This window comes from Gossypium raimondii, chromosome 12 (assembly GCF_025698545.1).
Source record: "Gossypium raimondii isolate GPD5lz chromosome 12, ASM2569854v1, whole genome shotgun sequence".
NCBI lineage: Eukaryota > Viridiplantae > Streptophyta > Magnoliopsida > Malvales > Malvaceae > Gossypium > Gossypium raimondii.
Window position 1 is genome coordinate 29195927 of NC_068576.1, and position 72089 is coordinate 29268015.

Here is a 72089-nt window from a genome sequence, read left to right on the forward strand (position 1 = left end):
CTTTTCAAATCCGCATATGATTTCTAACGATCAAAATCAGCTTTCAAACAATCACGTGTTACTTTGACTTTTTCTTCTGTTTCTTGAATCAAATCAACACTGAATAGCTTTTTCTCACTCAATATAGTCCAGTATAATGGAGTTCACCATTTTCAAGCATACAAAGCTTCGTATGATGCCATTTTAATACTCGCCTGATAACTATTATTGCATTCAAATTCAACCAATGGAAGAAATTTCTCCCAACTACCCTCAAACTTTAAAATACAACAATGAAGTATATCCTCGAGTACCTGAATCACTTGCTCAGACTGACCATAAGTCTGTGGATGGAATGTTATACTGAAATGCAGTCGAGTACCTAGAGCTTCGTGCAATTTACTCCAAAATTGATAACAAAGTCATGGATCTCTATCAGAGATAATAGATACTGGCACACCATGCAGTCTAACAATCTCAGAAACATATTGTTCTGTCAATCTCTCAAGTGAATAATATGTACGTACTGGAATGATATGTGTTGATTTAGTCAAACGATCAACAATAACCCAAATAGCATTTTTATTTCGTGGAGGCGAAGGTAACCCTGATACAAAATCTATTGTAACACGTTTCTATTTCCACTTTGGATCATCACAGGCTGTAATAGTCCAGAAGGTACCTGATGCTTGGCTTTAACTTGCTGACATATTAGACATTTTGATACAAACTCTGCTTCAAATCACCATACATTTTATTACTACCAGGGTGTATCAAAAAATTACTGCTATGAGCTTCTTGTAAAATCTTCTGAATAATATCAGAATTCCTCGAAATACATATTTTGCTTCGGAAATACAAACTACCGTCAGAACTAATATGAAATTATGAATCAGGTGTCTTTTAAATTTGTTCCTATTTAGCAATCAACTCGGAATCACTTTTCTGAGCTTCACAAATCTGTTGCAGAAATGTCAGTCTAGCTTTCAATTCTGCTACAATGGAACCATCATCAATAAACGTCAACCGAGTATCAAAGCTCTCAAAGAAAATAAAGAATTTCTACTTAGAGCATCGGCAACTACAGTAGCTTTTTCTGGATGATTATCGATGATCAAATCGTAATCTTTTAGCAGCCCCAACTATCTACATTGTGTCAAATTTAATTTTTTTTCTAACATCAAATATTTCAAGGTTTTGTGATATATGAAGATATGACAGTTTTCTCTGTACAAATAGTGTCACCAAATCTTTAATGCAAACACAATAGCTATAAGATTTAAATCAAGGGTCGGGTAGTTTTTCTCGTGCGGTTTCAACTGACAGGAAGCATAAGCTATCACTTTGCCTTCAAGCATTAAAATGCAGCCTAAACCATTTAGTGAAGCATCACTATAAATCAAAAACTCTTTACAGGAATCTAGCTAAATTAATATAGGGTCTTCGGTCAACAACACTTTCAACTGATCGAAACTTTGCTGACACTTTTCGGACCATTCAAACTTGACATCTTTCTGAACTAGCTTCGTCAACGGTGTAGAAATCATCGAAAACCCTTTTACAAATCTCTGATAATACCTGGCTAGACCCAAGAAACTTCTGATCTCTAAAACATTTCTCAGAGTTTTGCAATCTACTATAGCTGATATTTTACTCGAATTAACTCTAATACTGTGTAACACCCCTAGCCCGTATCTGTCGCCGGATTAGGACTATGGACCATTTTTTAAGCATAACATCATACAACGAACAATTTATTACCATAAACAAATCACAAGGTAAATCACAGCAACATTAATCAAAAACATACATACAGTCCCTTATACGAGCCCTCGATGCCCTAAAAAGACATTAGAAATGACTCGGGACTAAATCGGAAATGTATGAAATTTTTTTCGAAAAAAGGCAATTTTTTCAAATTGCAGGGGTCACATGGCCGTGTGGCTAGGCCGTGTGACTCACACGGCCAAGAGATACGCTCGTTTCTTAGGCCATGTAGGCAAATGAAATAGGGACACACAGTCGCGTCCCAACCCGTGTCCATACCCGTGTAACTCACTGACTTGGGTCACACGGGCAAGCCACACGCCCGTGTGCTAGGTCGTGTACCATTTGAAATAACCCCACATGCCAATGTGCTAGGCCCTGTGCTAGGCCGTGTAATAGCCTAACTTACAACCCTTTGAAAGCAACAGGGGATACACAGCCGTGTCGTATAATCGTGTGTCACACACTGCTGAGACACACGCCCGTGTCTCTGCCCGCGTGGAGAAAAAACTTGCCATTTCCATGCCATTTTTCTCACGCAAACTTACACCTCATGCAAAAACCATTTGTACCTATAATCAAGAATTTAAGACACACTTAACATATCCGTATTCACGTTTACAATACATAGAAACTATCCATTCAACCAATATGCCAAAATGACACCTCAATTTCAACAATCAAACTTACCTAAACACCTAACCAATTCATTCACTAATTAAACCACCAATTGAACACTTTCAAAGCCACATTTATCTATATGTTCATATACCCAAAATTTCATGCACAAATAATACCAAATAACCATTTTCACAACTAACATGTACCATACCAATTTGACCAAAAGATGATCACTATCAAATTACCAAATCAATCCATTAGCAACATTTAAGGACTATCTCTATTCACACCATTCACCATTTCATAAAATACCATTACCATATCATTTTCCTACCATCATTTTAACCAACACAACATCAAAATAACAACCACATCAAAATATCATATAATTACAATATCATATCAACTAGATCACCAACCATAATGTCATATATACAAGCCACACATAATGGCTAAATTTCATCAAACAGGACACCTATACATGTCATTATAGCCATGACTCAAAATCATCAAAATCTACCGATTTAGCCGATGGATAGTGTGATGGATCTCCGACAACCTTCCAACCCAAACAAACTTCCGTTTAACTAGAAACACAAAGGAAATAGCACGAAGTAAGCATGAAATGCTTAGTAAGTTTTCATACTTTCAAGCATATGGCTAAGCATATTTCAAACAACATCAACTCATACATTTCCATACTTTCATAGCATCACATATTGAGGCATTTATAGAACCTTTCATTTTTCATACCTGTTGAACCACTAGAATACTATCGAATACTCGAGAATCTCGCACACTATGTACTAACATGTGGTGAAAACCACTACTATCTCATATCTCATATAAATGGTTTCTCTCGAGCCATAAGTGGGTCTAATCACACAATCTATCAGTCAGGACATAGCTACACGGTGCTGCTCACACAAGCTGTCAAGTAACTGCAATACATGCCGAAAACACAGTCACCGGTAGGACGCACAAGACTAGCACCCGAAACACGGTAACCCCTGATGACATGTCATTTGTATCATATATATTCCTAAGGTTCAAACGGGAGTCGAAAGTCGCTAAAACTTCGTTGAATATTGCCATAAAGTCATAATACCAAGAATATAACATAAAAGCATTTAAATCAAACATAATTCAATGCTAATTAAATATACGAGCTTACCTCAGACACGAACGGAGAAATACGATCGGTTAATCCAATACTTTTTCTATTCCTCGATCTAAATTCGTACGTTGCTTTTCTTGATCTATATAATCAAATTTAGGTTATTTAATTTTCACTCTATTCAATTTAATCCACAAATCATAATTTGGCAAAATTATGATTTTGCTCCTAATATCTTGAATTCATTCCAATTCAGTCCCTAATTCATAAAATATAAATTCATGCAATTTAGTCCAAACCCATGCTACCCGAATATTAATTTAGTCTCTAGAAAGCTTTATATTCCATTTATTTCACATTTTTACTGTGAACATTTTTATATTTTCCAATTAAATCCTTAAATGACAAATTCATCAAAAATTCCTTTACAAAAGTTGCTCAACTATCATCAAATATTCATTTTCATCCATAAAAAAAAACAACTACCATATATTCATGGTAAAACCCTAGGCTTTTAACGGTTTTTAAAATTAGTCCCCAGACTAGCTAGATTATGCTACAACGACTTCAAAAACATAGAAATCATTAAAAATGGGATGAAAAATACTCACATGCATAAGGGTAAAGATTGGCTGAATGTTTGAGTGTTCAAAAATGGTGATTTTTTCCTTGGAATTTCGGCTAGGAAAGATGGACAACGTAAATTTTGCTTTTTTGTTTTATTTATTTTGTTATTTAATTACTCAATTACTTATATAACATTACTAAATCTCATTAATGATGTCCAAACTTGTCCACTAATTAAATTAATGGTCTAATTACCATTTAAGGTCACTCATGTTTGAATTTCATAGCAAATTGACACCTTTTTCTAATAGAACACGAGTTTTGCACTTTACGCGATTTAGTCCTTTCTATCAAATTAAACATGCAAACGATAAAATTTCTTCACGAAATTTTTATACGACACTACTAACATGCTTTAAAAAATAAAATAAATTTTACGTCGTCAAATTTGTGGTCCCGAAACCACTGTTCTGATTTCTTTAAAAATGGGCTGTTACAACTCTCCCCCTTAATAAATTTTCGTCCCCAAAAATCTTACCAGAAAATCGGTTAGGATATTGCTTTCTCATAGCTTCCTCGGGTTCCCAAGTGGCTTCTTCAATCCCATGACGTTGCCGAAGAACCTTTACTAGTCCTATGCTTTTGTTTCTTAACTTTTTAATCTCTTGTGCTAAAATTCTGATCAGTTCTTCGTTATACAACATGTCGGACTGAATCTCAACATCTGCTGGAGAAATGATATGCGAAGGGTCTGATCATTACCGTCGTAACATGGATACATGGAACACATTATGAATCTTTTCTAACTCTAACGGTAAAGCTAGCCGATACGCCACTGGCCCTATTCTTTCAATGATCTCACATGGTCCGATAAATCGCGGACTCAGCTTCCCTTTGTCGCCGAAATGAAGAACTCCCTTCCAAGGCGACACTTTCAGAAATGCTCTATCGTCGATATGAAATTCAATATCTTTACGTTTCAAATCTGCATACAAATTCTGTCGATTTGAAGCTACTTTCAAACTGTCACGGATTACTTTCACTTTTTATTCAGTCTCTCTAATCAAAGCAACCCTATGTATCTTTTTCTCACTAAGCTCGATCCAATACAAAAGAGTTTAGCATTTACGACCATACAAAGCTTAGTACGGTGCCATCTTTATCCTTGATTGATGAATGTTATTGTACGGGAACTCAACCAACGGTAAATATTTCTCTTAGTTTCCTTCGAATTCTAATACACAAAAATGAAACATATCTTCGATTATCTGAATTACTCGCTCAGACTGGTCATCTGTCTGGAGATGATATGTAGTACTAAAATGTAACTGCATACCTAGAGCTTCCTGCAACTTACTCTAAAATCGCGACATAAACCTAAGATCTCTATCTGAAATAATAGAAACTAGAACCCTGTGCAATTTGATAATCTTAGAGATGTATAACTCAGCTAATCTCTAAAGGGAGTAATCTGTATGTACCGAAATAAAATGTGTAGACTTCGTTAAACGAACAAAAATAACCCAAATGGCATATTTCTTTCATGGAGATTGAGGTAAACCCGATACGACATCCATAGTAACTCGCTCCCATTTTTACTTCGGTATCATCACTGGCTGCAACAAACTAGAAGGTACCTGATGTTCAGCTTTTACTTGCTAAAATACTAAACATCTTAATACAAAATCTGAAATCTCGCGCTTCATTCCCGGTCACCAATACATCTGTTTTAAATCATTATACATTTTAGTGCTACCAGGATGAATGGAAAATCTACCACAACGAGCTTCGTAAAAAATCTTCCGAACCAACTCCGAATCCCTCGGCACATAAACTCTACCTCTAAAAAGTAACCAATCATTGGACCTAATCTGGAAATATGAATCAGGAGTCGTGTCACATAATTTCCATTTAGCTATCAACACATCATCGCATTTCTGAGCTTCACAAATTTGTTGTAAGAATAACGGTTTAGCTTTTAACTCAGCTAAAATCGAACCATCATCAGACAATGACAATCGCGTATTCAACGCTCACAAAGCAAACAGAGATTTTCTACTCAGAACATGAGCTAATACGTTTTCTTTTCCCAAATGATAATCAATAATCAAATCATAGTCTTTCAACAATTCGAGCCATCTGCGATGTCTCAGGTTCAAATCTTTATGTGTCATTAAATACTTCAAACTCTTATGATCGGTATAAATATTACATTTTTCACCATATAAATGATGTCACCAAATCTTCAACACAAATTCAATCGTTGTCAACTCTAAGTCATCTGCCAGATAATTCTTTTCATGCGGCTTTAACTGTCTAGAAGCATAAGATATCACTATACCTTCTTGCATCAAAACATAGCCTAAACCACTCAAAGATGTATTGCTGAAAATTACAAATTCTTTACCCGATTGAGGCTGAACTAGAACTGGTGCCTCAATCAACAATGCTTTCAACTGATTGAAACTTTGCTAACATTTTTTTGATCACTCAAACTTTACATCTTTCTGTAAAATTCACGTCATTGGAGTAGCTATCATCGAGAATCCTTTAATGAACCTTCTATATTAATTAGCTAATCCTAGAAACCTTCTAAATTTCAGTATGTTTCTCAGAGGTTTCCAGTCAACAACTGCTAAAATTTTACTCGGATCAACCCTGATGCCTTCAGCTGATACTATATGTCCCAGAAAACCAACTTCTCGAAGCCAAAACTCACATTTGCTAAATTTGGCAAACAATTGTTTATCACACAGGGTTTGCAGCACAATTCTCAAATGTTCAGTATGCTCAGTCTCGTCTCAGCAATAAATTAGAATATCATCAATAAAAATCACGACGAATTTGTCTAAATGCACATAAATATTTAGTTGTGCAAGGATGTGACATAAATGAATGTTTTCTTTAGTGGTTAAGTGATTTAGGAGTGTTTGGAAGTGTCTGAGAAGTCAGGTTCAAGCCTTGGCTTAGGCAAAATTTTTATTTTAAGTGAATAAAATCCTTGGATCTAGATAGTAGGTTCTTAAATTACTGTGGTTAAAATATGAGACAAAGGAGTTGTTGGTCTAGTGGTAAAGGGCATGTGGAGTGCAAATGGGGTCTAAGGTTCGAGTGGTGGCGCATCAAAAAGGGAGTATTTATTTTGTTGCCTAATTCGTTTGGGTGGTAGAGTTGGATTGAAATACTGCTAAATGGAGTTCGAACTGGTCATAGAGAGAATTGAGGAGGGATATTTGGAGAGATTTGAAGAGAGAATATTGGGATTTGGGGAGGTTGTTGTTGTGGAGAGATAATAGTAGAAAATTAAGGGATAGGAAGTGGATGGAGAGTGTGTAGCCGAATTGGAGGAGGGATTTTTGGGATTTGGGGTTGTTGCCGATTTTGTGAGAGTTAGAATTCGGGTTTCATTCCTTTTCTTTCAACCTTGGCCGAATATTGCTTCTCTCCTCCCTCACCATTTTTCTTTTCGATTTTCTCTCCTAGTCGATTCTCCCTTGTTCTTTTTTTTAAGCTGTGCCGAATAGCTCTCGGCTTTAGCAAGGGTTCGTTGATCAATTGGGTGCGCATGGTTTTTCTCTTTCTCTCCCTCAAGTTCTCTCCATTGGATGAATACTGATATATTAATCCTGATTCTCGGTTCTTTGTACGCTACATCTCTGATCTGCAATCTATTTTATTGTTGTTTGTAAGTGGTTATGGTATGATAATGAGTCATCTGTTACTTTTTGAGAAACAGTATTGAGTGGTAAGTGGGGTGAAATTGATATGGTTTGTCAAGTATGAGTCTAATATAAAGATGGTGACTTTTGTGTAGGTGGTGGTCGAGGTTGATTGGCACATTGCCTGGGAACCAAGGGTACGATGATCATTGATTTTCGGAATAAGAGTGTTCGGAATGAAAGGAGTCTGCAAATCGCATTAGATGTGTAAACACCCCATTGTAACTGTAGAACGGCAAAAGCCAAAAAGTCGAGAATACGACGTTTGAGACCACACGAGCGTGCGATCGCTCGTGTGGTAAGCCAAACCCATGGATCATGGCCGATAGACTGTAGAGGCCTCCATGAGCATTTTCATTGGCTTAGGCCGTAATGGCCGACGTTGGGCTGAAATGGGCCGTGTTGGCTCAATAGGCTCTGGGCCCCACACAGATGAAATCCATGATTTGTGGAAAATACTGGACTGGGTTATGTAGATCTCATAGCCGTGGCGAAATCTAGGCTGAACGGGCCGCACGAGCGTGTGGGCCCACTTGGGCCGAGTAATGGGCCTTGGGCCCATTTACACTGTGATGACCATTTAGGTTACCTGAGTCGCTCGAGGCGACTGCGGACCTTTTGAGAGGTCGATATCTACATCCAGACCCCAAAATAGGTAAAATGACCAAAATACCCCAATAGGGTAGAATGACCGAAATACCTTCATAGGGTAGAATGACCAAAATACCCCCATAGGATAAAATGACCGAAATACCCACATAGGGTAGAATGGCTAAAATACTCCCATAGGGTAAAATAACCGAAATACCGTCATAAGGTAAAGTGACTGAAATACCCCCATAGGGTAAAATAACTGAAATACCCTCATAGGGTAGAATGATCGAAATACCCCATAGGGTAAAATGATCGAAATACCCTCATAGGGTAGAATGATCGAAATACCCCCATAGGGTAGAATGACCGAAATACCCCCATAGGGTAAAATGATCGAAATACCCCCATAGGGTAAAATGACCAAAATACCCTTATAGGGTAAATGACCAAAATACCCCCATAAAGTAGAATGACCAAAATACCCCCATAGGGTAAAATGATCGAAATACGTCCATAGGGTAAAATGATCGAAATCCCCCACAGGGTAGAATGATCAAAATACCCCCATAGGGTAAAATGACCAAAATACCCCCATAGGGTAAAATGACTGTTATACCCCTAGGAGATGAAATGACTGTTATGGCCTTATGTTGTGTATAACTGATTTGCTCTATGATACGTATGACTATGATTGAGCATAACATTTTCCATACACATATGATATTATGTCACGATATATTGCATGGGGATGGGTTGTTATATTTAGAGGAAGTGTATCGTACTGATAAGGTTGCACAGGTCGCCCAAGACGACTGTGGACCTATTGATAGCTATATGTCGTTTATTTTACTGGCAGCTTTGCTGCAATACTATTTAGTGCCGCAACCAGTTCTAATCTTGGTGTGTTTGGCTGGGTGGGTCAATTTTATCCCCACATGGTGTGTTTGGCGGGACGAATTGGTGTGTAGAGGCTGGATTGGGTAGGATTTCTAAGTGCATATCTGCACTGATTAATGATTTTGTACTGTTACTACATCGATTAATGATATTACATACTGTTATGGCCTTATGTTATGTATGACTGATTTGCTCTATGATATGTATGACTATGATTGAGCATAACATTTTGCATACACGTATGATATTATGTCACGATATATTGCATGGGGATGGGTTGTTATATTTGGAGGAAGTGTACGTACTGATAAGGTTGCACGGGTCGCCCAAGACGACTGTGGACCTACTGATGGCTATATGCCGTTTATTTTACTGGCAGCTTTGCTGCAATACTATTTAGTGTCGCAACCAGTGCTAATCTTGATGTGTTTGGCTGGGTGGGTCGATTTTATCCCTACATGGTGTGTTTGGTGGGACGAAGTGGTGTGTAGAGGCTGGTTTGGGTAGGATTTCTAAGTGCATATCTGCACTAATTAATGATTTTATACTGTTACTGCATCGATTAATGATATTACATACTATTCATTGCATGACTGATATTTTTTACTGTTATGGGACAAGGCCCCACTGACACTATTACTGAAATTGGGCAAAGGCCCTACTGATTACTGGGCTCAAGCCCAATCGTTTACTATTACGAGAAAGGGTTTAGGCCCACACTAAGCTGGACTTTCACTGTAACGGGCTCAGGCCTGTATTTATCTACTGTTTAATTGAATGTTTGCTTGTTAGGGGATTACACACTGAGTTTTTGTAAACTCACCCCTCTGTTTAACTGTACAGATCATCCCCAATTGTAGGCGGGTTGGTGCTATGTGGGACTTGATGATGGCTACACAACCGCATCAACTTTCGTTTCTAGCCTTTGATTTATAAATAACTGAATTTGGATTTTTTTTGTAAAAAGGCCTCTTTAAAGTTATAAATGAGATTTTGGAAAATTTATAACGTTTTAAAAGTGATTAGCTTTTAATGATGCATGCTTGGAAATGAACAACCCGTTTTGGAATCACCGTTTAATAAAAAATGATTAATTGATTTTAAAGATTTCAACGACAACAAGTTTTATGCTAAACACCTCAATGTGACACCGTCAGATTCAGCCATAACTCCTAGGCCGGGTTTGGGGTGTTACACCAGCTATGATTATGTTTCTTGGATTATTATGTAATAGTCACAATATTACTCATAGTGATAACGATGTATATGATCTTCAGACTTGAGATCATCATTGTCCTAACATCGTGAGTCGTATATTTTGATACGGTCAAAATGTCAATCATAACAGGCTGTATTATAAAGACTGATGTTGGATATACCACAATCCATGTAGTGGGATATTGTTGATCAAGATAGGATTTATCCTCCTACATAATGGGAGCAATATCTTAGGCCTCTTGATGGAGTGAGACTAGAAATGCATGACCATACTTGAATAAGTTGATATGAGATATCACACTTATTTGTTTATTGTAATCTACTCAAAAAATTAAGAAATATGTTATTGGACTATACAAGTGTGACTATTCCATGACTTGTGCCCAATCTAGATATTAAAGATAAAAGGATATAATACATGAAAAGATTATCACAGAAAGGTTATGTCGAATCATGACTTCTTCTAACTTGGGTGGCAATGATGCATTGCTAGATGCCACTCATTGCTTGTAATGTTAGAAACATTCTAGTATTACTACCAACGTTACAATAGCCTACAGGGTCACACCCTATAGTTGAAACGAACAAAATCCAAATACATTTGGTATTATATTTAGTTGTCACATGAATTAAATTAATTGTCGAAATAATTTAATTTGATAGTTAAATATTAAACACATTATATGTACAAACTAGTTGTACACAAATAGAGAACATAGATATAATTAATATATGAATTTGATTCATACAAAATATTAATTGTATATATTTTACCAAATTTATTAATATAAACAGTTATATTAATTAATTTCGGTCAAAATATAAAAGACTAGAGGTGTTAATGGGTCGGACCGGCCTAAACAAGATTTTAATCCTGATAGGTAGGCCGTGCCCGGCTCAGCCCAAAAAATAGGCTTAAATTTTTGTCCAAGCCCAACCTGAATTATATATACAAAACTCGGGCCTGACCCAATTTGGACCGTTTTTAAAATTTTTTTTAATAATAAATCAAGAGCATATTGTTTTCTTGAAGAAAAGAACAAATTTGGTTCTTTTCGTTTCCACACCAAATATTAGGGTTTGCTTTACCGAACCCCCCAAAACGTTTACTGCTTCTATTTATTCTGCTGGTTTAGAATAATACAATATAAATAAACTATTTTTATCAAAGAAAAGAAGACGAAGAAGAAAATGAGATGGGTAATTTGTAACAGCCTGATTTTAAGCCTAGTCAGAACAGTGGTTTCGGGACCACAAATCCGATGAGGAAAAATTTATTTCTTATTATATTTTTATGGTATACAATATCATGGAATGATTTCGTGAAAATTTCGACGTTTGGGCACTCAATTTAGCCAAAAAGGACTCAATTGTAAAAAGTGTAAAAGTTGAGTTCTAGAAGCTAAAGGTGTCAAATTGCTATGAAATTTTAAATTGGAGGTCCTTAAATGGTAATTAGACCATGGGTTATGTTATGGACAAAAATAGACATGAAATAGGTGAAATAGGAAATTTTTAAGTTAAGGGTATTTTGGTAATTTGGTAATTAAAACAAATTAAAAAGACAAAATAAGGCCAAAATCATCATCTTCTCCATGGGGGGATGGCCGAATGTGATATGTACTCCATGGTTAGGGTTTGTTCATCTTCCAAGCTTCATGGTAAGTCCGTTCTGGCCCTGTTTTGCTTGTTCTTTATATTTTTAGAATCCTGGTAACTTGCTTAAGCTAATTCTACTATTAATTCGAGCTAGAATTTATGTTTGAAAAATTAACCATAGATGAAAAGTGTGAATTTTGATGTTTCATGATAGAATACGAAGCTTAGAATTATGTTAAACGATTTTGGCTAAGCGATTTTCAGTAAAAAACGAGTGAAAGGCATAATTGCTAAAAATTATTATTGTTCATAAGTGCACTTTAGAGCAAGAATTTGATGTTTATAAAGAAAGGAAAAATGTTCAGAATGTCATAAAACATAAGAAAAAGGGATAAAATTTAATTTTCGAGCCTAGGGGAAAAATTGTAATTTTGTGAAACTTTAGGGGTAAAATTGTAATTTTGCCAAAATGTGATTTTTGGACTGGATTGAATAATGTGAGTTTTAAATAGGTTAAATGTGTTATTATAAGTCAAGAAAGACAAGGAATTGACTTTGATTAGTGAAAAGAAAAAATGAGAAAAAGTGAGAAATTTCTCAATTGAACATTCAGAATAAAAAGGGATACGAATGAAGTGACAGAAATGATCACATGTGTGGCATGGACTGTGTGTAGGCCACTATGTGAAAGTGAAAGTGATGGTCACGTGTGTAGTACTATGTGCAGGCTACTATGCGTACCGGATAGCTTCGATCACGTGTCTAGTACTATGTGCAGGCTACTACGTGCATCAGATAGTGATGGTCACATGTGTAGTACTATGTGAAGGCTACAATGTGAATCGGTATCATTAATTATAAGGTGGTTGCTACGTGCTGATCCCACCGGATATCATTGATTACAAAGGGTGGTTGCTGTGTGCTGAATCCACCATGTATCTATTATTATTCCGAAGTGTTCATCGGAAAAATTGACTAAGTAAAATTATATGAGATCATGTAACGATTAAGTGTGATTGAATGATGAATATATGTGCGGAATTGAATTGAATAATGATTGAAAGTGTAAAAGTGAAATTATGAAAAAGTAAAATTTGAAACAGAACAGATTTGAACAGTGACAGTGATGTTAGTCTGAAAAATCACCAAAAATGGTGGAAATTAAATTAGAGCGTGAATGAGATATGAAATGAAAGATTAATGAGTCTATTTTTACATAAAAGAAACAGATCAAGCAAAAGAGTTATATATTTTGAGATATTTGAATTTTAGTGAGGCACGGTCGGATTGATTTTGGAATCCCCTGTTCTGACTTTGGAAAATAACTAAAAATTGTACAAAAATAATTATGAGTTACAATTTATATGCTTAGAATCCTTAATTAGTCTATTTTCAAAGGAAACAAACATAAATATCATCTAAATTCTGTACAATAAGATAATTCATTTTTAGTGAAGAGAGATCAGAGATGTTGAGCAGTGAAACAGGGGTTATTTTAGTGAATAAACTGTACTAATTGGCCAAGCCAAAAATTCTGAAAATTTTATGGTAAGAAGATATTGAGTCTAGTTCCGGTGAAAATTAACGGAACTTAATTTGGAGCTCTGTAGCTCTAGATAAAAATAATTTAGTGACTATAACTCAACTAGATAGCTTTGAATTTAAATATAAGTGAATAGTGAAATTATGTATAATGCTAAGCATGTTATATACATAAAGGATGTGAGATGGAGAGGAGGAGGAGGACAATAAAATATATGAATGAATTGTGTATAAACGGTCATATGCCCGATTATATTCGGTAAATGTTAAATTGAATGGTAAATACGTATTGGTACTGAAGGAACTATTGCGGTATTGAAAAGCAATTGATCAAATGTTTAAGAAATTTAGTCATGATATATATATGTGTGATAATTTTGATATATGGATGATTATATCATTGAGGTTGCATTAATTAATTCGGTTTATGTGATGGAAATGTCAAGAACATTTGTCTTCGATATGTGATGATTATGTAATGCCATGAGAATTTGTTTATTTTGTGGTTTAAAATGTATCTATATTTTGTTATATAACTTATTTTATAATCTATTTGAAAAATGATAAAATTAATTCGGTTACTACGTGAGGTGAATTATGATTTGTGAAGCATGTCTATATTCGGTAATAATAGATAAAATATATTTATGCCATGGGTGAATGGTTAAACACTTGGGTTAGTATAAAGTGTATATTTAGTAAGGTTTGTTGGAAAAGAAATAACAGATTTTGGTTCATATCGAATAGAGAAAATTTATACTACCTTTGTGGCTAATTTTGATAGTTGTATGGGAGATGAATGGATGATGTATATATGTGACAATTAGCTTACGAGATAGTGAGCAATTGATATATTACAATAGTTAAAAAGGAAAATTTGACGATATAAGAATATGTAATGATACGGATCAATTCAGGTACTCAGGATGAATTCAACAAGTAAGTGAAAATTTATAAATTCATACGACGAGGAAGTGAAAGATTATGAGTATATTTAGCCACGTAAACTCTAATTAACGACTCAAGAATAACAATTTGAAAGTTTTAATTTAGATGAAATTTTACAACTCGGTTTACTACGGTTAAAAGTGTATATGTTCTGGTAATACCTTGTACCCTATTCCGGCATTGAATACGAGTAAGGGGTGTTACATAATTTTCCTTCTAAACAGAAGCTAAAGCAAATGCAGATGCAAATTTTTGGATATTTCAAAAAAAAACCATCCATGGCCATCGTACCACTACAAGTTTCTACTTTCGGAGAGGGAAGCACTACTCTAATAAATGATAGTACTTGTCGTAATAAACCTTCCCAACTGCAAAGAAAGTAATCTACAAAGCAAAAGTATGGATTTATTGTTGATTAATTTATCAACCTTCGATCAGGTTCCCTCTTTTTTTTTCTTCTTCCCCTCAACTTGAAAAGAAAAGAAAAGAAAACTAGGAAGAAGCAGTGGCAATAGAGGAAGCAGGAAATAGTAGTGGCGAAAAAGCAGGAAGCAACAGTGGCTAAAAAGCAAAAAAACATGAAAAAGTTTAAGGATTAGGGAAGGGGAAATAGGGATTTGAAAGGGAAAGGGGAATATGCGGGAAACGTAAAATAATTCATTTTAATACGAGGGAAAAGGGAATTAGGGATTGGAAAGGGATAGGGGCATATGCTGGGAATAAGGCTAAAAAATTTAAATTAATAAAATCAGGTTGGGCCGACCGGGCCTAGGCTGAAAAAAAATTTTCCGAAGCCAGGCCCGTTTATTCTTCAACCCAAACTTATTTTTTGGGCCTATAATTTTACCCAAACCCTCCCATATTTTGAGCGGGCATTCGGGTCGAGCTGAGTGGCACGGCCCATAAGCAGGTCTATAAAAGACATGAAAATTAATATTCTTTCGGAAAGAATATAATTCATTTTTCTAACTTTTCATTTGTCTTTTCTATTAATAAAGGAATAATCATATATTCTTTTGGAAAGAATATAATTTCTTTTTCTAACTATTCATTTGTCTTCTCTATTAATAAGGGAATAATTCTATATTTTTTTGAAAAGAATATAATTTTTTTTCTAAATGTCCATTTGTCTTCTCTATTAATAAGGGAATAATTCTGTTTTTCCTTTTTCATATGTGATATCAAACAGGATAAAAAGATGATAATCCCTTAATGTGTTAAGGTTGCCAACTTAATAATTTAAAAGGTCAAGCAACCATTTTTAATTCTCTCTGAAAAGTTCAAGAAAAAGTGGTTGTTCGTTTTTTACAGGGTGGACTACGTAAAGGCCAGGACGTTTTCATTGTGAGTTGGAATCGACATCGAATTAGCAACATCCTTTCAACATTTTCAGTAAAGAAGGTAAATTTTTAACCCTATTCCACCTGATTCATTTCTAGTACATGGATCATTGGCTGTGGATTGCTGGAATATTTTTTCCACTATGTCACGGGGTGTACCGGCGGTCCCAACACTTTTTTATTTGCATAATTAGCATCTACCATATAAAATTTGAGTTCATTGTACAAATGGTTTGCAGCTTTAATTATAAAAACTTAATTCGGAGAAAAACTTAAGTTAAATTATAACTTTTTTTATAATACGTAAATTAAGTCGAATAATATAATATATATAACTTTTATAATTTTTTATAAATAATATATTTTTGTCATAACTTTAAAAATTAATTTTCTATTAATAAGTTCGATAAATTTTATTTTTATACATAAATTGTGATAAAAATTATATTTTTTATGAATAAGTATATTATTTTTATAATATATAGCATGAACACATAAATAACTTATGTTCATACTTCTTCACATTAATATTTTATGAATAAATATATTATAATATTTTGATAACATGTACATTATATTTAACAATAAACTTTTGGCTATAACTTAAAAATTTTAAATAATGTAATATTTTGTTATGGCTTTATAAAATACATATTATATTTACAATATAATATTTTAGGATTTATAATATAAGATTTTTTGTCATAATCCCAAACCTCATACGTGTTCATGCTTATAATATAATTTTATAACTTAAACATGTATAAAAATATTTTTGTATAAATTAAATTTGAGTGTAACTACTTACATAGTTACTCCAATTCTCACCCTCTCTCAAAGAATTGGAAAGTGTAATTGAGTGCTCCAATTAAACTAAATTCAGTCAGACCCATCAATTACAGTGATTGCCAAAACATGTCATCTTTTGTAATTAATTACTCCGAAATCCAATTGGCATGATGACTTATTTGGCCCTCCAACTTTACAAAAAATGTCATTTAACCCTTCATTTAATTTTTTGTCTCTTTTCGCAATTGAATTTGCATTGTTTGTCAAGTCACACGCGAAAGTCTATGTGTATGCCACGTTAGCAATTAATTAATTTTTAAAATTAAAAATATTATAATTTTTATACATTTTTATTTTTTAAAAATTTTAAATAATTTTATACTTTTTATTTTTTAAAAAATATATTTAAAAGAATTAATAATTACTAACGTGACATTCGGTGTATGTCACATCAAGAAGTTAACAAATATTAAATTTTTCATCCATTTTGAAAAATTTTAATAAACCATGCAAATTTAAAATTAAAAAATGAAAATTAAATGATGTTATAAAATAAATAAAAAAGAATAAAGAACAAAGAAATATGGGTAGCAATAGAGAATGTTTTTATTGATCAATGGGAATTTACAAAGCTTCTCCAAAGTCTCTATTTTATAGGCATAAGAAGTATAAATGAAGTAGAGATCTACTTCTAATGACTATTAGAATTTAAAGTATATAAAAACTTATCTTGATATTGATTGATATCCACTTAATAAGATATTCATAACACTCCCCCTTGGATGTCCATTGGTAGATAATGTGTCTCGTTAAATTCTTACTAAGATAAAAACCCTGCGGGAAAAAAATCCTAGTGAAGGAAAAAGAGTACACATATCTATAATACACATAATATGTTGCCTCACTAAAAACCTTACTAGGAAAACCCAATGGGACAAAACCTCGGTTAATGGAAAAAGAGTACAGCGCGTATTTACTCCCCTTCATGAAAACATCACATATTTTCTCATATTCTACATATTCAATCTTGAATACTAGTCTTTCAAATGACCATTTTAATGTATTCCCTCAGTATTTATATCACCATTCTTTTGAAAGTCATGAGTGAGGGAAAATTTTGGGAAAATATATTTTGATCTCTTCAGGACGGATTTTAATATAAACTTTACTATATAGTGGTTCATAAAAGGTTGTGAAAACAACCATTAGACGCAAGTTAAATCTTTTATGATTTGTCAAAATAATATATCTAAAGGTTATTTCATCCACCACAAAAGAATATTATATCTTTTCATAATCAATGCCAGGACTTAGCGAGAAACATCATATTTTTATTCTGCTTTTGCAAAACTACTTCATTTGCACCCTTACTGGCTTTATATCTTTAGATATTTGGACTACTGGTATAAAAAATCCACGAATTTAATTGTACTTGAGTTGTGTCTTTCTATTTTGATCAATTTATTACGTATTTATATTTCTCAATAGATTTATTCAAGATCCTCCTTTTATTTCATTATGTCAATAAAAATATTGCATGCAAAATCGTTGTCGACCACTTTTATTATTCGGTTCCACATTTTCTGAAATTGACATAACTTATTGAGATATCTTATTTTCATTATTTTAAAATCCAGTTTCAGGTATTTGAATCTCTTTTGGAGTTTTACTTATTAGTTATGTCTTGGGTCTCTTCTGGAGCACTCACCTCCACTATATGACTATCTAGAAGAATTTTCATCTTTGGAACTGATCAATCTATTATTTATTCTAACTGATTGTCCTATTAGGACTTTGATTCAAATTAAAATCTTAACTTGGTTATTCTCATTAATTTTGTAAATACATCTGACAGTTAACTTGTAATGAGTTATCCTTGTTGAACTTCTGGTTCAAGTTACTCTCCCCTTAATTCATTACAAGTTATTATTTCTCTCCCCCTAATGTCGGGAAAACTATCGAATCAAAATTGTAATCACAAATCATGTCATAATTGAATCTCCAATACATTCAAAACATCTACTAATACAAATAGACTTGTAGTTAATATATATTCTCAACTTTCTTTGAGGATTCACTTATCTTTGTGCGTTGTGGTGGAGCAATTGGAACATATACGTACATACAAAAATTCAAAGATGAGAAATATTTAACTCTTGATCAAAAACCAATTGTAATGGGGAGTATTTATAATTTATTGGTTTGATATGTACAACACATAAATCAACATCATCTCATGTTGAAATAGGAAGTTTAGTTCTCGAAGTAATGGTTTAGATATTAATTAGAGACGTTCAATCAATAATTTCTCTAAACCATTATGTGCATAAATAAAAACTTTTACAAAAGTTTTCAAACTAATCAATAAAAGTTAAGATATAAACTCATCAATATTAGCAAGATGAACTGCCTTAATTGTATAATCTGAAATTAATTATTTAAACAAGCAATCTTGCAAATGACATGTTGCAAGTTGATAACATTATGTGATTATTTTGTATATGCATCTACCAAAATCATATAATACCAAAACCATCCACATGGTGGATGAATGAGCCCATACTCATTTCAGAAATGTAAGACATTAAATCTCAACTTTAGCTAGTGAGTTTCTAACAATCAATTTTCATTAAGAACAATCAACAAATGAGAATTCTTTAAATTAAAGAATCTTCTGGTTCTTTAATGAATGTACATATGAATTCTCAATTAATTTTCGCATCATATATAATCCATGATGGTCTAACTTCTCACGCCAAGTAGCAATGCATTTGTATCAAGAAACTTCTAGTTTACTTTAACATGGGTTTCAATTGTACTAAATTGTAACAAATTGATAATTTTACTATAATTTCTTTTACTTTGTATCCATATATAAGTAGTATTGTGACATTTACTACTGGAAATGTCTAAATCAATGTGAAGTCTATAATATTACTAAGTCAATAAATATAATTTCCAAATAATTATATGCAATATTCGCTTTAGGGAATATGCCAAAATCTTCAAATGTAGGGCATTTGGTCTAGTGGTATGATTTTCGCTTCGGATGGGAGAAGTTCCTAGTTCGATTCAAAATACTTTTAAAACCCTTTTAATAAGACTTTTGCATAATCAATTAACTACCAATAATAACTGTCTATGCCATGTATAGAAACAAGCTTATACTAAATATATCAATAAATGTCACATCTCAAACATAAAAATATAACATAATGAAACCTAGCAATTTTTTTCATAACCATCACCATAAATATGCATGAAATTTAATTCAAAATTCAACCATTCAAGCTCATAGAACTTTTCATTTACAGTTGCTCATGTTATTTCTCTAAATAATTAACAAATGGAATAATATAAAACGTATGAACTAGTACCTTCAACAATTCTTTGAACTAAATCAAATCTGAATAACCATAAAATTCATTGGTTTGTTAACATAAATTTGCATACTAGATATGTTTCAATCAACTATATTATTTAATTATAAAACCTACTATAAAAATATAAATAAATCAGTTAATATCAATTTTCATGAACAAATGAGATGCGTAAAACAATATGTAACACATGTAATCAAAACTTAAAAGAATACCATATCAAAATATTTAAATCATATATCAAGTTGATTTAATATTTAAAGACGATACCTTTTTTGTTTCTACATTGAGTCTTGACGATAAAAAGTAAACAAATTAAACTTCAGTAGTAGACTTTGAATCCAATCAAAATCTATTAATAGCAAACTTTGAAAGTGGATCTTATTTTTCAAGTGTACAATAGATACATAACCAATGAATCTTCATAAATAAATTGTCTCATTTCTTAAAAGTTATTGAAAATTCTTGTTCTTTTCTTACTTTCTTCATTTTTCCACTTCGGTGGTGAGAAAATTTAGTACGACAATCTCCCATGACTATTATTATAGTCCAATTTACTACATCCACGTTAAAGATTATGTATTTCGAATTTATTACATATTGTTACATTCTCTTTAGGGAATGGTTAGGTTTCGTAGTTAAAAACTTTTTTTCAATCATAAGTAAATTTTTTTTCATGATATTGCTACCATAGGAGCACATTTGAATCATGAAAAGTTGAATAAGTTCTCTCTTGCAAGGTTTTCATCAATAATATTTTTCCACGTAATTTTAATTTAGAACTTATTCTGAATACTGTAAAGTTATACTCACAAATTTAAAAAATTTTCAACTTCAAGTGCATCCAACCATAAAGAGTTTTAGATAGATTTACCATTTTCTATTGCTCGTAAGTAGATCTTTCATAGTAAAAAATTTCGCTTTGAACCATTTAGCGGGGATGATGACAAAAGAAGATAACAAAGATAGTCACGATTAATTCAATTTATAACAAGAGTAATAAATATATATCACTAACCCAATCCTTTTTGATTCATATGAAATATAATTTTTTCTCCATTCACAATCTCAATATGATATCCATTATAATGAATATCTTTTAAAACTAATGCATTAACCATCACAAATTTTGTGTTTTTAGATATTTATATATTAGCTCTTCCGAACTTTCAATTAATTGTGTACTATCAAATATTGAAATAATTTTGTTTGTTTTAGTACCAAATTAGATAAATATTTTCTATCCGTAATGATAGAATTCATTAGTATATTCTCATATCCTTCCTCAAAGAATATTAACAAAACAAAATATTTAGGCATACGCCACATATGTGGTCAATAATCTTTCATATCACATTGATAACATAGGTTATCTTTACCCTTTAAAGAGTTATCTTGAGAACTCTCATTGTTCTTTATTTATTATTATGTTCTCACTTTTAGTGGTCTATGATTATATCTTTTATTTTTTTATGTTTGTATTAACTTCAAGGAATGCAACAAATCTAATAAAACATACTTCTAAACGCCTTTATTGATTTTTTATTTCATAATCACCATCGCAAAACACTCGTGAATTTCAAATCAAAATATATCTACTCATGTTGTCATGATTAATCTCCAATTATAATAAGCATGATATAATAAATAAATAAATAATAGTAAAATATACTTAAGATTCTTTAACATCATTGTTATCACATTGGCTATTATCATGAGCACTATTACAAGTAGTAAAACAACTTTGTTTTCGTAATAACATTTATAATCTAATAAAAATAATTTAATAAATAAAATCAAAATTTTCGTGTACACTTGAAAGTTATTCGATACACATTGTACCAAATTTCAATACCACATATATGTTATAAAATCTTATAATGCTCTAATCAAATATTTATAAATTCAATTTAAAAGATATAATACAATAATTTCAAGTATATTTAATAACAATAATTTAATCATAAAAATTTTAATCATCCAAAATCATATATATTATAATTTAATAAAAAATCTTAGTTTAAAAGAAACCTTAAAGTAATAATATTTTTATAAAATAATATTACCAAAAATCAATCAACAAAAGAGAAAAACATACCACATAAAGATTATATAAATTTACTTGTATAATGATTACTCATAATACGCAAAGCCTCAATTGAAAACTAAAATAATAATTGCTCTAGAAGGCAATCGACAACTGCTTGAGTAGCAAATTTGAGTAACCGACTATTGCATTGGTTGTTGCATAAAAGGGGAAAGGCTTGGTGAGAGGGAAAAATTTTTGTGACTTACGGAGAAAAACAATTAAAAGAGAATTATTCTAAAATAAGTAGACAAAGAGTAAAGAATAAAAAAAATATGAAGAGCAATAGAGAATATATTTTATTGATCAATAGAGATATTTACAAAGCTTTTTAAAGTTTTGATTTATAAGCATAAGATGTATAAATGAAGTAGAGAACTACTTTTAATGATTATTAAAATTTAAAATACATCAAGACCTTTCTTGATCTTGATGAATATTCAATTAATAATATATTCATAACAAATAAGAATTAATAAATTTTTTTTATTAAATTGAAAGGTGAAATAAATTATAATGCAAATCCAATTACTAGTTCCCAAGCATTTAATACAGATTTAATACAGGCGATGAGAATTTATTTTTGGTGGCTGATTTAATAGAAGCAAATTACAGAATATGGAAGACTGAGCTTATTACCAGATTGTTTCCCCCTGAGATTGCCACAGCCATCTGTTGTATTCCACTATCTGAATATGTTGACGATGATGTGCCAGTTTGGAAAGGAGAACATACATGACTTTACACAGTCAGGAGTGGCTATCAAATGTTAACCTATGCCTCTGATTCTACAGACTCTACCCAAGGTAATATTGACTTTTACAAAAAAATTTGGTCTCTCCAAATCACTCCCAAAAATAAGATAGCAAATTGGAGAATATTACACAATTTTATTCCTACAGCATCTATACTTTACAATAGAAGACTTGCTATTTCCCCTATGTGTCCCCGCTGTAATATTGAAGCTGAGACTCCGCTACATATAAGCACGCGGTGTGGCCCTGCACAGGAAGTTTGGAGACAGGTTAATCTTGAATGGACTCTATCTGGTAACCATGAGGACTACTGGAGCTGGTTTACTCACCTAATGAGATCGAGTGACACCCACGCCTGTTTTACCATCGCCATTACAATTTGGGGTTTGTGGTATGCTCGTAATAGACATGTCATGGAAGGGAAACAACAACATGCACTAGAAATTAGTGCCAAAGTTATCAGCCTTGTTCGTGAACTCAAGGAGTTCAGAGCGAAATTACCCGAGGCAAGGATAACGATGAAGCAAAGCTGGAGCCCCCCGACGGATCCGATGCTCAAGCTTAACTTTGATACTGCTTTTCATGCCCAAAGCCGACAGTCTTCTTCTGGTTTTGTTGTTAGGAACGCCCAAGGCCAGGTTTTGGGAAGTGGTATGGTACGGAACAATTTTGTCTCTGATCCTTTCATGGCTGAAATGCTTGCTTGCCTCGGATGGTCTGCGATTTGCCACTGACATGGGTTTCAAGAATTTAGTGGTTGAAGGGGACTCAAGATCTACTATTGTGCGTATTACTGAGATGGGTAGGGATAGATCTGCAATTGGGGTTTATGTTGAAGAAATTAAGCAAAGAGCTAGAATGTTTGATAAAATAATTTTCAGATCTGTTGATAGGAACGCGAATCGGGTGGCCCATATTCTAGCTAAAGCAAGATCTACTTTCAATGAAGACCGATTTTGGGTAGAGGATGTACCTGATATGGCTGTGTTGGTGGTGAAGGCTGACTGCCCGATCCCAGTTGCGCCGGATTAAGGTTTTTCCGTCCTCAGCTAGGGCTCCTTCATGCTTCGATTTGGAGCTTCCTTACACTCTTTTGGATTTAGTTTTGAAACCCTGGTTTTTGCCTTTTCGTTTCTTTATCTCCTATCCCAGGAAACCGAGGCTAATGGGTATCTTTATTTATTGCGCACCGTTTTGTTTAGCTTCTTTAATAACTGTGCCTCGGTATTATTCAAAAAAAAAAAAACATGAGTTTTAACAATTATTCTATTTAAATTAAAACAAAGTAATATTACTTTCTTAAAAGAATAGTTTTAAGTGATTTTATAATAAAAAACTCAAACTTATAATAATATAATGAAAGAAGTATAATTCTATCACAAATAAAAAAATCATCACATAAAATTTATAAAACATATTTTATATAATTATAAACAATATTAGATTATAAAACACATGAATGAAAATAGGATTATGTAGTATATATTTATAAAAAGTTTAATATTTAATTGAATGGTAAAATAAAAATGTTTAGAGTGGGATTTAAAATTTGAATTATTGTGCCTGAAATAAATTAATTAGGAAATATCAAAGGAAAATAATCAGCTTGGTTTTTGCCCCACACAATGCACCGCAGCAACTCTTCTCCCCATCTTATCTTATCTTTTCTAGAGAAACCCTAATTCACATCTGCCTTTCTTACCTACTTAACCCAATAAAATGGTAGAATTCTGAAGGGAAAGAAAAACTTTACCTTAAACAGAAAAAAAGAATCCTTCCTTCAACTCTAAAATATTTACTTTTTCCATATCTCCAAGGAAGCCCCAATTAAAATTTCACAGTTTTTTTTTTTGCGGGGCTTTGGGGCTGTAAACTATTTTACTGAACTGCTATTCGTGATGATGGAAAATTCAAGTTTCCCAGAAAGTAATACAGTCGGCGACAACGTCAGCTTAGAGAATGAAGAGGAAGCTAAGGTGAAAAATGAAGAGAGTGAAGGGAATTTTTCAGGGAACCGTTGGCCAAGGCAGGAGACTTTAGCTTTGTTAAAGATAAGGTCTGAAATGGACGTTGCTTTTAGAGACTCTGGTGTCAAGGCTCCTCTCTGGGAAGAAGTTTCCAGGTTTCCTTCCTTTCCTTTTCTTCTCAACCATGTTTGATTATTTTTGAAGTAGGAAAATGTTGGGTCCTCCAGTGAAAAAGTGGGGAAATTTTGGGTTTTTGCTTAGCTTGGGATATTGATTTCCTTCTAGTTCAATTATACTGTAAATGCAGTAAAAACGTTTTATGGGTAAAAAACAAGTCTTTTTTTAAAAACTACTTTGTTTCCATTACACTCTCAAAGTTCAGTAATCTTAACAATCTTTTAAATTTTTTTACTTTTATTACATTATTGTCAAGTTAAAGTAATTGATTTCGAGGTGCAATAATGGGATTCCTTTATCAGGAAATTGGCTGAGCTCGGGTATAATAGAGGTGCCAAAAAATGTAAAGAGAAATTTGAGAATGTTTACAAATACCATAGGAGAACCAAAGAAGGTCGGTCTGGAAAATCAAACGGCAAGAGTTATAGGTTTTTTGAGCAATTAGAAGCATTGGATCATCATCCTTCCTTGGTTCCACCTGCCAGTGGAGATATTAACACTTCAGTAGAGCCTTTGAATGTTATCCATGATGCTATTCCATTTTCTGTCCGAAACCCAGCTTCGAATTTCAATGAAACTTCTACCTCAACGACTTCTTCGTCTAGTAAGGAATCGGATGGGACAAGAAAGAAAAAGAGGAAACTGACAGACTTTTTCGAGAGATTGATGAGGGAAATGATGGAGAAGCAAGAGAATTTGCAGAAGAAGTTTATAGAGGCAATAGAGAAGTCTGAGCTAGATAGGATGGCTAGAGAGGAAGCATGGAAGGTACAAGAATTGGCTCGACTTAAGAGGGAACGCGAGCTATTGGTGCAAGAGAGATCGATTGCAGCTGCTAAAGATGCTGCTGTGCTGGCATTTCTACAGAAGTTTTCGGATCAAACGACCTCAGTGCAATTGCCTGATATCTCATTCCCGGTTGAGAAAGTTGTTGATAGGCAAGAAAATAGCAATGGTAGTGAGAGTTATATGCACCTAAGTACCTCTCGTTGGCCTAAAGATGAAGTGGAGGCTTTGATAAGACTGAGGACTAATCTTGATATGCAGTATCAAGACGCTGGACCTAAAGGCCCTCTGTGGGAGGAGATATCAACAGCCATGAAAAAGCTTGGCTATGATCGAAGCGCTAAGAGGTGTAAAGAGAAATGGGAGAATATGAATAAGTACTTCAAAAGAGTGAAAGAAAGCAATAAGAAGCGGCCTGAGGATTCCAAGACGTGTCCTTACTTTCACCAGCTAGATGCTCTATACAAAGAAAAAACTAAAAGGATTGATGGCTCTGGTTATGAGTTAAAGCCTGAAGAACTTTTGATGCACATGATGGGTGCCCAAGAAGAACGGCTGCATCAAGAATCAGCAACAGAGGATGTTGAAAGCGAGAATGTTAATCAAAATCGGGAAGAAAACAGAAACGCTGAAGGAGATGCCTATCAAATTGTAGCTAATGACCCTTCTCCAATGCCAATTATTGGTTGATTAAGACAAATAGTGACTTACTTTTGTCTGTCTAAATTTTGTTTAAGTGGGTCAGAGTCAATAGTGTAGTGTCTGTACAATAGTTGCGTGGAAAGCAGATTTGAGTTATGAAAAGTTCCTTTTGATACAACATGGAGATGGAGGCAACCGAGTAAATGGTTCCTTTCCTTAAATGTATATGTTCTTCATCATTTGTTCTGAATAAGCATGTGAGGCAAAGTGAAGAGTGGAATAAGACGAGTTTGTGTATTTCAAGTAAACGTTTTTCTTTTCTTTAGTGGGAAGTGGTTTGGTTTGCTTGTGTTTTTTATGAATGACTGTTGTAGACCTGCATCAGCAGCGTTCAACAATGCTACAATGTAAAAAGGTTTGCACATTTTGATGAAGTCGTAAACACAGCACTCGTGCACCTGCAATAGGATAACCTTTACACACTCTCAATCTTTGCTGCTATGTTCTTCTCTAGGTTATCATTATTATGTACACTATTTCCTTTTGGATTCATCACTTTCGCTTTCACTTTTTCTAGGCTTCTTTTAATATCATATACAATTCTTCAAACAGGATTTGAGATTGAGAGGTTTCACTTGATTCATTAATCCCAGCATTTATAATATTTTCTCTTATTTAGTTGAGAATATTAACAGTAACGTGGCTTGGGTCTTTTACTTTTCGATTATATAAACACTTGTAGGCAATCCCACAATCAAATCAACTTTTCCTTGTTATATAATTTCCAAATTCAAAAATCCGGGCAAATTACCAATAAAAGCCGTTTTTTTTCAAAATTTACCGAAATGGACCGATTTTTTGATTATTTACCGGAATGGGTCATTTTCCGCGAAATCGCGTCCACGTCGTAGCGATGTCGAGTGCGATGTCAGACATCGCGTCCACGTCAGCGCGATTTGCTTACGTGGACACAAATCGCGCCTACGAGGACACGATTTGCTGACGTGGATGAACAGTTTATGTTTTTAAGCTTGGAAAACTTTGAAAGGCCATAACTTTTCGCTCGGTTGTCCGATTGAGACAATTTTTTTATTTCGAATAACTTTTCGAGATCTATGCGCTGGCAAACCGCCGAAGGCGGTTTTTCGAAGTTTTCATCGAAAAAGATCCTTTTTTGCCCCTAAATTTCGATTTTTTCGGTTTAAAATTGAATTTTGAAACATTCAAATCATTATTTTCCTTATTTATTTGAAGTAAACACGGATATTTTTTCTGAATTGTCTTATATCATCTGTTATAGGTATAAGTTAGCTCATTCCACTTTTGAGAAGTTCCTAAAATTTTCCATTTTATTCAATTTAGTCCCTAAAACCTAAATAGTCATATTTTCAAATCTAAGCTTCGTTTTTTAATTCAAATTCAATTTCATCCTTCCATAACATTCAAATATTCTTAAATACAAAAATTTCATGCTAATTTTGAAATAATTACACTTTAGTCCCTATACTCGTAACTAACAAATTATACTTTACAAATTAGTCCCTATTCATCTCTAAGCAGTTTGTCAGCACGTAGATCTCGAAAAGTTATTCGAAATAAAAAAAAATCGTCTCAATTGGACAACCTAGCCAAAAGTTATGGCCTTTCAAAGTTTTTCAAGCTAAAAAACATAAACTATTCATGCCACGTCAGCAAATCGCGTCCTCTAGGGGGCGATTTCCATCCACGTCAGCAAGTCGCGCTGACATGAACGCGATTTCCTGGCGCGTACCCTGACATCGCGCTGACGTGGACGCGATTTCGCGGAAAATGGACCATTCCGGTAAATAATTAAATAGTTGGCCCATTTCGGTAAATTTTGAAAAAAAAAGCTTTTATTGGTAAATTACCCCAAAAATCCTACATCAAGTGAACGAGACAAGCTGCTTGTTGATTTTATATGCATGCATGCATTACAAAATTAAATTACATCATAAATACTTTCGTTCTATGAAAATTGAGTAAAATTTAGGTAAAAGTACTATGAAAGCTCTTAGGAGTTGAATTACATTTTACTATATTTATTAAAAATAAGCAAATCATATAGATCAAAGAGCAAATTGATTTTTCGTTGAAATTCATTTATTTCTATTATTAAAAGCGATCTCGTACATCAAGATAAGATATACATAGCATGCCATGTGCCACTGTATGATTATTCCATCACCATAACAATTTTAACCATATAAATAAATGAAAATTTTAACAAAAAAGATTAATTTACTTTTTGATCTAATGTACAAAAATTAATTTCTCCAGTTTTTGAATTAAGGGGACGAAATGTAATTTAATTCCTAATATAGGGAACTCCATATTACTTTCCCTGTAAGAATCATCATCAAGATCTCTAATCACCTTATATTTCATATTGAAGTTATACAATCTATGTTCCCTTGTTAAAAAAAAGAAAAAGAAAATACAAGGCCCATTGTCAATTGTGAGACCAAAAACTAAAACTTTGGGAGAACCAACTCGGGTAATCAGTACTGCTTATAAATAGATAGATATTATTCTCTCTGTGTAGCTTAAATTTGAAGGAGCACTAATCACCTCAGGCTAAAGCATTACATAATGATTTGTATGCCGCAACACAGGTCTTAAATTTCTCTTCAGCCATTGCCTGCATAAATGCATCAATATCATGCGACTATTTTGTAGAAAGAATAGGAGAAATAAATCACAGAAGAAAAGATAGATGTAGCAATGGATCAGCAAGCTAAATGAAGCGAATAAGCATTGTTTTCGAAAAGGATCTTTCCTGTGCCCTACTACCCCTCTCGAATTCCCCAATAAACGAACGCACAAATGAAAATATATGAATTTTGTTTCAACCAACAGCCAAAATCATGAAGGGCCTAGAAATGTTTGGAGAATATTCATAAAACTACAACCCACTATTCAATAATTATATATAAATAATATTGGAAAAGTCTAACTAACCTGTGAAGGACTTTGATTTTTATCAGGATGCCACTTTAAAGCTGATAAGCGGAAGCTGCAAAATGATTTTAATAATTTTAGAATACATACCATTAAAAAAAAGGGAGAAAAGGAAAAACTATAATTTATGAAATCTTTAAGTCAGGCCTCTCAAAATTAAAGTTGAATGAAAACACTCAAAGTACTTATGCCTTTTTAACATCTTCGAGCTTTAAGTGGCCAGTTGGAGGCAGACCAAGGATTGCTCTATCAGAACATGATCCTACAGCATATGACTCATCCACAGATTCACTTTCACTAGAAGGCTCCCACTCTTCTGTTCTTTGATTGGTCCAGTCTGATTTTTCTCTCCACTCAAATCCAGATTCTGAACTTCGGAAAGTAAAATCCCCACTAAAAGACCAAGTATAGCATTTCTTCCCAAACACAGTTTGAAACATTGTCTCTGGATGATCAAAGTCATCAGAGAAAATTTTTCTAAACCTTCCTGTGTGTGAAAAAAGGACACATGAGGTACAACTTTGTATAGCAAGCACTTGTAACACGTTAGCACCTATTTGAATGTGGATTTGGTTTTTACCTTGGAAACAAGATAAGCTAGACGTTAATCTATTACCACGTAACAGAAACATTAAAGGTACAACTTTGTCTTTCAACAAAAACATCATAATCAGATCAAATAACAACAGGGGTTACACTTAAATTAAAATGGTGAATTTTACTACGGATGATATCTTGGTATTATTGTCTCAAACAACTGGTTGATATCTCTGTTGCGAGATGGCCATTCATGCATGTGTCGGACAAGCAAAATGCAAACAGATCAAGCAGCTCCGGGGACAACTATAGTGTGAGTCATTTGGCTGACTGGCCAAATACAAGAAGAATGACAGACTGCCAGTTGGCAAACTATCTAGCAGAAAACCATTGGCGGATTGTCCAAATATGAACAAGACTCGCAGACACACAAAATGCGAGTTGTCTTGCTGATTGGCACACTCTAAGCTATTAAAGGGCAAGCCATCAAGGTGTTAACCAACCATGCCAAGTTGAGTTGCGGTAGACTGCCCCGATGTTTTTGATACACGTTGGCAAGTTGCTAACTTGTTTAGAAAAGTTGGTAGCTTATTTTATTTATCTTAAATTTGATAGGATAATTTTAGCGGTGCTGATTGGACAAAAATCAGCCAATGAGTAATTTCAAGTTCCTAGGCTTGCCAACTTGTCAATATTTTTCCTGTATAAGGCTACACTTTGTAGGTAAATCATGTACAAAAATTAGAAAATATAGCAAGTCACATTTGATTGTTCAATTTGGTTTGTCTATCCTTTATTCCTTACAAAGAAAAATCAACAATTGGTATCTAGAGCCAATCATCTTGGAGGGTCATTTTTCTTTGTTGTTACCATTAAAATGTCTTCAGCTAGTTTTACACCCCCTCCACCACCAATTTTTAACGATGAAAACTACCATATTTTTGTAGTTAAGATGAAGACTTACCTACAAGCTTACGACTTATGGGAGGTGAATGCAGATGTCAAGCCACCACCGTTGAAAGCCAATCCGACAATAACACAAATCAAACAGCATAGTGATGATCGTGCTATAAAGTTCAAGGCGAAGTCATGTCTTCAGAATGATGTTTATGGTATGATCTTCACTAGGATCATGGCCTACGAAACTCCAAAGCAAGCTAAGGACAAGCTGAAGGAAGAGTTTCAATATACAGAGAAGACAAGGCACCAACAACTTATCAACTTGAGAAGGGATTTTGAGAACTTGAAAATAAAGGAGTCTGAGACTATCAAACAATATTCCGACAGAATCATTGCTGTTGTAAACAACATCAGATTACTTGGAGATTAATTTGCTGATAGTAGGGTAGTCGAGAAAGTCATCACAACTCTTCTAGAGAGGCATGAGTAAAAAATATCCTCTCTTGAAGACTCGAGAGACCTATCTATGATCTCTCTATCAGAGTTGATAAATGCCCTGTATGCTGAAGAACAGAGGAGATTAGCAAGGCAGGAGGAGCATACTGAAGGAGCCTCTCAAGCAAGAAATAGGGAAGGCTCGAGCTCATCAAATTACAAAAGAAAAAGAAAGGCTGGACAGACAAGAAAGAAAAGCCAAGGAGAGATGGTTGAAAAAGAAGTATCCGCTATGCTCTCACTGCAAAAAGACCACTCATTTGGAGAAATACTACTAGTTCAGACCAGACGTATAGTACAGAGCTTGCAAGCAGCTTGGTCACATGGAGAAGGTATCAAGAACAAAGTACGGACACAAAAATCGCAGCAACACAATGCTCAAGCTCAAACTGCTGATGGGAACCATGCTCAAGAGGAGCAAGTGCTCACAACTTCATGTTTTACATCAAGAAGTAGAGTCGCAAAGGGTTGGTTGATTGATAGTGGATATACAAACCATATGACCTCAGATGAAAGCATCTTCAGAAAGATTGACAGAAGCTGCATTTCAAAAGTGAGGATCGGAAATGGTGAACTCATTCAAGCTAGGGCCAAAGGTGATGTGTTGATCAACACGCCATCAGGTACTAAAGTAAATACATATGTTCTTTTAGTGCCTGAGATAGATCATAATCTCCTTAGCATTGGTTAATTGCTTGAGAAGAAATACTCTGCTATCTTTAAAGATAGTGACTGCACTATATTTGATTCATTGAGACAAGAAATTGTGACAGTTTCAATGTTAGATAGATGCTTTGTGTTGGATTGGAATTTGACAACCTTGAATGTCTATACCAATTTAGTTGATGAAACAAATCTTTGGTACACAAGATTGGGACATTTGAACTATAAGTCCCTTCAAATGTGCAAATCAAATTTAGTTGAGAATATGACCAGAATTGAATATCAGAATTGGCGTTTGCGAAGTCTGTCAACTTGGGAAGTAGGCGAGGCTTCCATTTTCAGCGAATAAAGCTTGGTGTGCCAATGGAAAACTAAATTTGGTCTATTCTGATGCATGCAGACTCATGAAGACACCTTCTTTGAATGGAAGTTGATGTTTCATTCTGTTTATTGATGATTGCACAAGGTATTGCTGGATTTATTTTTTGAAACAAAAATCTGATGTAACTAAAGTTTTCCATAAGTTGTACAGGTTGAAAGTCAGATAGAACACAAGATGAAGATGATAAGATCTGATAATGGAACCGAGTACATTCAAACAAGTTTGAAAGCTATTTTGAAGAAGCCGAGATTCATCACCAGCTCACTACCATTTACACCACACAGCAAAATAAAGCATGTGAGAAAAAACAGGACTGTGATGGACGTGACGTGACGTCTGTTGTTTGAAAGCAAGCTGCAAAATGAATTTTGGGCTGAGGCAATAAACACTTCAGCCTATCTGTTGAATAGATTGCCAACCAAGGTTGTGAAGGAGAAGACTCCATTTGAAGCTTGGTTCGGGTACAAACCTTCAATCTCTCACTTAAAAGGATTTGGTTGTATCTTTTTTGTTTATGTTCCATGGGTGAAAAGAAGCAAACTCGAAAGAAGATCGCGGCCTGGGATATTAGTTGGAAACAGTAGCAATAAAAAGAGTAAAAGATCTATGACCCTTTTTGTAAGAAAATTATGGTGAGTAGGGATGTGTTTGACAAAGAGCAAACATAAAGATGGGATGCTACTGAAACTGAGATGTTCAATCAAGAAGAGCTTGAACAAGGGTTACAGCTTGCAAATGAACAATTTGAAGAAGACTTTAATGACATACTAGTAAAGGGCATGCAACCAATTGCTGAAATCTATCAGAGGGCTGATGTAGCAGTTCTTGAACCATCGAGCTTCGAAGAAGTTGCAGCACTAGAAGGCTAGATGGATGCAACGAGAGCTGAGCATGATTCGCAAGAACAAGACATGGGAGCTAGTTGATAGGTGTAATACCCAAAAATTTCTACAGTAAAATATTATCTTTGATATAATAAAATAAGGAAATAAAGAGACAAAAAGGGAAAATTTTAGAGTTATGTCAACATTGGGAAGTATATTATGACATATTAGTTCAAGAAAGGATTAAATCGCAAAAGTGAGAAAAGTTTTGTTGCCGAAGAGTAAATACTGAAAAATTGAGGGGTTAAAGTGTAAATATGAAAAAGTTGAAAGATCAGTGGTGTAAATATTTTAAGGGTGGAATGATCTAGAAACCAAGGAAAATGGATGGATTAGAACCAAATTGAAAAAGGTGAAAATTTTTGAGGGACCAAATTGAAAATGGCAGGGTTGGATTGATTTTGGAATCCCCTATTCTAACTTTGATAAATCATTATAAATTGTAAAAAAAATTGTAATTTGTAATTTATATGATTAAATTCCTTAATGAGTCTAGTTTCAAGAGAAATAAATGACACTACCATGAGAATTTTGTACTAAGAGATATTTGATTTTTAGTGAAGAGAGGTCAGAAACGGCAGACAGTAAAACAATGGAATCTTTAAAGAATAAACTGTACCAATTGACAAAACTAAAAATTCTGAAAATTTTATGGTAAAAAGATATATGAGTCTAGTTTCAGGGAAAACTAATAGTGCATAATTTGGAGTTCTGTAGCTCCAGATAAAAATAATTTAGTGATACTGACTCGGATAGACAGCTTTGAATATACTTAAGGGTGAATAATGAAACTTTAGAAAATGTTATTTCTAAGAGTGTTAAGTACATTAAGGATGTGGAATGGAGTGGAGGAGGAGGAAAATATATGTGAATATTCGATAATATGAGTTTATTTTAAAAATAGCTAATTTACATGTTTTAGGTTCGGGACTAAATTGAATAAAAGTAAAATTTTAGGGTAATTTTGTAAATGAAAAAAATAACGAAATTTCAAGAATTGAATAGTTTTATTGTCTAAATTAATAAATCGAATGAAATTATTAATTTAGATCAAGATCGCGTGGAAAGTCGAGGGAAATGAAAAATTTTTAAAATGCCCCTGTATCATGGTATTTCTGCAATTTAGCCTAGTAAGTTTGTATTACTGTAATTCAAATCTAATTATTATTAATTATTGTGTTTTAATTGAAATACATGGTAATTGCTAGTGATATGATTTGAATTGTGAGCATGAGAAATTGTGAACTAAATGAAATGAAAATGAAGCATTGAATTGCATGGGTATGTATCTGGTCTAGTATGCCCTATTTATTATGAATATAATATTTTAAGGATATATTGTGAAGAATTATAAAAGCATGTTAAAAAAATTTGAAAGTTTTAATTTAGATGAAATTTTATAACTCAGTTAAATACGTTTACAAGAGTATGTGTTCTAGTAATGCCTCATGCCCTATTCCGGCGTCGAATACGGGTAAGGGGTGTTACAATAGGTCATCATATAAAAGGGTTATTGGTGTTAAATGGGTGTTCAGAACTAAGCTCAAGGCTGATTGTTAAAGGTTTTAGTCAGCAATTTAGTGTCGATTACTTGGAGACCTTTGCTCCAGTAGCAAGACTGGATACGATTGGAGTGTTGTTAGCTTTGGTGGCTTAAATGGGTTGGAAGATCCATCAGCTAGATGTCAAGTCAGTTTTTTTAAATGTCAAGTCAGTTCTCTTCAAAGGATGTGAAGAGGTGTATAGGCTTAAGAAAACCTTATATGGGCTAAAACAGACTCCAAGAGTTTGGTATGCAAGAATTGATGATTACTTACAAAATTTAGGGTTTGAGAAAAGCCTCAATGAGCCAACTCTTTATGTGAAGAAGGTTGAAAGGTCACAACATTAATAGTTTCTTTGTAATCGGAGCTGTGATGATTTGGTGAAGGAATTCAAACTGCAGATGGAGAAAATGTTTGAGATGTCAGACCTTGGGATATTTCCTAGGCATGAAAGTGCAACAAGTTTAGTAAAGGATATTTATCAGTCAGCAAAGCTTTGCCTTGAAGATCTTTGAAAGTTTTTGCATGGAAAGGTGCAAATAAGCAAGCACGCCTGTAGCACTTGGAGAAAAGCTTAACAACAATGAAGATTTTGAGAAGGTCGACAAGAAGAATTACAGAAGTCTTATTGGTTGCTTGTTGTATTTAACAACAACACGAACTGATATTATGTATGCAGTAGGTTTGTTATCGAGGTTTATGCACTGCTACAATATACCACATTTTAATATTGCTAAGAGGGTGCTAAGATATATCAAAAGAATCGCCAACTTTGGTGTTTGGTTCATGAAGGTAGATGTATTAAAGCTTGTTGGCTACAGTGACAGTGATTGCGCAGGATCAGTGGATGTGCGAAGCACCTTTAGATACCTCTTCTCACTTGGTTCTGGCGTGTTCTCCTAGAGTTCCAAAAAGCAGTCAACCAAGCAATTTGGTTGAGAAAACATATAAGTGACTTGAATCTTGAATAGGATGAAACGACATAGATTTTGTGTGATAATCAATTCGCTGTTGCAATTGTGAAGAACCCTGTCTTCCATGGAAAAACAAAACATTTCAAGATCAAGTATCATTTTGTGAGGGAAGTCGAACAGAGCAAGAAAGTGACTCTAGTTCAATGCAGCACAGAGAGTCAGCTGGCGGATATTCTGACCAAGCCTCTTGGAAAAGCAAGGCTTGAGAAGAATGATAGTCTATCAATTGGCAAACTATCTAGCGGACAACCATTGGCGGACTATCTGGCGGATTGGCCAAATATGAACAAGACTCACGAACACACAAGACGCAAGTTTTCTTGCTGATTGGCATACTCTAAGATATTGAAGGGCGAACCATCAAGGTGTTAACCGACTATGCCAAGTTGAGTTGCTGCAGAGTGTCCTGATGTTTTTGATACATGTTAGCAAGTTTCCAACTTGTTTAGAAAAGTTGTTAACTTATTTTATTTATCTTAAATTTGATAGGATAACTTTAACGGTGCTAATTGGACAGAAATCAACCAATGAGGAATTTCAAGTTCTCATGCTTGCCAACTTGTCAATATTTTTCCTATATAAGGCTACACTTTGTATGTAAATCATGTAAAAAAATTAGAAAATATAGCAAGTCACATTTGATTGCTAAATTTGGTCTGTCTTTCCTTTCTTCCTTACAAAAAAAAAAAAATCAACAAACTTCTGATTTTATGTGGGTTATTGCCCCTTGTATTCTTATGCATTTGATAGATAAATATGATCTTTGCAAATAAGAATGGAAAATAACAGTTAGCTTTTGATACCAAGACCCTAATAACAGAATTCAATAACTTTTTCTATATCATGATGAGGTCCAACATTCTACTAAACAAGAAAAAGTTTTGACCGATGGGCATTTCACTAATGATATCAGGATGCTACTTTCAAAGAACCAGCTGTAATTTGAAGACCTAAATTCAAATTCCTTGCCATCCTTTGTCCTATTAAATTGTGTCAGAAAGAAACGATGGAATTCAGTTACTTGTGATCATGTTAGTTGTCCGGGACTCTGTGTTAAGTACTCATTATTATGAAATAATACATAGATGAATAAAACATAAGATTTTACAGACAACACCAGATATAATATGCATAACTTTAAAAGCTATTTTATGAAAACATAAAGGGTGGCAACTATAGTAAGAATTTTAAAATGAGAACCAAAATGGTTTTAGCCATTAAATCAAAATAAGTGGTTCTAAGCCTTAGATTTTGTATTTATCTTACCTTATTAAAATAAAACTAACAACGCCCAATCTTTCCCTTCTTTTTTTCTTTTCATCGTAATTGAAGTATCAGGTGAAAAATTTTGGACAATTTTACTTTCAGATTTAATTTCTTTTTTTAGAAAAAAATTGGAATGGAAATTAAAATATTAGAGGGTTATTAAGATTAATCAATTTGGGTATTAGGCATTTGTTTTTCTTAGATTGAAAAATTGGCCGACTATTTCATTCTAAAAGAATTGTGATTTTTTCTTGGTTAAATACCTAAAATTGATTAATCTTAATAACCCTAATATATTGCTTTCCATTCCAATTTTTTCCTAACAAAAAGAAAGAAATTAAATTTGAAAGTAAAGATTATCCAAATTTTTTCTCCTAAGACTTCTACACAGTTAAAAAAAAAGAACGGAAAGATCTGAGTGTTGCTGGGTTTAAAATATGCCCAGTTCAGCTGTGAAAACAGTGCATAAAAGAGGCTTTGAAAAAATCACTTAAAGAGACAAAAATATGACAGTAATAAAAATGGAAGTGGAAGCTCATGTTTACTTTTTTTATGGTTAGATTTCCTAGTATGTTGGCCAGAAAACCTCGACTGCCACTTCTTAACAGAGCCATCTGAATCCCAACCTTCTGTCCTATCAAATTTCCATATTGGATCATCATCCTAGAAACAAGCAAAGGCATGCATTACTTTATATTGTAATTTCAGGAACTAATGAAATGTGTAAGCTCAGTCTCTCGTATAATGTAATGGAGAAGCAGGATAAAGGTATTCATCCCATACACTTGAGATTACTGATTAAATAAATGAAAATTAGGGTTAACAGAATGAGATCAAACCTGTCATTAGCCATTTCTGAAAGGCTGTGACCTCACTCTTTCAATGGCCTAACTAAAACCATAGGCTTCTTCTATAATCAGAGCCTATTTGGATATTTTATAGGAACGTAGTATGAAACAATAAAACTATAATTTTAGATTACATTTGAATTACAGCAATGCAAATAATGAACAAATTAAAATTAATTCCAAGGCATGCACTTATTTTGACGACCAAGAAAAATTCCAGCTTGGCTTGCTATTAGTCGATTACAACTTCTTCTGTAATGTAAACATGAGTGAAAATGCCAAAACAAGAAATGTGGTTTATGAGCCAACTATAGATGTAGGTTGGTCACCTTCATACTTTTGCTTAGAAGAACAGTATCCAATATTAGCTCCACTGAAAAGAATAATTCAGATGCACTATCCTAGATAAAATGATTTGCCTAAAGAGGGAAAAATGTTAGGGACACTTATAGCAGGCACAAGAAGTAAATCAATTAGTAAAAATTAGCATAAATAGAATATTTATTGAATAAGGAATCTTCTTTAAAGAATCCCAATATATTAGCAGTATGCCTATGAATTAGGAGTCTTCCCTATTTTACTAGTTTCCTTACTTATCATATTTTACTAGTTTCCTTACTTATCATATTTTACTAGTATACAAGTCTGTAAATCTCTATTTAAGAGAGCTATTTTCCTATTAATAAGATCAGCAGAATTTATACTTAACCTATGAGATTTGGATCTCTGTCTAACGAGTTCTAAGGTATCAACTCCCTTCGACAAGTTGAACTCTATACAGGATAGGTCGCTCAAAAAACAAGAAAAATGAAGATAATCCCTCTTCTCAACGTGACTTAGTTGTAAACCGTTCGGTGACTCAATCCATATCTAGGAAACATAACACAAAATCCACTAAAATCCATAAACCCTGCAGATTTAGTACAAAACTGGAGTTTATCCAAGGTCCTTTACATAATCAACATACTTTTAGGACCTAGAACCCATTTCATTTGTTAACCAACATGTCAAAACATTTACAATTGGGTCAACTTGTAGTCTGTTTACTTACAGAACACTCAAAGAGTTGTAGTACTTTTAGCATAAGCAGAATTAAACCATATCGATTGGACTCTTGCAATAGAAACTCCAAAGCATTGGGCAGAATGTTGGTCAATTGTTTGCAAAATAATGTAAAAAATCCTTGGTAAATCAGAATAAACAAATAAAACCATATAAAATGATAAATCTGAACTTTTTACCAAAATTACACTGTGAATATAAAATAAACAACGGAACCACACCTTCAATAAGATAAGGGTTCATAAACAATCAAGAGTCCAGAAAAGTTTACCTGAAATGAAATAGTTGAGGCATCGCTATTGAAGAGAAGGTTTCTCAAAGCTCTTTTTGTTTCAGCTCGCTTTTGACGCATTGCATATCTTACGTAACTCTGCATACAATATTTGAAATGCCAGAGAAGTTCTATTTTTGAAAAACAAATAAAGAAAGTAAACTGACAGAAGAAGACAAAATGTTCATACGAAGCAACTTAGGAAGAATGAAATTAACAAATAGCAATATCTTAACCTATTAGTAGATAATGTCCACCACACGATCAATGTAAACATTCAAAGTACTCATGGTGACCTGAGGTGCATTAGGTTTCTATTTGCACTAAATGAAGATAGGAACATTCCCAGCCTAAGCAGAACAAGCATAAACCTAGAAATCCAATGACTATAGCTCAGCTATTAGACTTGAACTTGCATTTAGTCTACTAAAAGTTATCATAAAATTGCCTATCTTCCTTTTTACTATTTTACTTTGGTTAAGGGAGATTCGAAAACTGCTCTTAGCACACCGAAATCATGCACCGACTGAGCCCAGCCAAGAACAATATCAATACTAAGACACACCTATCTCATGCAATAGGATCAAGAAAATTAAGAGATACACGCACAAACAATTCCACAAGTATTAAGGCCCCAAAGCTGCATACCTTAGTTGGTTGTCGAGTGCTTCTTTCATCCTGCAAAAATAGCTTTAATTGCCAAACATTCTTGTATAAGAAAAGACATACAGACTTTGTCCTAATTCCTAAACCAAAATTTTAATACGCCTATAGCTCAATTCTAAGCCGTTCTTGGTCCAGAGAGGGAAAGATGTAGAAATAATTGTTCACACAGAAGACAACTTACTTTGATCAAACATAGGGCCAGACAATACGGGGAATAAGGTTGAACATTACAAACAGTAAGCATAAAGAGTATACGATATCTAGTTAACAATAAAGCGATTTGCTCCATTGGCAGAACAGATCAATCAAAAATCACAAAGCAGAGATTTTTAACATAAACCAATCATGAAAACATTGAAACCCGTTTTTTTTCCTTCTTAATTCTTATACAAATTCATGAACTTGCAATTGGGAATATCCTATTCAAAGCTATTCAATTAAAATAAAATCCGAACCCTCCCCCCAAACTCACCCATAGAATTCAACGTATAAAAAAAACTTATAAACCAAGGAAAACGGAAAAGACTGACAAAATTCCATTTGCTCTTCCATTTTTCACAGGTAAAACGGGTGGAATGGAATGAAACGGCATGGGTTGTAGCAACAGTAGCCGTTTGTTTTGCAGGTAAGAAAGCTGGAACCAAGGAACTCTTGAGTAGAAAGAGGTTACGCCATCTATAGAATTGCATAATTGAAGAAACCAAAACCAAACCACCTGCCTTAAGAAAGCTCTGGGTTTTGTTCTTGGTGGTAAATAGATTTGGTTTTAACTTATTTACAAATGACAACAACAAGATGGTTTCACGGGGTCGAGAACATAGCCTATATGGTCTCTTCCTCTTCCCTTCTCTTCGGTCTCCTTTTCTTTTTTGGTTCGATCCCCTTCTCTTCGGTGTATCTCAGTTGCTTGTTCAACACATATAGAATAGAAAGTTATGAGTAGAAACTGTAGAAACGTGCCCTCTATTTCAAGATCAAATTTCTTCGGTTAAATGGAAAGTGATTCTAAATTTAATTGCTGAGCTTTAAAAAATTTCGATTCATTTATTAATATTTTCTATTTTCTTATATCAATAATTCTAAATGAGATTATTTCTTTTTAAAATAAATTATTAAATAACAAATACTTGTGTAGATTCTAAAGAATAAGTTCTATCAACACAATAGAGGTTTTAGCCTCAACATCAATAAGCTATTATGATAATTTGACAATTTATTTTATCACAACTCAAACATGACATATTTGGAATAATTGCAAGCCCTTAATACGATAAAGAAATTAGCCCCGGATGGTCTAAAGTGACGAGCAAAAATCGGTAAAAGAGTCGAGCATTCACCAAATTAGAGACATCAACAAAACTATCCCTAAAATCATTTGTAAAATTAAGGTTATATGTATAAACAATACTAAAAAATGTGCTATAAAAATAGGCAAAAACTTTTAAAACTGAAAATTTATTAAACAATAGAAAAAAAACATATAAAACTTAAGATAACACTAGTTCAAATCGACTTATGAAATCATTTGTTATTTTGAAATACTTTCAAAATAGAAATAAATTAAGAAACTGACGAAAAGCCACCCACTTTCCAAGAAAAATTGCTGGTGGGCGGTGTAGTTTTAGCAAACGGTAGACACTGTTATCTATCAATCACAACTTGTGAAGACAACAAATATACCCACAAAATGAATTTGTAAATTGAAAAAGGAGAAGACATGTGGAGTGAATGAGTAGGAGCAAGAAACGATTGGTGGGGGGAAAAAAAGGCAGGCGATAACTAACCCGGAGGCTAGCACCTTGCTAGGCAAAACAAAAAATAACCAAACGACTTGAAGAAAATAATGAAAATTTTAATTAGGACAATTTTTTCAAAATGAGATTATTTTTTAAATAGATGAATACCCAATTAATGATTCATAATTTGGGTTTGATTTACTCTCTAATGATTCAAAATTTATTTATTTATTTATTTTACTAAAAGATCTACTAACTATGATGCGGGAGGATAGGAATGACCACATTATAGCTCGAGAAATTGTGCTATAAACTTTCCTATTTGGTTTTTACTCTGTCGCCAATTTTTTTAAATGCAAATTACTATTAATGCTAATAGTGTAATATTAATACTAGACATATGTCAATCAACTCATCTTGTTGTTTGATAGATTAAATTAAAATGCAAAGATGAATATAAAATTGCCTAAATGGATAGACTTTTTTTTAAATGAACTCGTAAAGATTAAATTTTCAATACATGATAAATGCCATTGAAAAAGCGAATTGATATGAATTTTATATTAATTCACCTTTATTTTCAATAATAATTTTTAATTTATATATTTATCATAATACAAAATTATTATTCTAATAATTAAATATCTATATTAGTTTGTTATTATTTTCTAAATATTAGCATTGTTGAAATGTTATAAAATTAAATGCTATATACAACTAAATTTGTATATCATTAAAATTTGTCTCATTTGTATAAAAATATTTAAAATTTGTTTCATTTTTATGAAATTATTTTAATAAATTATTAATTTTAATATGTATTGATAACATATTATAATTTCATTTATTTAAATTAATATTGTAAAAACTTAAAATTTTAATTATTTAGCATTCTAAAAATCAACATATTATTAAATAATTGATTAAAATACTTATTGTTAATAATTATTGTAAATATAAGAAAATTATAAGTTAAGCTATAATATGTTAAATTATTTATTACTCTTTACTAAATTATTTATAAGATTTTGTTCAGAAAAAAATACTTGAGTCCAATTTATAATGAATATTTAACAATATTGCAAGATAAAAGTAGAAATATATGAAAATAAATGGAAACTTACCATAAACATTTCATTTCACCTTTCTACGTGACTGATGTGTAGGCTATAGAACTGCTCATAGATGATTTCGTTTAACACCCTTTTTGGTGGGCAAGTCGGTTCTTCAAGATCAATCGCTACACCCGTCTTCCTGCACATCTCTGTAGTTAAGTGCAAATATGGGAATCCTCATGTGTGCCCTCCGACACATTGCCGCATGTTTGCGAGGATCTTGTCTCCCACGTTGATCTACCAACCCTGCAAGATAGCATATAATAAAAAAGCACAATCATGGGTAACTTCTGTGACGTGCTGAGCAGGGAACAATTTTGCGCTAATAAAATACATCCACATTTTGGCCTCTGGGGTCATAATTGATTGTTCGAACCTTAACGGTTCTTTGGTTATAGTCCGAAGGACCCATGTACCTCTGCCTTTGATTAAAAATTTTATTATTTCATCGTATTCCACCTCACTATTTTGTAAATTTTCGTAAAATTTCGAGGTATCGTGAGAAGTCCTATGAAATGTCTCCGTTGCAACAGAGGAGGCATCTTTGAAAGTGCCTCGCACAAAGACTTTGTTGCCTTGTCCCTCTAGGAAATTCGCGTAAAATTCTTGTACAATCTATATCATAGTCTATTTTAAAGGTTGTTGGAAAAATTGGGACCACCTTAATCGGTTGACCCTGGTTATGATCGGATTGTGAAATAATTGCGTGGAAAGATTGAATCCACGCTCAAGAATTAGTGGTTTGTCCACAAAATTATCGGCTTGGGTGACCTGACGTCAAATGTAGTAGTTATTTTAGGTCATTTTTGCACTTGATGAGCTTGTTTTCTAACACTTTTATAATTAACTATTACATTTTTTTATATTAGTAGGTTGGGAATTAAATATTAATAAAATAAGTGTTTTTATGCATTTTTTTGTTGTTTTGATAACCCGTAAGGCTGACTTGGGCCTCATGAGTGACTAATGAGCTAATTAAGTGTGTAGGATGCCAATTTAGGTCCATTAATACAAAAGTTGATGATCGAACTATGAGACAAGGGAGCCCAGTAGGCTAACGAAGTTGCCAAGGCAAGAAATACACTTAACGCCGTGATGATGAGCTTCCTCTCGTCACGATGACGCAGTGAATATAGAAGGGCATTCACGATGGTGGCATTGTGACGAGGAGCCTTCCCATGTCACGAAGATGCGACGATGGAAGGCCAAAATATGGTTGATTCTTTGGACGACACTTTTGGGAAATTTCTTCATTTAGACCCTATCATTTATCAGAACATTGTATTAATTGGTATATCAGTGTATCTTTGGTTGAATGGTCACTAAGTACCTGTTGCCTATATAAGCAACCTTAGGGTCACAAAAATTGTGTGCAAACTTAGACAAATAATTTTTCTTATTCAGTTTTCTTTATATTTTTTTCATGTTCGTTTAGTCGAAACTTTTCTATTTTGATGTGAAGACAATTGTAAGCGGAGATTGCTCTGACACCGCGCTTCAATATATATTCATGAGCTTTCTTCTATCTATTATTCTTTTATTTATATTTTCGTTAACCTTACCAATTAGCGTTTGTATGAATAATTGAATAGATTATTGCGTTTATTTCATATCTTGCATGTTTCGGTTAATAAACTAGTTTATTTGTTAAGTGATTATTTATTAAAGAGTACTTAGTATATTAGGGAGTGACGCCCTTGATAGAACATCGAGATAGGTGAGACTGAAAGGGTATCCTGTCATGTATAACTAGTGCCAACTGGTGAGATTGGGAGGGTATCCATATGCCTAAAAAGAGAATGGAATGGTGACTTAGGGGGTAATCCTTAGTGAAGATGAGACCGGAAGTGTATTCTTAACTAAGGGTGATAAACAACTCAATCTAAGATAATTAATTATTTAATTAGATAATTAGGGATTTAATCGATCATAGGCTAGAGGCTCGCATTGTCAACATTAGGAATATGAAATTCCATTAAGTTAATTTAGGTTTATTAATTTAATTAGTTTAATTAAAATATTAATTTGGATTCACACTACTAATATGTGACTCAATTAGATTAGTAATTATTTTCTATAATTAACATAATAAGAGTTTCTCCAATCTGCAATCCATTGGGTACGATCCTCAAAATACTTACTAGTGTTTCGTTGTAAACTTTACTATAATACAATTTGACCCGTACTCTTGCAGACACCGCCGATTTAATTTTATATATTTTTGGTGTGATATTTATACTATAAACAATAACACGTGTATAGGTGGTCATAGAAACATAAGTCTAAATTTAGGAATAATTGGGGGTTAAATTAAAAGAAACCATAAGTTGGTGGTTTCTACTGAAAAATCAAGAAAATCTTATGGCTAATTTGGACATAGTTGAGTTTCGATTCTGGTTCAGTAGAATGAGAACCTATTGGTTCTTTAGTGGGAGACAAATTGATTACTAATGGATGATTTTTATAAGGTTGAAGATCGTGCATGAAGGGCTATAAGTAGTTGAAAAGTGAATTCCCAAGTTGAATTCTTCTCAATTATGTTTTATTTTCTTCTCTTCTTCATCTTCTTCTTTGGTTTCTCCGAACAAGAGATAATTATAGAAAGCTCTATATGGAGTGGTGATCATGAGGTTTGAGTCATAAAAGTAGAGAATCCAACAAGTTGGTAAGGTTCTAAGTCTTTTGGTGTTTGTAAATTTAAGAAATGAAGTTAAAAATTTTTAGAACCTTTGAGGGGTTCTGCATGTTCCTGGAAATTGAGTTTTTAAGATGGAATGCTAAGTTTAATTTTTGACTTTGGTTGTCATGCTTAACTGCCAGGAGAATGAAAGCTTTGGCATTCGAAAAAGCTAAGCTGATGAGGTAAAGAAGCATCAGGTGAGTTTATAAACTCCATTCCTGGGATGTTGTATGGCTGGCATGAATCTATGTTGAGTTCAGAGAGAGTTTTGTAATGATGTTTGACCTTTGCTGATTGAGAATATGTTGTATGTATAAGATTGTGTAGGTATATGATATCTGCAAATGTATTCTGATATGCATGAAATGGTTATAATTCCATGTTAAAAAAAGTAGCGTACTCCATTATAATATGTTTACGAAATGCATGTTTATAACGGTAGAGTACAGAGGGAAAACTTTTTATGGGTTAGATGAAGTTAGGATTTGGCGATGTATAGGTTTGGATGAATGGTTTTTTGAAATGTAATTTTTGTTTACCGCAACCCAAAAATATTGGGTGCAGACTGTTATGTGCGAAGCTCCAGGCCTTACAGAATGGACACTATGGTGTTCAAGCATCAAGCTTAAAAGTGAGGTGGAATGGATGGGCTGTAATGAGGTATAATGTATAAGACCATAGCTCGGCTATGGCAACATAGAGAGTTCGCCAAGACATTAAACATGGGGTATAATGTGTAAGACCATAGCTCGACTATGACAACATAGAGAGTCCACCAAGACATTAAACATGGGGTAGGATGTGTAAGACCATAGCTCGGCTATGACATCATATGGAGTCCGTCGAGGCAATAAACGTGGGGGTAGTTCGCTGGGATAATAAAAATGGGGTAGTCCGTCAGGACAGTAATTGCGAAAAATCACGCAACGAGGAAAAAAGGTTGGAAGAAAAAGACAAGTGTTGGCAAGCGATAGCTAGCCAGTGGGATTGAAGAATTCATCGAAAAAGGAAAAAGTAATAAAAATGGGAAAAGTCTGCCAAAACGGTAAATGTGGAAGCCGGTAGGGCATATAGTGGTAAACCATTAAGAATTAGGTAGGCGAATTATGTGACAGTAATGCCTTGTATATAAGTAAATGAAAGAGGGATTTAGTTGGAAACTATTGATAGAAAGATGTAGTACTAAGGATTTATCCAAGTGACAGTTCTATCTGTCAAGACTATTCCTCTTTGAGGAGAATCTATTACGAGTATACCTCTCATAGAGTTAGTTTCGTACGGAACCATTATATAAGAGAAATTGTAGACTCAAATGGTCGTTCAGATAACAGTCTGCTGGATACTGTAGGCCAAAATAGTCCACAACAGACGAACATGTTACACCTTAAAAGCAAACTAACGCAAATAGGGCGGGTTACGAGGAAGTAATCCGAACCACTTTTTTAACCCGAGTGTAGGAAATGAGATTAAGTTTGCTAGAGTGGCATGGGTCCTCATTAGTTAACCTTACCAATGGGATTTTAGCAAGCTCTTCAAGACTATAGTAAGAAAAGGGAGTCCACCAAGGACTAGTTAGATTAGGAATGTTCTCCAAAGAAGACATAACTAAAGGGTCCTTAGGATGGAAGTTTAAGAGAACAACCTTATAAGTACATGGTGGAAAACAGGATTCATACTAGTAGTTGACCATCAAAATTTTTCATTAAGGATTAAATATAAAAGTTATGAGTAGATGGATATCCTGTATAGGGGATGGATGAAAGAAAGAATATATGTGAAGAAAGGACAGAGTTTGCAATTATAGCGAGACATTTGAGAACCCACCAAACTAATCGGATGGCTATAAGATCGACTAAAGGAAGATCACTTAACAATCTATTTGCCAATAGGCAAGCTCCGAAAATGATTTAGAGACCGCCATTCCATATTAAGGTAAATCTTCTTAAAACGATCGAGGAGTTAAACGTGCTTAATTTCTTTTAATTTAATACCTTTCTAGGATAGGGTCTATTTTTAAGTAATATAGTAAAGAAACTCACTAAGTTCTTTTGAACTTACAGGATTTTTGGCCTATATTTGCAGGACTCATTGGGTGAATAAGGATCTTGAGGAGGGGCCAAGGGAAACCTTGTAAAACCAAAGAACATTGTCAGTAAGATGTCATGCACATAAAAGGGGTACCTTCAGAGGCTTTGCCTCAGGGTTAGATATATTTTTAAATAAGTAGTTTTCTTAGAATTTAAAATTTCAAGGTAGTAAAATTATGTTTGGTTTAAGATTCTTGTTGTAAGAAATATCTATAATAAAGTAATAAATTCTTATGGAAAATATTTTGATTAAAGTATTAGATCAAACTGGTTCAATTGTGACACTACATAACCAGACTCGGCGATCGGGTTGGGCAAGGGAGTTACAATTTTAGTGGTATCAAAGCACGGTTTAGTTGATCCTCTTGACATAGGAATTGGAGGGAATACCCCTTATATGCATGACGTTCGACCAGGCTAGGTCCCTTGAGTCCTTATTTTTATTAAGTTATTATGTGATATGTGTAGATGTGTTCACCTAAATTGGTGGACATGGATGAAAGTAAAGACAAACAATTTGAAAAAAGTACAAATAAAGGATAAGAAAAGAGATTGTTTATCTGGAATTGGTTATTTATTCAAGAGTACTTATTATATTGGGGAGTGACACCCCTGATATAATATCGAGATAGGTGAGACCGGAAAGGTATCCTATCGTGTATAAGTTGTGCCAAGCGATGAGACCAGAAGGGTATCTGTATGCCTAAGAAGAGACTGGAATGGTGACTTAGGTGGTAATCCTTAATGAAGATGAGACTGAAAAAGTGTTCTTCACTAAGGGTGATAAATAACTCAATCTACAATAATTAATTATTTAATTAGATAATTAGGGATTTAATCGATCATAGGTTAGAGCCTCGGAGTGTCAACACTAGGAATAGGAAATTCTATTAGGTTAATTTAGGTTTACTAATTTAATTAGTTTAATTAAAACAATAATTTGGATGCACACTACTAATTCGTGACTCGATTAGATTAGTAATTATTTTCTATAATTAATTTAATAAGATTTTCTTCAATCTACACTTCTTTGGGTACGATCCTCGAAATACTTACAAGTATTTCGTTGTAAACTTTACTAGAGTACAATTTGACCTGTACACTTGCGGACACTGCCGGTTTAATTTTATATATTTTTTGTGTGATATTTATACTATAAATGATAACACGTTTATAGGCGATCAACTTGTTGGCATCATTACCAGGGATTGCGATGGTGAAATTTTTATTAGATTGATTATTGTAAAATAATATTAATCGAAAGGCAAACAAGCTAGATAGTGTTCTAACTTTTATTTTATTTTAGTGTGCAAAAAAAATATTTTAAATTTTTGTAGTTAAGTAAATTTTTTATTTTAGTATTTCTTATTTACTTTGTTGATTTAATTATGAATATTTATTTTTATAGGTCTGTGTACGAACTATCCAAATTGAGTTAGTTGTACGGAGATTCGGCAAACTAATGGAGTCGTAATTACAAAGGCTAGTAACCTAAGTGTTAGAATGAACTCACACTTAAGCCGAGAAAGTATACGTACAAGAGGGATGGATATTTGATGAACCTATGTGATGAAGAATAGATATACTAGGAGGGATTATATGATCAACGGTAGATCATGGAGAACCAAAAATTGCTTATGCTAGAGCTTACAATTTGATGAATTAAAGAATTTTTTTTGGAAAAAATCCTAAGCAAGTACTCCATTGGAAGAGGTCGTACATGATGTCTCCAATTTCGATCAAAGGGAATAATGTATTTTTGCGTGTAAATAACTAATGCAATTGTGAAAGTGTACATGTCATTCAAGTAATAAAGTGATAAGTAAGTATCGTCTCCATAGGGATTAGAAATTGGTAAGAGATTGATTAAGTTATTATAATCCTATTAACTATACTAAATAACAAGAAATACTCTTAAATTGAATAAGATGTTGATATAATGAATTATTGTAATTTAATGCTAAAAATAGAGAATTGATATCGAAAATAAAATGTAGTGGCAAATTACAGAGAAAAGCAAGAGTAATTTTATTGTTGAATGAATAGGGTTGTAATTATTCAGGTGAAATGCTCATACCAAAATAATGTCATGGCAAAATATTGTCTAATCAACTAGTCAGAGAGTTACTACTTTAACCTACCTCTTTCGATAGCTAGATTTTAAGCTAAAAATCTAAGTTACTGTATGTCTACAGAACTCTAGATTAATAACTGAAATTAATGTTCTTCTACTCGCAACATCTATGCCTAGAGTGCTACGAATATTCTGTCCAATATTCGCTTGCATCAAACGATTCTAAATCCAATATATTTAACCTTCTCAGAATTAAAAATACATCTATGAACACAACATACAATCAGCTATGTTTAAAGCTTACATGCATGTATTTAAAATAGACATAAATCGAATGAAATAATCATATAGGCAATATCAAATCATTAGCATTAAAGATGATAAAAATCCACCCAAATAACTCCAACCCAGAAAAGATTTAGTTCATGGGTGGAAAAATAAACATAAAATTTAAATCATTCATCAACATTTAAAGAAGTTCGAATCATAAAAATTAGGAAAACTAAAAGCAGATTTCTCGCCACACTTCAGCTTCTCTTTTATCTTCCGATCGTACATGAATCAAGGATAGATGTCTCTTCCCTTTCTTTTATTGGGTAGATCCGTCCTACCTCAGCACACATTTTTCATTCCTCTTTTCAGGTTGGTTTTTCTAGTACATGTCCAGCTAGCTGAGAGTGACATGGATAGAGTGCTGAGTCATCTTCCTAGAATTGCCATGGAAATTCTGTTAGCAATCAATCTTACCAATTGCCACAGTAATGTTTCACTTCCCTTATTTTCCCTCTTCATCATCTTGCTCTTCCTACACCTGTATGCACAGAAACCCACACCTTTACTCCCCAAGTGATAAAAGTAACAAATAATGACCATTGTATCACAATTCAAGCTTTGTTATGTAATGTTCTAAAAATATCCTAAAAATGTAAATGTAGTCACTTAATTACAACCAATTAATTCTATTTAGAGGCCTTAAATATAACTCTTTTCAAGAGTTATCACACCCCTAAGCCTAAATTATTGCTTGTCCTCAAGAAAATGATGTTTAAATATGCATGAATGCATGGAATTGCCAAAATAATCAGCCACCAAATGTACTGTCAAATCATAATAAGCATATCATGTACCTCTATTCTCAACAGTTTTTTACTGAAACAAAGAAAAAAATGCTTACAATTGTTGTAAACTTATTTAGCAAATGCAGTGCAGAAAATAGTTCCTAAAGGTAAAATTTTCTAAATATTTCAACAAGTAAAACTATAGCAGATCTCTTTAAATATACTTAGTTTTCCCTCTCCTAAACTTAGTTTTGTTAGGCAATTATTCAATTTTCAACATAAAATTTCCTAGGAGCATACACTAAACTGCCACGTATTATATCATGTCACAATTTTAATATAAATCACTCATGAAACAAAAAAATTTTACTAAAAAGATGGATGAAGCAAATAACTACCTTCTTAGCAATTTAGCCTCAAGATTCAATGGAGTGTCCTTAGAATATGTACATATATATTTTTAACAAGCACAAATATTTGAACTCGTTTTTTTTGTCAACAATATAATGGAGCAAACAAAATATTATTGACCTACTCAACTAGTTCAAACATTGGAGTATTCATATTATTTTACCATGACAAAATTTTACCCTATAACTATACTGAAATTAGGTCAAGAAGTCCTAAATTTATTCAAAGAATGCTACTATAACCTAATTGCATTTATATTTCAATTATTCTACTTTTAGAAAGTTATTTTCAACAACTATCCTATGCTAAACATGTCTAAACAACTATCACCATATTTTCTAAGTTTACAAAGAAGAGTTATTATCCTCATAGAACATCATTGATAACTATATACTCACATGATCCGATAGTTAAATGGTAGTTGAACATTATGAAAATGCAATATATATGCACAACACACCCCCAAACCTAAAGGATGCATTGTCCTCAATGCATGAAATGACAAAGTAAAATTAATAAAATCTACATAAATGCAGGAAATAGATAAAAACTAAAATGAAGGATCATGAAAAAATAAAAACCAAAGCTTGGAGGGGAAATAAATTACTTCACATGGGTTGGCTGGATTTCTTTGCATCTCTCTTGTAACGTCGCGGCCTATCCTGGTCATTATTGTCAGCTTGAATGGTTTTACCAGCAGCCTTCTTAAATATTTTTCTCTTAAGTTGGTTGATGGCCACCTCTCCCTCCTTATCATCTAAATCGAACTTTGTGATTTCATCAATTAGTTGATGAACCGTATGTTCCTAGGCAATCATAGAGGCTTTGGACTGTGGTGCAGGTGTGGTAGTTTGAGTGGTATCCCTTCCATCATCATCAGATTCAATGTGGATAGATTCTGTCCTGGCTTCATCTTGTTCTAGGAATTGGTTGTGCGTGGGGGCAGTAGTGGGTTCTTCATCTTCTACTTCAAGATTTAATAGTAATTCCTTAGGAAAAAAAGGAAATGTTGGCATTAGGCGCGAGAAATTCTTTTGCAGGGATTTACGAATGGCAATATCATGTTGATAGACATATCCTCAAAAGATGGCCATTTCCTCTTGAGCTTTGCCAAAGTCAGTGACAAGCATTTTGTAATATTTTTCCAACACACAAAATTGCTGTTTAAAACCTTCTACAACTTCAATCATTCGCTGTATAAACTCAGTGTAAGAAGTCGAGGGGGCAGCAGAATAAGGGGAGAAGATAGAGGTGTGCTAGTTTGCCTTGGGATTTCCTCGCCAGCCAGTTTCTATGCAATGTGCGTCATAATAGCCCCTTTGTTAGGAAGGTGGTCTTCATTTTGTGACAAGGGAACCTTGACTCTTTGGCAGAGTACACTGATCATTGAGGGGAAATTTAATGTGCCAGCATTTTTTTGGGCACAGCAATGAATCTCACAAAAGATAATTTTTCCAACTTTAATCTTTTGGCCCACCATTGTGGAGTGGAGAAGCAATAGTCCGTCCTTAGAGGTTGTAGCATTATGTGTATAAGGAATGAGATAAGTTTTTAAGAAATGGTACCAAATATTGCATTGAGGCTTCAATGAGATTCTATCGATGGTGTAACAATTATTTCTTGAGATTGACCATTGTGTTTCTTCCACACAAAAATCAATGAGAACCTGGGCTAAACGATTTGGGGACATTGTCTTCACAAAGTTAGCATGCTCATTAAGACCTTCGAACAATTTATATTGAGCATTGATGGAGTCCTCATCAAATGGAACTGATGCACCACACATATATATAAATGCATTTTCAAGAGAGGTAATGTGGGCATAAAACTCTTTCACTACCTTTAGGAAGACATCATCAGGATGGAGGCAGAAGATTCCCTACCCATGCTTTTCGAAAATTGATGAAATAGGCTGTGTATACCCCATGAAGGGAGCATCTTGAAAAAGGAATCCTTTTTCCATTCAGAATGATCGTTTGGAAATATTTTTATTGTATTTCTCCTCAGCAAGTTTACCAGAGAAAGTGTGTGGAGAGGTAAAGGTTGACGCAAAAACCTTTTGAGAAGCCATTGAAGAGAATATAGACAGTTGAAAAATGAAAAAAAGTGAGATTTTATTTCAGTTATGAGTGAAAGAGAGAGTAAAAGCAAAAAAAAAAAAACAAAACAAAATGGGATGAAAATATGGAAGAAAACTGAATTGACTAGGTTATAACGTAGGGGAGAAGAAATTGTGACGTGTGCGATAAGATTGGCCTCAATCATGTGCTAATAAGGCAAAAAAAATTAAAATTTAGTGAGAAAAAGAAATGAAATTAGCACAAATTTGTAGGATTAAAATAATTTGGGCTAATGGCTTCAAACTGTGCTTATTCTGGCCCAAAGAAAAACCTGTAACAAGAAGGAAAAAAATTAAATGAGTTTAATGAATAATAAAATAAAATTAAAATTAAAATTAAATGAAGAAAAGTTTAAATGGAGGAGGGAAATTTTAATTATTTCGAAGAGAAATGAAAGTTTTGTCACGCAGTATAGGAGCTCTAAAATAGTGTTTCAAGCATTGACCATTGAGTTTAAAAGTGGATCTTGTTTTTCCATCTTTAACGTCGACAGCTCCATGAGGATATATATGCTTGAATTCGAATGGTCCAGACCATCTCGACTTTAATTTTCTAGGAAATAGTTTAAGTCTGGAATTGAAAAGTGAGACTTGTTGTCCAGGTACAAATTGCCGTGGAAAATTTTTATTGTCTTGCCAGTGCTTTGTCTTTTCTTTGTATAGTCTCGCATTCTCATAAGCTTGAGCTCGAAATTCATCCATCTCATTAAGCTCTAGTAGGTGATGAGTGGCAACAATACCCCAGCCCATTTTTAGTTTCTTAATTGCCCAAAAGCTTTCTATTCTAGCTCAACTGACAAATGACATGGTTTACCATAGACAAGCTTGAAAGGTGACATTCCCAATGATATCTTGAAAACTATGCGATAAGCCCATAAGGCTTCATCTAACCATACTGACCAATCCCTATGGTTGGGATTGACAACTTTCTCCAGAATCTACTTGATTTCTCTGTTGGAAATTTCAACTTGTCCATTTGTTTGGGGGTGATATGCCGTGGCAATTTTATGTTTAACCCGATATCTGTTCAAAGAGTTGGCAACTAATCTACAGTCAAAATGTGAGCCTCCATCACTAATATTTGTATGCAGGAATCTCATAACTGATTTGGAATCATTTGTAGGTAAAGCCACAACTTCAACCCATTTGGAGACATAATCCACAGTGAAAAGAATATAGATTTTCCCCAGGATGGTGGAAATGGGCCCATGAAATCAATTCCCTAAACATCAAATAATTCCACCTCTAAAATATTTTGCAGCGACATCTCGTGTCTTCTTGATAAGTTACCAGTTCTTTAACAGCGATCACATTTTTTACAAAAATCATTAGCATCTTTAAACATGATGAGCCAATAAAAACCAGATTGAAGAACATTTACAGTAGTTCTCATGCTTCTAAAATGTCCACCATAAGGTGCAGAATGATAGTGATGTAGGATGCTTTGAAATTCATCATCTAGAGTACATCTTTGAATTACTTGATCTGCACACTGCTTGAATAGAAATGACTCATCCAGTAATATTGGTTAACATCATGAAGGGATTTCCTTTGTCCTTGATGATTGAGTGCAGGTGGCAGTAACTCACTGACTAGAAAGTTAACAATGTTAGCAACCATTGCAATGACATAGCTAATAATATCTGCTCATCAGGAAATTCATTTTTAATCATTTGACTCTTACCATACTCATTCCCTGCTTCCAGTCATGACAAGTGATCAACCACTTGATTTTTAGTGCCTTTCCTATCTTTGATTTCCAAATCAAATTCCTGCAGCAGTAATATCCATCTAATGAGTCTAGGTTTGGCCTCTTTCTTTGTCACCAAGTATTTGATGGCAAAATGGTCTGTATAAACTGTGAATTTGGTGCCTACTAAATAAGATCTGAATTTTTCAAAGGCAAACACCACTGCTAACAATTCTTTCTTCTTGGTGGTGTAATTGAGCTGTGAATCTGTCAGCGTACGATTGGCATAATATATAGCATGAAACATCTTGACTTTTATTTGCCCTAGCACTACTCCAACAGTAAAGTCACTTGCATCACACATTAGTTCAAATGGTAGAGTCCAGTTTGGTGCAATGACTATAGGTGTTGTAGTTAATCGTTCCTTTAACTCTTCGAACGCCTTTGAGCATATCGTAATGAAATGGTCTATTTTGCTCCAAGAATTGACATAGAGGCTTTGATATCTTAGAAAAATCCTTTATGAGGCAACGATAAAATCTAGCATGCCAGAGGAAGCTTCTGATTCCTTCCACTGAAGTGGGTGGTGGCAACTTTTCAATGACTTATATTTTTGCTTTGTTGACGGTAAGTCCTTGCTGTGAAAATTTGTGGCCCAAAACAATGCCTTCACAAACCATGAAGTGGCATTTCTCCCAATTCAAAACTAGATTTGTTTCTTGACATCGGCAATGTACTGACTCCAAATTTTTTAAGCAATCTTCAAAAGTGTCACCAAACACCAAGAAATCATCCATGAATACTTCAAGGAATTTCTCCACCATGTCAAAAAATATTTGCCATCATGCAATGCTGAAATGTTGTTGGAGCATCACATAACCCAAATGGCATTCTTCTGAAAGCAAATTTTCCATAAGGATAGGTGAATGTAGTTTTTTATTGATTAGTAGGAGATATGGAAATTTGGTTGTACCATGAATAGCCATCTAAAAAATAGTAGAAGGCTTTTCCTGCTGGTTTCTCTAGCATCTAATCTATAAAAGGCAAAGGAAAATGGTCCTTCTTCGTTGCTTTGTTGAGCTTTCAATAATCCATACAAACTCTCCAACATGTGACAATACGTGTGGGAATGAGTTCGTTGTTATCATTGCTTAGTACTGTGACTCCTCCTTTCTTGGGTTTGCATTGAATAGGGCTTACCCAATAGCTATCATAAATTGGCTATATAATCCCAGCATCCAACTATTTGATAATCTCCTTCTTAACTACTTCCTTCATGATAGGATTCAGTCTCCTTTGCTATTCAATAGATTTGCCATGGCAATCTTCAAGTACTATTTTTTGCATGCAGATTGTTGGGCTAAATTCTTTGATATCCGCAATTGACCATCCTAAAGCTTTCTTGGATTTCTTTAAAACCTCCAGTAATTGCATCTTCTGGTCTATTGTAAGCTCGGAAGAAAAAACTATAGGCAGTGTATCATTTTTCCCCAAATAAGCATACTTCAAATGCATTGGTAATGACTTCAAATTTAGCACCGATGGATCTTCTATTGATGAACGAGGAGGGTTGAAAGAGCGAATTGATAAATCTAATGATTCAAAGCCCCTTCTTCATCCATTTTTTAAGTTCTGAGTTTCTATCAGTTCTTTAGATTTATCAGTCAAATTTGTTTCATTTAATTTGACAGAGTCTGCATCAAAATTGTTGTGCATATGTCCTGTAAATTCTTCTTGAATTACAATGTCAACGAATTCTATAGCATGGCATTATTCATCTGGGTTTGCACACTTTAAAGCATCAAACACATTAAAAGTAAACTGTTGATCATTAAGTCTCATGGTTAACTCACTTTTTTGTACATCAACCAATGTTCTACTAGTTGTTAAGAAATGTCGTCCAAGTATTATAGGTACCTCTTTATCTGCTTCACATTCTAGAATAATAAAATTTGCTGGAAACATGAACTTGTCGACTTTTACCAGTACATCTTCAATTTTACCTTTTGGATGGACATATGATCTATCAGCTAGTTGGAGTGTGACTGTAGTAGGTCTTGCCTTTCCTATCCTAAGTTTTCTGGAAACATACATAGGCATTAGATTGATACTTGCACCTAAATCACATAATGCTTTACCTACATAATGGTTTCCAATCGAACTGGGTATAGTGAAATTCCCTGGATATTTTAATTTTGGTGGCAGTTTGTTCCTCAGCATTGTTCTGCACCCTTCAGTAAGTGCAAAAGTTTCGAACTCCCCTAACCTTCTCTTATTGGATAGGATATCTTTCATGAATTGCACATAGTTAGGCATTTGTTCCAATGCTTCCACCAAAGGTATATTGATGTGTAATTGCTTCAAGAACTCAAGAAATTTCTTGAATTGAACATCTTGTTTCAAATTTTGGAAATGCTAGGGAAAAGGTGGCCGTGGCTTTCCTTCCATTTTTTGAGGTTGCCTTGCCATGGCATTTGTATTGGCTCGGCAAGATGAATTTGCTTCTATATGCTTTTTTCTACTCCCATCTTTTGTAGTTTGTTCCATTTCTGGTTCGAAAGTTGTACTTTTAGAAACTTTGAAACTTTCCTCCTCAGACAAGTGATCATTCACAACTCTTGGAAGCTGAGTGCCACTTCAGAGTGTTATGGCCTTACATTTTTCTTTTCCTTTATATCTAGAACTTTTTGTGTCACTAGGCAATGCTCCTTGTTGTTTAGAGCTTAATGAAGTGGCAAATTGTCTCACTTGATTCTCTAGAGCTCTTAAGGAAGTTGCTTGGCTTTGAATAATTGCATCATCCTTAGTTATATACTCTTTTAATAAAGCTTCCATAGCTAATGTTGAAGATGACGAACTTTGTTGTACATTTTGCCGCGACATTGGTTAACTGTGTCCAGGTGGTACACCAGCCACATTCTGTCTATTAAAAGTGCTGGCATTTTCCATTCCCTTATTACTCTAGCTGAAATTTGGATGTTGCTTCCACCCTGGATTGTAGATGTCGGAGTAGGGATTTTTGTTGCTACAATTAAAATTTCCCATGTAATACGTAGAGGCTAGATTGGATAGACATTCATTAAAAACATGATCTTCTCCACAGTATACGCATGCTAGTTTTGCAACATTCATCTCCTAAACTGTAGAGGGTCTTTTCAGAGTTTTAATCATATTCGTTAAAGATGACACCTGAGCTGTTAATGATGTAATCACATCAAGTTCCATTTCTCCAGCAACTCTTCTACTAGTAACAAATCTAGTAGTGGGGTACTAATAATCATTATTTGCTATTCTTTCTAGAATTTTGTATGCTTCATTATAGGATTTCTCAAGCGATGTCCCATTAGCAGATTCATCCACCACTGTTCATGTATAAGCATTTAATCCGTTGTAGAACATTTCTATTTGTGTCCAATGCTGAAAACTATGCGTTAGGCATTTTCTAATTAATTCCTTGAAACGCTCCAATACTTCGTATAATGTCTCACCTTCAGATTGCCTGAACATGTAATGTCATTCCTCAACTTGGCATTCATGTTGGGAGGATTGTACCTAAGCAAAAATCTCTGACACTGTTTATTCCAATATGCCACCATACTTGGTGGTAATGCATTCAACCATGATCTGGCATGATCTCGCAATGAATAAGGGAATAACTTTAATCCAAGGGCATCTTTAGGAACACCCTACTACCTGAATGAGTCACCGGCTTCAAGAAAAAGTCCCAAGTACAATTTGGGATCTTCAGTTGGTAAACCACTAAACTGCCCTACCGTCTACAACATCTAAAACATTACTGGTTTTAATTCAAGGTGTTGAGCTTGAATATGTAGCCTAATAATTCTTGGACTTAAATCACCTAAAGTAGGCACTATATGTTATCTGATGGGTCTATCACTGTCATCTAAGATTCGAGGAATATCAACATTCCTTTCATTCTAGAGTACCTGATCTTATTTGATTGGATCATTTATAATCCTCTCTATTTCTCTTAATGCTTTCCTTCTTCTCTTTAATGTCCTTTCAATCTCAGGATCAAAACAATATTTTGTATCCTCTTGAATACTTCTTCTCATGCACTAGTACAAAACCAAAAAAATCAAATAAAATACTAATTAACTATTCTAACAAAAATAACATGAATAATATAACAAATCAAATTTTCACCAATGTTGCTGATCCTCAGCAATGGCGCCAAAAACTTGTTGAGTGTAAATAACTAATGCAATTGTGCAAGTGTACACTTCATTCAAGTAATAAAGTTATAAGTAAGTATTATTGCCACAAGGATTGAAAACTGGTAAGAGATTGATTAAGTTATTATAATCCTATTAACTATACTAAATAATAGGAAATACCCATAAATTGAATAAGATGTTGGTATAATGAATTAATGTAATTTAACGCTAAAAACAAAGAATTGATATGGCAAATAAAATGTAGTGGCAAGTTACAGAGAAAAGCAAGAGTAATTCTGTTGTTGAATGAATAGGGCTGGAATTATTCAGGTGAAATGCTCATACCAAAATAATGTCATGGAAAAATATTGTTTAATCAACTGGTTAGAGGGTTACTACTGTAACCTGTCTCTTTCGATAGCTAGATTTTAAGCTAAAAATGTAAGTTACTGTATGTCTACAGAACTCTAGATTAATAACTGTAATGAAAATTCTTCTCTACACAACTCACAACATCTATGTCTAGTGTTCTACGAATATTCTATCCAATATTCGCTTGCATCAAACGATTCTAGATGTAATATATTTAACCTTTTCAGAATTAAAAATACATCTATAAACACAACATACAATCAACTATGCTTAGAGCTTGCATGCATGTATTTAAAATAGGCATAAATCGAATGAAATAGTGATATAGGCAATCTCAAATCATGAGCATTAAAGATGATAAGCAACCACCCAAATATCTCCAACCTAGAACAGATTTAGTTAATGGGTGGAAAAGTAAACACTAAATTTAAATCATTCATCAAATTTAAAGAAGTTTGAATCACAAAAATTAGGAAAACTAAAGACAGAACTGCAGGATTTCTCGCCACACTCCAACTTCTCTTTTATCTTCCAATCGTACTTGAATCCAAGATAGATTTGTTTTACCCTTCTTCACATCAGTATTCTGCTCTCTGTAGCTGCTACCCTGTGTTTCTCTGAAATTCTCCAATGATGTTTTTCTCTGTGCGAAGAGAGGATTGCTATTACCAGTCTCTTTCTCATACAAATTCCCCTATCTTTTTTTCTTCTTATCTCTCCTTGTTTTATTGGGTATATCCATCCTACCTCAGCACACATTTTTCATTCCTCTTTTTTGGTTGGTTTTTTTGGTACACGTCCAGCTGGTTGAGAGTGACATGGATAGTGTGATGAGTCATCTACCTGGAATTGCCATGGCAATTCTGTTGGCAATCAATCTTACCAATTGCCACTATAATGTTTCACTTCCCTTATTTTCCCTCTTCATTTTCTTGCTCTTCCTACACCTGTATTCACACAAACCCACACCTTTCCTCCCCAAGTGATAAAAGTAACAAATAATGACCATTGTATCACAATCCAAGCTTTGTTACACAATGTTCTAAAAATATCCTAAAAATGAAAATGTATTCGCTTAATTACAACCAATTAATTCTATTTAGAGGCCTTAAATATAACTGTTTTCAAGAGTTATCATGTATCACCAACAACAATTTGGAAATAAATTTGAAAAACAAAAATAGTTTGGATCCAGAAATGAGAATGAATTAAATATAATCAAATATGTCTTCAATTCAATTAACATAGATGTAGATTTAGAAGTAGGGATAGAATTAATAACTAACTTCGAGCTATAAACGATTTTGAATGAAAGTGTTGACGAGCCGATACAATTTCTGGCCATAGAAAAGGAAATGTCGATAAAAGAAATTGATTAGTTCATCTCGTTCTCATTTAAAAACGATGGAAAAATTTAGGTAGATCGATCAATGCCTCATTCTCATTCAAAAATTATGGAAAAATTTAGGTAGACCGATCCTCACGCAACATTGAGGTGAGAATGCTCAAGGCAATAACACCTCGAAAAACCATTTAGGTTTGGCTCGGATTTGGCATCAAATCGCTCATAATGTGAATGTTGGCTAGTAAAAAATAAGGCGATATCATTGGAATCGATCGAGGATGCTTGGTTATATCTCTCGGTGGAAGAACAAAAGAAGCATCAAAGTTTCGAGGACTAGCTAAAAGTTCTTTTACGGGGGCGATACAGATCATCCCGATCTTGGAAAATGACTTTTTGTTTAAAATTATTTTAATTTTAAATTCATAAATTTTATTTAAATATTGTAATTATGTAGTTTAACTTTTAATTAAGGTATTTTTATTTAGCTTTACAGTGGTTGCTAATCTCAGAATCGGGGGGAAACATACAAGTCGAGAAGTCAGAGTATTGCACAAAAGGTGAGGCGAAAATAGCCATGATGTTGTGATGATTAGTTTACCATTATCACGACGAGCTCATCTCGTCCCAACAATAAATATCATGTCGTCCGAGCGAGCAAGCCATGTCCCAACCTGGCCTCATGACGTCACAACGAGCCTTCACAATGAGCAAGCAAACAGACAATGACGTTGCGATGAGAAACATCGCATCACCGCAACGTGAGACCCCTCGTCGTGATGAGAGGTAGGTGATGTCGCAATGAGCCGTGATGTAATGGCCTGGGAAGTTGAACTAATGAAGCCTCATTGTGACAAGGCTAAACAACACATCACGATGAGGTGACAATTATAAAAGAACCTCATCATGATGTGCTATAAACCATCAGCCCTCTCCACTGTTCCGGTTCTGTTTCTTCTCTATTCTCCTCCCTTTCAAAGCTGCGATCCACCATAATTTTAGGCTAGTGTTTTAGAAGCTAATTTCTTGATTTTAAGTAGTCTCTTTCTCGAAATCATCGCTCTAAATTTGACAAATGATTCTCTAATGAAGACACATGGTAGCCGACGACGAAGCTCAGTGATCGAATGCTTCAATAGCAACAAAAACCTGGTGTCATCTTTTTCTAATCTTTACATTTTATTGTTGAATTTTGAACATAGATTAGATAACTTAGATTTTTGAAGTTAATTTTCTTGATTGATTGTGGATTTTATTGGTTGTTATGGCCCCTCGTAAATGACTGGCATCTCTACGAATTGAGGAACATGATATTCTGGATGAGCCGATGAGATGATTTGTCTCCAATAATGCCACGACTAGAATGGCCAATCTTGAAAATCGATGATCCCAGAATGGGGATTTGATCTCGCCATATAATCATTTCACGAGCTAATAATTATGAGAGTCAACCAATTATGGTGGATCACATTCTAACAACAACCGTTCAAACAGGCAGTAATATCGACCGTTTAAGAATTTTACACGAATTTTCCTAAAGCCAAAGATAACAAAGTATTTGTGAGAGGCGTGTACATAGACGTCTCTCCAGTCATGATCGAGGCCGTTCATAGGAGACCTTGTTATGCCCAAATTTTACAAAAATTTAAATGCGGATGAGGTGGACTATGATGAAATAATTAACTTCTTAACCGAAGGTTAAGGCAATTGGGTTTGAAAGCAAGTAACCCGTGAGCTATTATGATTCCAGCAACCGATTATGACCCTAGAATCCAAGATGTGGATGTACTTTATTACTGCAAAACTATTACCTACTCAGCACGTCATAGAGGTTACTCGTGATGTGCTCTTTTTTAGTACGCTATTTTGCAAGGTTAGAAGATGAATGTGGGAGACCAAATCCTTGCGAACATGTGACAATGTGTCGGAGGGCACCCATGAGGACTCTCATACCTGCACTTGATCATGGAGATGTGGCGGAGGGCAGGTGCTATAATTGATTCTGAAGAACTGAATTGTCCACGAAGGGCATTTTAAACGATGTCATCTATGCGCAATTCTATAATCAACGTGTAGGTCGATTTGAGCAGAAAAAAGAGGAGGTGTTCGCACACTGAGAGTACTCGAGAGACCATGTGCTCCCGGAATCGATGGAGGCACCCCAACCCATATTAGTAGTGGCATGCTGATCTCAATGGGTCCCAAAGGATCTGATTGAAAAAGAGTGGTTCAGGCATATAGCAGCCAATGTTGAGCGCCATACATAGTGGATGGCCCAACGTGACAAGCAAACGGGTCGACCTGACTTTGGATGGCCACTGTACTGGGTCACCCCGACAGGCGCCACTCCACCCGTTCCACCCTTGATACCTTTTGGCCCATGCAAGTGGGTCCATCCACATTGAGAGGGGATGCGGTAAGGGTTGTCTCAGACGAGCATGATGATGGCACGAATGGGTTCGATGACGACATCTTCGCTGATTTATGGAGTTTTACTTCTATCGGTTCGTTTTGTTAAAAAATTTTAAAATTTTAAAAAATAATTATTATATATGTTCTGTGTGTTTTCCTTTTCTATGTAGGAATTGTTATAGTATGCCCAAAGGACTATCATGTGATGATTGTAATCACATATTCATTTTACCTTGTTTGTTAATATAAGACATTGTTATTGTTATTTCAGTTTCTTTTTTCTGTGTGTGTAAATAAACTAATTAACAATAACGTATTGAGAATAATATGATTATTCTTAAAAGGTCCTTAGTCAAGTATTATTGTGGGCTTAGACAATAATAATGCATTGAGACTAATGTGTAGTTGATTGATGACAAAGTGTTGTCATTGACATAGGGATGCCAAAACCAATACATGAGTATGTGTTAGAGAACAACATATTAGACTGACCCACGCATGTTTATTGGCATATTATGTAATAGTCATAAAATTACTCATAGTGATAACTATATATTCAATCCTAAGACTTGAGATTCTCATTGTCCGAACATCGTGAGTCGTATATTTTGATACATTCAAATGTTCACCGTAATAGGCTATACTATAAAAAATGATGTTGGGTATGCCACAATCTATATAGTGGGATATAATTGATCAAAGTAGGATTTGTCCCTCCAACATAATGGGAGCAATATCTTAGGCCACTTGATGGAGTGAGACTAGAATGCATGGCCATGCTCAAATAAGTTGATATGCAATATCATACTTATTAGTTTATTGTAGTCTACTCAGAATATAAAGAAATATGAAATTGGATTATACAAGTGTGATTATTCCATGACTTGAGTCCAATCTAGATATAAAAGATAAAATGATATAATACATGAAAAAATTATCACAAAAAGGTTATGTCGAATCATGACTTCTTGTAACTTGGGTAGCAATGATGTGTTGCTAAATGCCACTCATTGCTTGTAACATTAGAAATGTTCTATTATTATTACTAACGTTACAAGAGCCTACAGGGTCAAACCCTATGGTTAAAGCGAACAGAATCCAAACACAATTGATATTGTGTTTAGCTGTCACATGAATTAAGTTAATTATTGAATTAATTTAATTTGGCAATTAAAATTTGAACACATTATATGTACAAACTTGTTGTACACAAATAGAGAATACAATTAAAATTAATATTTGAATTTGATTCATATAAAATATTAAATGAATATTGTCTACGTAAATTATTAAAATAAATAGTTATAATAATTTCAATCAAAGATAAAATATTTATTGAAGTTAATATTCTTTTGGAAAGAATATAACATTCTAATACCTTCCATAGTTTTCTCTAAAAATAAAAAAGGAATTATTCCGGTTTTATTATAGGTAATTAATAGAAAGGAATGGAATCCCTAATAGTGTGTAAGTTACCAAAAAAATAAAATAAGGTCTTGTAGCCATTCTGAAAATTCTCTCTGAAAAAGTTCAAGAGAGTTTTGTTGTTCGTTCTTGACTGGGTGGATTACATAGAGGTCGAGATGTTATTGTTGCGACTTGAGTTTCACATTGCGCAGAGGGATCAGAAAAATGAAAAGGTACATTTTTGACCCATGTTTCAACCCGATTCATTCCTCGTACATGGATTGATGGTTGATGATCGCTGGAATAATCTTTTTTCATTGTGCTATGAGGCTTACGGACATTCCAATAGTGGTATCAAAGACATGTACAATACATATTTAGAATTAAATTGATTGGTTGATGCGATTGTATAAGATACATGTTGTGTATTTGATTCACTCTATCTGTTTTATGTATATATGATACATATGATTCACTTAATAATCGTGTATTATTAATTTGTTAAACCTATGTGATTATATGTTTGTCCCAATCACTAATTAAATGCTAGTAATTGATTTTGATGTCTCTTGGATTTTATATATTATTTGTTAAGTGTTAACATATCTGTCTTGAGGCAATGAGGTTTTTGTTATTCGAAGTTAATAGTTAATTTGCTGGTAACATTCGAAAATTAGAAACAAAATTTGTTCTGGTAAGAAATCTTATATATCGAAATTCTAAAATATTCTATTTTTGATAAAAAAATTGTTAAACGATGATGTTTTTTTTCATAGAGATCTAAGTGCAGTTTTCTAATTTCCACCCCTAACCCCTATTTGCATAGGCGACATTAATTGTAGGGATAATTTTGTAATTCACATTAACAATTTATTGGACAAATACATATTGTATATTATTTGCTATGGTTAATATGCATGGTGTTTGAAATGCATGGTTATAGCCCGATAGCCCATATAATTTACTAAGGTTGTAATTTTATAAATACGGTCTGCGCGTTGTGCCTTTCTATTTTTCTCTTGTATTTATCTTCTCATCCTACTCCCTCGTATGTAAAATGAGTTTCTATAATTGTAAATTGTATGAGCTACTGTGGACTAGAGGAGTTGAAGGTTGGGCTACTTAAAGTGAGAAAGAAGCTTGTGAAGCGACTCAGACCCTTCTCCTTTTGGTTCTCATATTGGCTTAGAAGGGACCACTTTAGTTTTATGGGCTATAACTATTGCATTTATTTACTACTTTATATTATTCATGTTTGTGATACAATGGATTATTTGTTAGCATTAATGTTATAGTATATTGATACAATCATCTTTAATAAATAAATAAAATGGGTTAAAGTTGAATATTAATAGTGAGATGAATTTGATTAAAAATCCTCAATAAAATATTAAGTTAAGATTGTCTTCCAATATTTACCCTTGTTAAAGCCTCGATTGATAAAACGTGGGTTCTGCTAAAGCGAAGTAGTTGTATCTATCTTGGTCAAATGCGAAGAATAAGCTAGTTATAGTCATCGATTATGATGCTGGTTAATAACTTAACTAGGTTACTCTAATAGGATTAGAAACCTAGATGCAAGAGATTGGGATGATCATAGAGGATTGGTGTAACACCCCAAACCTGGCTGGAAAGGTCTGACCTGAATCCGACATGCCACATTAGCCACCGAAGTGACCCTCTGTTAACTCCCAACCTAACCTTCGACACACCACTTATACATAGCACGTGAACATAGTGTTAATCCTCAACAAAGCAGCAAAACACACACACATAAAACACAAGGGTTCTCATGCAAACTACATTAGAGTATATAATCATGCGAAACAATAATTCCAAGCACTTAGAAATATTTACAGGTTTGCACTCCTCTTAACCACTTGGCATATCATTCAAACATAGCCCACATGCTTTATTATCACAAGAGATCGTAGTTCATCATAAAAACATATGTTCACAGCTCTATATAGTTTCGCATGAAAACACGAGTTCACAAAGCATAACAACTCTCATACAAGACTTTAACACATTAATGATTCGCTTAACATTTAAAAGGCTCATACATCCTAGTTTCACTAAGTAACAGGCTTTGCAAATAAGAAGAAATTGCAAAGCTAAGGGTATGCATGTAATTCTGATAAACATACTTAGGGTTTCACATGTCATAAAATTATTGCAATAGGGGTACATTTATCATTATAGCTCGAAATATCCAATGGTTCACATGTAATTTACATGCATGGATCGCAAAATAAAAAAATAAGCATAAATGAATAACATCGATTGATTAATTATGAGACAGAAGGTGAAATCCATACCATGGTTCGTAGAAATAGAATAACTTAGCAACTTAGAATAGTGTACTTTTATACTTAAGAAAACTATTTGATATTCAATTCAACACTATAACTATTGTTGAAATCAGCATCACATAAACGCATTGCCCAACTCTATGGTTCGACCGTATTAGTCAGGTGCCTTGCCAAATCATCAACCTCGCTTATGCCATCCACGATCTATTTACCTGAGAAGTAAGAGAGGAGTGGGCGAGTTCGGGGAGAACTCAATGAATAATTAGAACCCATTAGGTTATGCTTAAAAACAATATTTGGAAACAATAGAAAATTTTGTTTGAAATCGATTTGCGTGCTGGGTTCGTCGGTGAGGGTGTGAGACCCAATTTGCATATGAAAAGCATAATATTTTGAAAATAGTTCAAAACAATGCTTACAAATTCTTTCTTTTGAAAGCTTGTTTTAAAAATGGGGCTCGCATTAAAATCTTGCGAGGCCATATTTCTTTCCAAAAGCAAAACTGAATCTGAGTTTATAATAGAGCCACGAGACTTGCTCATTATATAGAGTTTTTATAGTTATTTATGCACCTTTTTACTTGAAAAATTATGTTAATCTCGAAAATATGATAGTTAATTGGGTGAATTTTGTTCATATTAAGATAATGGGCATGATTTAATAAAGTATGCAATTTTATACTTTTATGTATTAATTTTGTGCTCAATTTAATTATTTCATGCTACATAATAATTTAATTATATTTAATTATAGTAGTGAGACCATGGAGTTAATAATTTGTGAAACTTATTTTAATTTTGCATGGACATGAGCTTCATTCTACCTTATTTGGATGGCAAAGGCATGCAAATTAGGCTTAGAGGAAGTCACTTTGATCTAGTTAAAAATGATCTAATTGACGGAGAGTCTAACAACTTAATGTGTCACAAAACCGTCCAAGTAAGGGGAAAGAAGCCTAATTCGACAAGGGTATATGAGCAGCCCAATATAAGCTTTTGGGAGATTTATTAAGAGGTCCTGCACTTAGAAAACAATTAAAAATCAGCATACAACTTTTACCCATGAAACCTTCCACCTTCTTGCTTGATTCATGGAAGAGATTAAGCATGAATCAAGAAACCAAGAACCTCCTTTCTCCACAATTAATGGCTGGCCAAGAGTGAAAGAAATGTAAGGGAGTTTCAACCTATTTTTAGTAAACCTATTAGCCATCCCTCTATTATAAACACTACCCTTTACTTCCCATTCATTTATCCCTCACCTCTTATCCCTTATCATTCAATAGTCTCTCAATCCCTCATTCTTTCCTTTCCTTCTCACGCATAAACCATCTCATTCCCTTTAGCTAGAAATTTTTTGAGAAAATTATATCTTGGCTGGCCACCTTGAGGAGCATTTTGCGAAGGAGCAATTACAAGGATCAGAAGAAGCCACCACGATCAATTTCTAGAGGACTATTGAAATTTCTTCAGAGTTTCTTCTTCCTTAATCTTTATTGTTGTTCAACATGTTTGCAATTTGTTTTGATGTTTTTTCATTAACAATGATAGATTAATTTTGTTTAGCTAGATTTCGAAAGGACGCAATACTGGTTCCAAAAAGTTCATGAAAGATTGAGTTGTCATGGAATATTTTCTAGAACATTGTGAGCATGATAAGAGTGAACCAAGTCAAATGATGTAATTATTCTATCCTATTCATGTTATCAGTGTTAAAATCTTGTGAATCCTGCTGCTAAATCCATCTCATCCATTTTAATTAATTACACTTAGGTTAATTTACTTTAGTGATCATTTTGTACCTTTTTTTTATTTTTACATCCAACACTCAAAATTATTGTGTTTTCTCACCAAATTGTAAGACATTAATTTTGCAAAATATTGATTAACATATACAGTCCTTGTGAAAAAAATAACTCTTATGCTTACTTATTACTTGATAACGACTATGTACACTTGCACAAACTTGAGTGTTATAGTAGGAAGGATAGTTTGCCAAATCGTTGGTATGAACTTGACTCGAACGCCAATTTTTTGTTGTATAGTGGAATTTTTCTAAGTTAGAAAATTTTGAGGATGAATTTTTTTTAAAGGGAGGAGAGTTGCCACACCCTATATCGGGTGGAATCGAATTTCAGGTGTGTAGATGTGAAGTATGTTTTGGCACACTCTGGAAGATAGTTCACCAAATTATAAGCTTTTGGTGAACTAATATCATAGCGAATTAATTGTCCACGCATGGAAGTATATCACGATTTAATTTTTGATGTGTTCTTCAAATAAAAGAGAAAGAATTTGATAAAAGAATATTAAGCTCTGTGTAGGTTACTAACATAGGTATAGCTCGCCTAGTTTGTTCAAGCATTATGAAGAACAAGTTTTGGTAACTAGATCTAGTTGTAAACCAATTAAACTGATTGGTCAAAAGTTTTCAGACAAGACTCTCATTTATGTTTCTTTCGAATTCTGTAGGCCATTAATAAGAGCATATTCTGAAGTTTCTAAACACTTGTCAAATTCCACTAAACGGAAGTGGATTATATATATATGAGTAGGGTTCGTGAGAAAGTTTTCTTCTCCCTTCAAAATGACTCTTAATTCTTAGTTACCAAATGTTATTATTGGTTTCTCTTTTTTTGTAAACTGAAAGCTAAGGATTTTGAGAATAAACAAAAGATATTCTATCTTCTGGTAAGTTTGACAACTTTTCATGTTAAGAGTATGGGTACTATGATATATATAGGCAACAATTTTTTATTATGAGACTATGCATGAGGGTTATCTATAGATGAGATGTTAGCAATATGTTTGTAGATGGGTTTTAATGGTGAATCCATATTATTTTAAGTAGTTAATGATATAGGTTAATGAAAGACATTTAGAATTGTGGATTTTGACTTTCAGTAAGGTAAGCCTTAGGTAAGTCTCTATTGTCAACTCCTACAAATCCTTATAGAAAGGTATTTGTGAGTGATGTTCCAAAAATGAGGTATGAAGATTTGAATGACTATTGAAATAGGTATGGTATCTTGGTATAGTATCCTTGTGAGTTTAGTATGTAATGAAATGTATGAATGGGTGTATATTATCCTGTGAAGCAATTATGTATGTGTCTGTAATGTATACTATAATGCGTGATGGTGTCGATGAGTATGGAACATATATTAAGTATGATTTAGTAAAAAAGATGAGTATAGTCTATCTGAATGGGTATTTATGTAGATATTTGTGGTGTGTGTAAAAAGGTTGGAATAGTTCGGTGAGTTGAGTATTGGGAGGTAGTGATGTGAGTCTTGACATTGTGGTGAAATTTGAAGAAGTCCATCGGGATAGTAAACATGAATTCTGATATGCAATTCTGAAGAAAAGTCCATGGACATGGCATATTATGAATAGAGCGGATGAGCCGCATTTATCGATTGAGGTTTTCTGCGTGTCCCAGGGCGATGATGGGCAAACATTATGCGAAGTGAGTTTAGGCAAATCCATATCACAAACAAAGCAGTTCTTGGGATGACTGGGTGGCATTCTTTTAGCCTTTGTGGCATAATTTTATTTGGCCTTTATGGCATGGCCTTTTTTACGTGATCTGATTTGACCTTTATGGTATTCTACTCTGGCCTTTGTAGCATTTTGATAGCCTTTGTGGCGTACTCTATATATTACCTTCGCGGCATATTCTGTATGTCGCCTTGTGGTGTATTCTGGTTGGTCCTTATATCGTACTATGATAAGTTATGACGAGGATATGGTATATCTGTAATTATTTTGTTTTGAATAGCTCGATGATATAACTGAACAAATCTGAGTGTCCAAAGAAGTTATTCACCGTTATCATTTGTTGGTATGAAATGTGGGGATATTTGAATTAATAAGAGTTATACAAGTATTCATTGGTTTAATTTCCTCTATGAGATGTAGAGTTGGAAATCCATGTAGTTGGTATCTTCCATATCTGTATAGCACCATGTCTGAACTCTGGAATTGTCTGATATATGTACCATCTATTAGTTTGGGACTTGTTGTGTTTTGTAGCAAGGTTTGAAAGGAATTCTTCTGAATGAGTTTTTAATACATCATCTGTACGAGTAGAGTTGGGTGTTGAAATAGAAAAAGATTTGATTGGTATTATTTTACAAAATTGCCTCAAACCCTAGTATGTGACACGCCTTATTTTTAAAATAAATATTGCAAAATTATTTTAAGCATGAGTAATTAGCCTAGACGTTAAAGGAAAATAAGGTAGCATGGATATTAGATTAAGGTCTCAAGTTCGAATCTTTTCCCTTGCAAATTAATTAAGTTTTGCAAAATCCCTTGTTTTTTTAATGTGTCATCCATACCCTTGAAATCTAGGTATAAATACACATTTTTCTTGTATTTTTCAACCTTTAAGTCATTTTTTCCTACCCTAGCCGTTCACTCTCTTCTTCTCCTGTTTTCTCTTCAATTTTCTTTCTTTCTTCCCTTATGTGCCGCCGCCAAAGCCACCAGGATTCACAATCAATTTCTCTTCTTTTTGCAATAGGTTCTTGCACCATTCTTTTCATTTTCTTTCTATCATTTTATCATAAAATTTCCAGCCTTAATTCTGAAGTTTTAGCACTCAAGATCGACCTCCATTGATGCCCCAAAAGAACTCCATTGCTGCCCCTTTCACCTAGCTTGTGTAAGTTCTTGTTTTCTTTCAATTTCTTGATGAATCTTGTGAGTTAAAAATCCAAACTTTCAGATCTATAATTTGGGTAATTTTTAAATATTTAATGGGTATTTTTCCAGATTTTTAATTGATCTCAAAAGTGTTTTTCGATCAGCCCCAAATTGGCCAACATAGGTGGTGGTACGCGGTCTTATAGGCAAGAAAAAGGGATATTTTTCTTTAATTATTTCCCATATTTTTCCAGAATTATTTTGGGTTCTTGAACCCATCCTAATCAACCTTTAATCACATGTTAATTAGGGAAATTCGTTCTTCATCAATCGACAATTTGGATCTAACAATTTGGGAAGAGTAAGTGTGGGTAATTGTAAACTAGTTTGTTGTTTCGACATGGATTTTGGAAAAAGGTTATGGATTGATTAAATAAATTATTTTAATCAATATTAAATAATAATTTTCTAGTATTTAAATGTGTT

At 33.7% G+C, this 72089-nt stretch overlaps 3 protein-coding genes and 1 non-coding gene across 5 annotated transcripts; 3 read left to right on the plus strand and 1 right to left on the minus strand.

Annotated features, from left to right (window-relative positions):
* The first annotated feature begins 23103 nt into the window (after nucleotides 1-23103).
* Nucleotides 23104-23652, plus strand: LOC105762097 (uncharacterized). The gene has a single exon (XM_012580009.1). It carries the CDS (start codon nucleotides 23104-23106, stop codon nucleotides 23650-23652), a length of 549 nt encoding a protein of 182 aa, XP_012435463.1.
* Nucleotides 23653-24453: 801 nt separating this feature from the next.
* LOC105763645 (trihelix transcription factor DF1) lies at nucleotides 24454-26798 on the plus strand. Its single transcript, XM_012581928.2, has 2 exons — nucleotides 24454-25040; nucleotides 25365-26798. Exons 1-2 carry the CDS (start codon nucleotides 24817-24819, stop codon nucleotides 26536-26538), a joined length of 1398 nt encoding a protein of 465 aa, XP_012437382.1. The 5' UTR covers nucleotides 24454-24816; the 3' UTR covers nucleotides 26539-26798.
* Nucleotides 26799-28861: 2063 nt separating this feature from the next.
* On the minus strand, nucleotides 28862-40941 carry LOC105763646 (uncharacterized). Of its 2 annotated transcripts, none has more exons than XM_052625091.1 (7): nucleotides 40492-40941; nucleotides 39944-39973; nucleotides 39296-39394; nucleotides 37660-37777; nucleotides 29661-29956; nucleotides 29470-29524; nucleotides 28862-29149 (listed from the first exon to the last, which is right to left on the minus strand). In XM_052625091.1, exons 1-6 carry the CDS (start codon nucleotides 40648-40650, stop codon nucleotides 29492-29494), a joined length of 735 nt encoding a protein of 244 aa, XP_052481051.1. In that variant the 5' UTR covers nucleotides 40651-40941; the 3' UTR covers nucleotides 28862-29149; nucleotides 29470-29491. The 2 variants fall into 2 exon arrangements, with proteins under 2 accessions (XP_052481051.1, XP_052481050.1); XM_052625090.1 differs by having other exon boundaries at nucleotides 39944-39985.
* A 17411-nt stretch (nucleotides 40942-58352) lies between these two features.
* Nucleotides 58353-58458, plus strand: LOC128035763 (small nucleolar RNA R71). The gene has a single exon (XR_008192312.1). It is a non-coding gene; the product is annotated as a small nucleolar RNA R71 (small nucleolar RNA).
* Nucleotides 58459-72089: the final 13631 nt, after the last annotated feature.

Bases quoted from the DNA above. Each gene is read 5' to 3' on its own strand.
- LOC105762097 (XM_012580009.1), top strand. From the start codon at position 23,104: ATGTGTCCCCGCTGTAATATTGAAGCTGAGACTCCGCTACATATAAGC.
- LOC105763645 (XM_012581928.2), top strand. From the start codon at position 24,817: ATGATGGAAAATTCAAGTTTCCCAGAAAGTAATACAGTCGGCGACAAC. The intron at 25,041-25,364 runs GTTTCCTTCCTT...TTCCTTTATCAG, and splicing joins CTCTGGGAAGAAGTTTCCAG to GAAATTGGCTGAGCTCGGGT.
- LOC105763646 (XM_052625090.1), bottom strand. From the start codon at position 40,650: ATGCAATTCTATAGATGGCGTAACCTCTTTCTACTCAAGAGTTCCTTG. The intron at 39,986-40,491 runs GTCAGTCTTTTC...TGGCAATTAAAG, and splicing joins GGAAGAGCAAATGGAATTTT to CTATTTTTGCAGGATGAAAG. The intron at 39,395-39,943 runs GTATGCAGCTTT...TATTGTATGCAG, and splicing joins GCACTCGACAACCAACTAAG to AGTTACGTAAGATATGCAAT.